We start from the raw sequence: 60,948 nt of genomic DNA, 5'->3' as shown, positions 1-60,948 counted from the left end.
AAAGAACTGTTTTCTATGTGAATAAATTGTAAAAAAATAAATAATATATTGAATAAAATATCAAATGTATTTTCAGCATCATTACTCCAGTCTTTAACCATTTGAATATGCTGATTTGATGCTCAAGAAACATTTCTGATTATTATCAAAGTTGAAAAAAGCTGTGCAGCTTCATAGTTTTGTGAAAACCGAAATTATTCAGAATTCTTTTATGAACAGAAAGTTAAAAAGGACATTAAGAACTATAGCAAGCCTATATGTTTTTTGTTGTTGTTGTAAAAAAATTATCTTATACAGACATTATGTTTAATTTGATTTAGTGGATGGCTATATTTGATTGCTTATTTAAATAAGCAATATAACCACCCAATTGAATCTACATTTGCATTGTAGCATTGTTTAGTTTTACAATTAGTGGCCAAACTTTAGGATTTGTTGGACAAATATTATTATTACTGTAATATTATATGCAAATGCTGTTGTCAAACGTTATAGGTGCACAAAACATAAACGGATATGAGGTGAATTGCTTTCAACCGCACTTCTATCGTCACGCACCGTATTTTTTCAGGTGCCACGCAGACGCTTCTCCGCTTTTTATGCAAAGTGGTTATACATTAATGCGATTTTTTTTTTTTTCATTATGCAAGACAAGCGTAATGTCATCCTCTACCTACACTACACAGCACGTGCTGAGGCTCTTAAAGCCAAATCGTCCATTAAGATGCATTCTAATCTTCAGGACGTTATCGTTCTTATTTGAGACATTTATTGACTAAAAACTGAAACCTCTTAAATGACTGGTACATGACATACAAATAGAAATATGCTCCAGATATGTTTTTTAAATAAAATTATAAAATAAGTCCATCCCCCTGTAACCCACAAACGACTGTGATTGGTCTAATCTGATCAGCGCTGAGAAAAGTAACAAGCAAAACGTGACAACACCTATTCGCTACCACAGACTTGAAAACAGAGAAAGAGTTCAAATAGCAGTTATTGCTTTAAAAACATTAACCATATAACCCGAGTCATGAATTAGAGATAATGTCAGGCCAGCGGACACATATCCCATTTTGTGACTGTTCACTAAATGGCACTAACCGCTTGCGTTTGAGTGGACTCCAGTTGAGATTCACTATTTTGCTTCCTCTGCCGGACGCTTTAAGAACTGCATCAAGCCAGCACGAAATTCCCGCTTTAAACCTATTCAAACTTTTATTTAACTTTAATTTGGCACCAGTTCGCTTTTTAAATAGTTTATTGTCGTCTATAATTATGTCGTTGGATGACAGAAGTCGCTTGTGATTGGTTGAAGCGAACTCCAAAGCCACGCCCATTAAAGTTCTGCATCATACTTTAGACTGGCCGTGATATTACACTAGACGGTTTTTGTTGTAGTAGCAGTTATAAAGCTGTAGTTTTGTCCAGTCTGCATTCACCATGAATCCTTTTGGTAGTAAGAAATCAGGAAAAACTTTCCTTTTCACATCTGAGTCTGTAGGAGAAGGACATTCTGGTAAATATGAGACATGTTTCATGCATTACACGTTGACATGCGCAGATACTGCCAGTGAACATTAAATTGATTATACTGTTACATTACTTACATTATAATGTTTTTATTGGTGCAATATATTGGTTTAAATGCGCTGTATAAAATGTATGCACTATTGTGATTTCATCCTCAGTATCGCAATACGCTACATGTACATGCCCCGTTAGTCTAATAGTCGAGTAGAGAAATTATAACGAAACAATTATACGCACCGGCAATCAGAATCTTCATAATAATGTAACTGAACTCCTGTGTTTGTTACTGACAGATAAAATGTGTGATCAGATTAGTGATGCTGTTCTGGACGCTTACCTGACACAGGACCCGGACTCCAAAGTGGCCTGTGGTAATGATCACATTCATGACATTTCCTATAATCATAACCCACAATATGTCGACTATCAAATGCTTGGTTTTACGAACATGGATTCCCATTCCTTTTTATGGCATCTTTACATAAAGTCTTTTCCAATTTCTGGAACAGAGTGTGTGTCCAAAACTGGCATGATCCTTCTGTGTGGTGAAGTGACTTCAAAGGCAGTCGTGGATCTTCAGAAAGTGGTTAGAGACACTGTCAAGAGCATCGGATATGACGACTCGTCAAAGGGTATCTATACACACAAACACACATATAGTGTATATACATATATAAACAGTAATATTGTTAAGTATTATGAGGTCAAGTCACATTTATTTATATACCGTAGTGCTTTTTACAGTACATATTTATAGGGATAACAGGAAAATAATTCAACAAAGTTTGTTTCGACTGTACAGTCGCACTGGAGAAAGTGATGTCATCGTCCAGCTCAGTTCAATTCTCAAGCAAGATCAGATCAGTAATATTGTTGAATATTTTAGTGTCTCCAACTAAGCAAGCCAAAAGCCAAAGGTGACAGTGGATAGGAACCAAAACTCCATCAGGTGACAGAATGGAGAAAAAAAACCTTGGTAGAAACCAGGCTCAGTCAGGGGGCCAATTCTCCTCTGGACAACGAACAAACAGTGTATGATTATGATTCTGGCAGCATTACGGGTCAGAAGTCAGATTGGATTGGAACTAGGGTTGGGAATCGTGAGAAATTTTCCGGTTCCGGTTCCGGTTCCGGTTCCGCCTAACGATTCCGGTTCCGATTCCGGTTCCATTAAAATTATTAAACAAATAGTGGTAAAGGAAAAAGGCACAATACGCAACTCAAACAATCCATTTTGTGTTTATTACTTGCTCTAAAATTTATTTACAGGTTGGCAATGTCAAAAAAGTCCTGTACTGTACATATATTACAGTATTAATTAAGCCATTCTTGCAACACATTTTTTTTCAAATGAACACCTCTGAAATTGTCTTATTATATTTTATCTCTCTGTCTCTGAATAAAACCAAGTTATGAATTATATTTATTAGTTATATTTATTAATTAGTTATATATTAATTTAATAGTAATTCAGTTATTCAGTGAACTTGTAAATAATAAATTGCAATTCAGCATTACAAAGGTAGCCTAATTGTGCCTAAACGCTTACCTAAACCATGGTGACTCAACGGTTGACAAATATATATATATATATATATATATATATATATATATATATATATATATATATATAAATATATATATATATATATATATATATATATATATATATATATATATATATATATATATATATATATATATATATATATATATATATATATATATATATATATATAAATATAAATATAAATATATAGGCCTTTCACTATAAATCTGGTATAAGCCCTGTGGCACTCTGTGCTGTAGCAAATGTTTTGTCAAATTGCTAGTGCAGCCTCCTTTGCATGTTATTAACTTTTCACGTGTTACATTTTGCTTCATTATCATTCATTCTTTGGAAATGAATCCATACTTGTGACTTTCTCTTCGCTATGCTGGTGGTCAACGAGAAAATATCTGACGCAAAACCGTAAATGTGTAGCGCGAGGACTTTCAGTGCTGAACTGCGTTGCCCTCCTGGAAGCGGCAGGCAACGTAATTAATATTCATGATGAGGTGAGCCAGGGTTGCCAGGTTTTCACAACAAAACCCGCACAATTGTACAATCGTTTCAACCCGCGGACATGAAACACAGCCCGCGGCAACAGTGGAAAACGGGAAAGCGGGAAAATCACGGAGTTGGCAACACTGGCTGTCACTCGCTATGAAAGGATACGCTTCCAGCGCTTCGCACACACATTGCACCAGAACCGTTTTCGGAACCGAAACTTAGGAATTTCGCGCGGTTCTGGTATTTTTCAAAAATCAGTTTCGGTTCTGCATAAGAACCGGTTCTCGGTTCCCAACCCTAATTGGAACATTCAGAAGATTTGTCCAGTTCCATCTGGTTGAAGATCGGAGTCATCAGAAGATCAGGCTTTTTGAGGATCAGTGCCACTGATACAATTATAAAAGTCGGCAGCCATTACTACAGTCTTTAAAGGAACACGGCGACTTTTTGGGACTTTAGCTTATTCACCGTATTCCCCAGAGTTTGGTGATGTTCGTCTGTTATAGGACAACTTAGTTTGAATAAACGAGCAGACACTGATTAGCTACTTGCTATAAGTTTATTTATATACACACAGTAAACAAATCCTTAACAACAAAAAAAACCTTTGCAATGAACATGCTATGTTTTAAATAAATCACACACAGTAAACTAATCCTTTAAAACAAGTAGGCTACTTAAATTCTATAAGAGCTGCATAAAAATGAATGAGTAGCCTAGGCCTAAATTACAAAAGATAAAATCTACATACCTTTACCAAAGAAAAAGAAAAAAGTCGAACAACGACTGTTGTGATAATACCTTAATTAAACTAACTAACTAAATACTGGAAACAAAAAAAGTGCAAAAAAAGTGCAATGACATTTTAAATTCCTAATCTTTTTTTCGGCTTCCAAGTTCCGTGACAGGAACACCATGTTCACTTTACTTGGTTTTAGTGACGATCTGACAGGGGTAGCTATGTTACCCGCAGTGCTAAAAACTCGTTCTGATGCTGTGCTTGTAGCACAAATACACATGTATTTATGTGCCAATTTTGCTAAGAGCGGACAGCGTGTTTCATTGTCTCTCCACCATGCTAGTGGATTAGCCGTAGAGTCAATTGGTTGTTCTTGGAGATAGCGGGTTAACTCAGTGTCAGCTCTGATCGGTAAAGGGGCAGAGATTTCAGACCTCCGTTTATTAAGGAGGTCTCCAAGATTTCTCTTCTTGGTAGGGGGTGGTGCACAGACCTCTCCCGAATCATCTCCAGCAGTAGCAGCCTCCGAAGCACCACTAACTCCGCCTCCGTTTCCCTCGTCAGCTGAGGGATCCTATCTAAAAAATGTTTTTTTTTTTTTTAAATTTATGTTTGTAAAAAATATTTTAATAACACGGTTTTGCCGGTTATAGAGTTCTAATGACGGTGTTTAACTATAACCGTCGGTCTCACGGTTGTATACTAACCGTCAAATCTCTAGCAGGAATGAGATAATAGTTCCAAGCCATATAATTCTAGAAAATCGCAACTTTTTATTTTCCGTCGGTCTTAGTGCGCGATGTAACTGTACACATCACAACATGTAAATAGGAAAATGTTGGCGTTATTTTGTCACTTATTGAGCAGTAGGCTAGTTGGAGCCGTTCACCTCCAGTCTTTGTGCTAAGCTAGGCTAGCGGTGGGTGCGTCAGACAGAGTTATGGCACGCACGGAGATGAGAATGGTGTGTATGGACTAGGCTTGCTATGATAGTCGGTGTTGTCGGTGTTACCGGTGTCCAGACTCAACACCGGTTACATCACTTGCCCACCGTGGCACCGGCCACCGTCTTTTTTATTTTTTTTTAGTAATAAAATAATTTAGTTCAGTTAGAGAACAGACAATACAAATAAAAACTGAACGTATTTGCTTAATAAAGCAGGATCCGACCGTGAGTCTCGGCAGCGGCAGGAGTCATTCATCAGATTTAAGAGTGAGGAGCTGACTGAGATGATCGCGGAAGATTTGGTTTCAAAGCGAAACGTAAAAGCGCCTATTTAAGGGATTTTGTCATTTGTTTTGTTGTTGTGTTTTTCATTAAAAATAATAGGCTAATGAACCCACAATTCAAGCAACCCGCAGCCGAATTGGCGCCAATTCAAAACCGAAAGTAAAATGTGCACGACCGCACAGAGCGCGCATTGTTTACTTTCGCCTGGCTCCGCAGTGCGAGCCTCCACGCTACGCTGACTGTGTGCATTTATTTTTTCCGCGCGCACCCTCGCGCTCGTGCGGGCGCGTCGAGTATAAACAAGGCTTTACGGACGAACTGTTATTCATTCATGGCGTGCATCTCAATCATAGACTGATCAATGCTTGATCAGTGCCCTGACTCCTGAACTAGGGAACTGATTGAAAAGCACCCATGGCCTCACAGAGCGCGCATTTACAGACGAGCGGTCATTCACGGTGTGTGCGCACTGGCGCGTTTTCAGTTCAGAGCGGTCGTGTGCATGTTACTTTCGGTTAGATCTCCTCACCACTGACTCTCAACACTGGAGCCCCTCAGGGCTGTGTTCTCAGCCCACTCCTGTACTCTTTGTACACACATGACTGTGTGGCAACCCACAGCTCCAACACCATCATCAAGTTTGCTGACGATACGACGGTGGTAGGTCTCATCACTGACAATGATGAAACGGCCTACAGAGAGGAGGTGCACACTCTGACACGGTGGTGTCAGGAGCACAACCTCTCCCTCAACGTCAGCAAGACCAAGGAGCTGGTGGTCGACTTCAGGAGGAATGAGAGAGAACACCGCCCCATCACCATCGATGGAGCACCGGTGGAGAGAGTCAGCAGCTTCAAGTTCCTCGGTGTCCACATCACAGAGGAACTCTCATGGTCCGTCCACACCGAGGCCGTTGTGAAGAAGGCTCATCAGCGCCTTTTCTTCCTGCGACGGCTGAGGAGGTTTGGAATGAGCCGCCACATCCTCACACGGTTCTACACCTGCACCATAGAGAGCCTGCTGACTGGCTGCATCACCACCTGGTACGGCAACAGTACCGCCCGCAGCCGCAAAGCCCTGCAAAGGGTAGTGCGCACGGCCAGCTGCATCATCGGAGGTGAGCTTCCCTCCCTCCAGGACATTTATGTCAGGCGGTGTGTGAAGAGAGCTCAGAGGATCATCAGAGACTCTAGCCACCCGAACCATGGGCTGCTCTCACTGATGCCATCAGGCAGACGGTACCGCAGCATCAGATCACGCACCAGCCGACTCCAGAACAGCTTCTTCCCACAAACAATCAGACTCCTTAACTCTTGACCCATCAGGATCATAACACACACTGGACAGAATATCACTCAGCACAACCCACTGTAGATAAACACACATTATATACACATTTATTTATCATACAGCATCTATTGCACTTTGGATTTCAATTTTTCAATCTGTGAATAATATTTTATACTGTACATTGTATATTATTATTACTATTATAGCGTAATGTATATTGTTTAGTGTATGTTTAGTGTATATTGTTTAAAGTATATGTATATTGTAAGTATGTGTATATTGTTTAAAGCTGTGAGAACTACACTCACATTGTGTAAATTATTTATTGTTTATTGTAGAGTTTACTGTGCTGTGAGTAATTGTGGGCGCATCAGTGTAATCTGATGCTGCTTTAAATGTTGTACATGTCATGTCATGACTACCATGTTGCTCGGAACTGCACCTAAGAATTTCACCTACTGTTGCACTTGTGCATATGTAGAGTGACAAATAAAGTGATTTGATTTGATTTTGATTTGATTTTAGATAGAATTAGTGATTTAAAAGCCTCCGCCGGTGATACCGGTATTACCGGTGTTGTCACACATCAATTAACCGGTGGGAAAATTTCCTCACCGTCACATCCCTAGTATGGACTTATCTAACTCTGGGGGATACGGTGAATAAGCTAAAGTCCCAATAAGTCGGCGTGTTCCTTTAAAGTCAGCATGAAGCGGAAGTTGCAATTTTTCTCTCCTATTGTGCCGTATATCTGAGTGAAACGGCTTAAAAAACAAGAACTGCCAATTTTGATCTCAAGGTGACTTTAATGTCACATGAGCCTTCAGAAATCATTCTAATATGATGATTTGCTTCTCAAGATACATTTCTGCTTATTATTATCAATGTTGAAAACAGTTGTGCTGCTTCATATTTTTGAGGAAACTGTGATACATATTTTTTTTAGATTTCTTTAGTTGCGTTCTTGCTTAATAAAAGTATAATATCATCATATTGATTTAACCCTAATTAGGATTGATTGATATACCATAGACTGTAAAAAATAGGGATGTAGTGTCTGTGACGTTACCCGTAGATTTCTGAAGAGCATTTTTGAAGCCTAAAGTGGGCGGAGCTGGCAGTTGCCATCTTGGCACTGTGCATCACTCCCGGATAACTGAAAATGGGCAAAGAGGCGGGACGTGGGTGGAGCTGAGGTGCCTGGTTGTTGAAACCACGCCTGGCTAGCTCCACCATATAGTGGCAATCCACCTGTGACTCAAGTGGCCACGCCCTTAATTATGCAGAACTTTAAGGCTTAATATAATTTAAATGGATGAGTTATAAAAAATTCACCCCCCTCACAGTTGTCATGAAGGGCAAAATTAGATGTATTGACCAAAAACTTTTTGTACCAGGCTGTAAACATGTTTTTTTTCCTGATGTAAAGTTGGGCATTTTAACATGGGGGAGATACATATTTGACTCCCTTTTGGAGCCAGTCTCTAGCGGCCAGTCAAATTTAAGTCACTTCCGTGTTGGCTTCAAGAGAGGCCGCGGAAGGTTGCCGCTTGATTAAAGTGAGTTACAGATTAAAACAGAGCCCCTACTAAAGGTACATGCTGATGGAAAAAATATGAGAAGGGAGGGAAAACATTGAAGCATTGAAATATATTTTTTCTTCCCATCTCATTTTTTTCCATCACCATGTCCCTTTGGAGGCTCCCTAGATTAAGTATTCTGACAAATAATATGAGCATTGTGTGATCTCTCCAGGTTTCGACTACAAGACATGCAATGTGCTGGTGTCTCTTCAGCCTCAGTGCGATGAGATCAGTGACTGTGTGTTTGAAGGCAGAGACATGGAGGACATCGGTGCTGGTGATCAGGTCAACATATTCTGCTCAAAAACACTATTTTGATTTCATTTTGCAAATATGTCTTGCAAACTTATAAACATGATAAACGTGTTGTGTGACTCTAGGCAGGGGAATAGCATAATTGCAAATTCCATAAATATTTGCCCCACCAATTTTTTATGGACAAAATCAGGGCTTGACATGGTAACACTTTAGTATGGGGAACAATTCTCACTTTTAACTAGTTGCTTATTAGCTTGAATAGTGGCTGTTTATTAGTACTTATAAAGAACATACTAATGCTTTATTCTGCATGACCATATTCTACATCCCTTAATCCTACCCAATGCCTAAACTTAATAACTACCTTACTAACTTTTAATAAGCAGTAAATTAGGAGCTTATTGAGGCAAAATTTGTAGTTAATAGTAAATATGTGTACCCATACTAAAGTGTTACCCTTGACATTAACTTTTTTGCTCACCAGCCACTGTAGCTAGTGGTTTTCCAAAGTTACTAGCCACTCAGAATTTTTACTGGCCACAATTTTGACATCAGTACCATGGGGAAAAACTGCCGTATAGATATTTTTAATATTATCTCATAATTTGGCAGCAGGTATATTAGGCTGACACACGGATCCATTATACTGTTACACATGCGTTTCCTTTCTCAGCTGTTTACGTTCACTTAAAGACTGTATTTGCGTGAATACTCGCCCTAGACCAGCATTTTGACATTATTTTGTGTGTATTTGACTGTTTAAGTGCAATAAGCAGTGAAAAAGAACTCAATTTAGTACTGAGAAGCGGATTTATCTGCATGCACTTTAGGTGAGAGCACAAAATCTGCGGGAATGAGTAAAATGATGCGCAATACGCCCAATCCCATTCCAAAATTCAAGCCCTGTAACAGCAACAATATTCAGCCGGAATAAATGAAAAGAGTGAGTGAGGGGAGGTGGGTTTGTGTGTAACTCACTGTTTGAGAAATGAGAGAGAGAGAGAAAGCACAGCTGGTATTGTGTGTCTATTCTGCAGAAAATGAGTATCGGAAGCCTTTCAGATATTTCAGTATCGATATGTATAGAAAAATTTATATTTTTGACAAATACTTTGCACTTAGTCTATTATTTCAGATGCCTTTTTAAAAGTTGGCGGGTGCTAATGTCAAGACCTATATACATTACTTTTTTAAAGAAGAAGAATAAACACAACAATATCTGTGACAGCATTTTCAATCTTAAATCATGAAAGGATATAATATATATATATATATATATATATATATATATATATATATATATATATATATATATATATATATAATAAAATAAATGTTTTTTTAAGATATAACATGTTCAATTGTATCTTGAATAGTTGTCAAAAAATGAAATAATTAATGTTTAATAATTAACGTTGTATGATTTCTCACCAGGGTTTAATGTTTGGCTACGCCACTGATGAAACAGAGGAGTGTATGCCGCTCACCATCCTACTAGCTCACAAACTCAATGCCAAGTTGAAGGAACTTTCAAAGACCGGAGTCTGTCCTTGGATTCGTCCAGATTCAAAAACACAGGTGAAAGGTTTCTTTGACATAATAAGGGTTTAAGGAAGTAAACAACTATTCGCCCGCACGCAGTTATCTCTGTAAACTAATGGCTCAAACACTGCAGATAACGTTGATGGTTTCAATTATTAACAAATGCAGGTGACTGTGGAGTATCGTGATAACATGGGCGCCATGGAGCCAGTTCGTGTTCATACCTTGGTCATCTCAGTTCAGCACAGTCCTGACATCACGCTGGAAGATATTCGCCACAATCTGATGGAGAAAGTTGTAAAGACGGTCATCCCTGCCAAATATCTGGACGACAAGACAATTTATCACCTGCTGCCTAGTGGGAAGTTCCTTGCAGGTGGTCCACAAGTAAGCACACCTTAGTGATGTTTGCTAAGGCAAGCACCAGTAATAAGGCCTGTTCACATCACGATGATAACTGACAATAACTATAAAGTTTCAATAATCGTTCTAATTCTATAAGAACAGCAAAATCCACACCGCAGCTATAACAAAAAACGACAACGAACGATATTGCTGGAGTCACTTTCAGAACTATTTTATTTTTCTCTATTGAGTTATATTATTATTTTTTTTGTCCTTGTGTTATTAATCAATATAGCACCTATACAAAAACATATTACACACACACATATATCTATATCTATATCTATATATATATATATATATATATGTGTGTGTGTGCCAGTGATGCGCGGGTCAATGTATAAACAACCCGCACCCGACCGACGTTTTCAACTAACCCGCCCGCAACTCGGACCGCAAAAAAAAAAGAAGAAAATATTGTACCCGACCCGCTTCCTGACCCGCATTTTTTAAAAGTAGTAAATGCTCATCGTAGCTCATTGGGCCATTGAGAAAATGTTTCAGGCCCTGACGTGGTGTGCTCAGAGGTGCAGCAGCGAGAGCAGGAAGTTCTTGCGGCGGTCCATCATTTTCCATTTCAGCTCCAGATGCATATTATTGATGAACGCGATGTTTATGTTTCGACCCGGCTTGAAGAATTCATCAGCCCACATTTGGAAAACATTTGGAAAAGTGTGAAAGCCCTTAGGAGCGCAAACTGTTATTTTTCTGAATGCTGTATGATATAGCCTAGTGTTATGTAATACAGGCTTGATTTATTCATTTATTTCGTTTAATTTTCTTAACAATTAAGATGCTGCATGTGTTTATCCAGTCTAATCGAAGTGTGCGTCTCTCCCCCGACTTTCCCAACAAAAATCCCGCCCCCTCTCAGAAAATACATAAAACTGACTTTAAATGCGTTTAAAAGTAGCCTATTAAAATGGTACAATGGCATTGCTCAGTTCAACGTTTTGGGAAATCGGGCATTTTGTCCCGCGTCAGCATTTATTCAAAAGTTAATAACGCTCAACATTCAAAAGGTAAATAAGGATTTATTGACGATCCGACCGACCGTGACCCGAATATCATTAAAAATATTTTTGGATGACTCGTAACCGCGGGTAACCGCGGGTGGCCGCGGGCACCCGCTCATTTTGGATCAACCCGCGCATCACTGGTGTGTGTGTGTGTGTGTGTTTGTGCTATATGATTCAAAATGAGTAATAGTCTAATTGACTTGAATTTGTGATGTTAGACTTGAATAGTCAATATATTTCCCATATTTGTTTATGTCTGATATTAACTGAGAATTATATATATAAAAAAATAAAATAAGATAAAAAAATAACTACGTGCTTGTTAGTAAAAAGGTTGTGAACTAGTGTTCAATACAGTGACAAGTCACGTGGCAAAAGAACGAATGTCTCAAACGTCAAACCCGAAAGACTCGAAAGAACTAATCTTTTCTGTTTCCGTTACTGACAGCATAGACTCTATGGGACTGACAGGAAGAACAAAAGACTCAAACCCGAACTCGAAAGAACGAATCTTTTCTGTTTCCGTTACTGACAGCATAGACTCTATGGGACTGACAGGAAGAACGAAAGACTCAAACCCGAACTCGAGACTCGAAAGATGAACTAATCATTCTGTTCCCGGACCTGTGTCACATGGCCCGGCCCAGCCCCAGATCAGAGTCAGACACAGACGAGTCGACAACTAACGTCTCGAGGAGTTCGAAGACACGAGAGGCGGAGAACAAACGTGATAAATATGAAGTTGCAAAAGAAAGAATGTCTCGGATCAGGAGGTGAGGTGAACTAACAGAGTTAGACTGCAACAGCCTGACCCAACAACTAATCAATTAATTAAACGTTTCATTTGGCTTTGGTTGCAGTACCCTATAGTTTATTTTTATTTCGTTTTACAAATGTAATCAACATTTTCATAAGTACTAGATGGGTTGGGCTATTTAACATGTCATTTTAATTATATTTTTCTGAAATGAACGAAATGACTCGAAAAAAGATTAGTTCATTTTGCTGAACGATACTCAAAGATCCGAGTCAGTAAAATTATCCGAACTTCCCACTACAAATATAGAGCTGAACTGAACTAGGCTATATGTTGTGTGTGTGTGGGAGGCGCCGGCGTGATCATTTTAATTTCTGTGAACTCGCTTCTCAAAAATAAACCGAAACCCAGCATAGCCTTGTCACAGTATTTTTCTTTCATATTGTTAATCTGTTAATTGTTTACGTGAAATATATTTTGCGGGGTCTGGGACTAGGCTTAAACCTTGTCTGTGAAACCGGGGGATAAAGTCCAACTTAAGTGGGTCAAAAGAGCAGTCTAAAGTTCAGCTTTTTAGTGCATGCAAAGAATGCATTTAATTTAAAATTTACCTATAATACGTTTTCATTTATTTGCAATTAACATGCAATTAAGTGTCTCAAAACATTACATTCAGTTTGCACTTAAGTATATTCAAGGTATATAATTTCTGTATTAAGTACTATTTCAAATGTATGCTAAAGTGTACTTGTTTTCACAAGGGGCATTAGTGGAGTGAATGCTTCTGTTTTTTAGGGAGATGCTGGTCTCACTGGGAGAAAGATCATTGTGGACACCTATGGAGGATGGGGTGGCCATGGCGGTGGAGCCTTCTCTGGTAAAGATTACTCCAAAGTGGACCGGTCGGGTGCTTACGCTGCCCGCTGGGTGGCCAAATCACTCGTCAAAGCCAAACTGTGTCGGAGAGTTTTGGTTCAGGTAAGACTTCTATCTGGTATCAGGTGTCAGTAGGATTATGTATGTGTATATGGTATTATGTAGGGAATATTTGAGGACTGGCCGTTGAATGATTAGAAAAATAATACACACCTGAGTTGGTAATGTGGCCACGATCCGGAGAGAATTATTATTTGATCCGGATCCGAATGATTATTTTCAAATAATTCTACGGGCCGGAGATAGGGCTGCACGATTAATCACAATTAACCTGAAATCACGCTTAAACTGTTTTTTTAGATTATGAAATCGCAAAGGCTGCAATAATTTTTTAATGCACAGCTAGTCAGTGAAGCACGGCTCTGTGATCAGTAGTAACTGCTGCTCCATCTGAAAGCACTGTGAGTTTGAGTCGCTTATAACGTGCATTTGAAAAAGCAACACACGGTGTCAAATATGAACCTGTTTTCCAACAAAAGACAACATTTAATAACATGTTTTACTCCAACTCCTACTGTGAGATGATGTGGCTTCTTACACAGAATAAGGCACACAACATATTATTTCATAGTATTCTAAACAGTCATAAAGGCTATGTCGATTAGCATTGAATTATATACTTTATTATCATGACAATACCCCCTATAATCATGAAGAACTTAGATAAACCATATATTGTTGTAGTCGTGTGTTTATTAGTCTTGTTTAATCAATCAAAGTGTTTCAATCTTCTGTTTATTCAGCTAAAGTGATAGTATGATGTCTATAGGGACTTCCTGGATGTTATGTACTTCTGCTGGGCATATTTGGAGTTTCTGCGTGAGAGCGCCCTCTGGCTTTCAGATGGAGCAGCATTTACTGCTGATCACAGAGCCATGCTTTACTGACAAGCTGCACATAAAAAAATCACAGCCTTTGCCAAATCGTGTGTGATTTAATTTCGATTAATCGTGCAGTCCTAAACAGAGTCAATTATTCCTCTTATACTACGGTTACCACACCTCAAAACAGATGATGTAATTTCAAGACATTTGGCAGGTTTTGGCAGCAGCGTCTCTACTAATAGTGAAACAGTAAGTTTATCTGCTTTAAGAACAGCGTTGTTATTTCCTGGCTAGTGAGACATGTCATGTAACTTTTAACTTGCTAAACTATTTTACTGATAAAATATTCAGAGCAGGGCTGACAACACGTTTCTGTGCGAGTGTGTGTCCATACTAGCCTGGCTCCACCCTCCTACGTACTTCCACTCAATTTTCATTTTCCTTCAGTACTCCGTCTGGGACTGCTGTATATTCTTAGGTTTTCTCCGAACAATTTTTTACCGGTCCAATCAGCGAACAGAGGGAGTGACTGAAAACGATGACGTTGATGTCGTGCGCTAGTTTGAGTTGTAGTTCAGTAATGGCGGCGGAGAAAGATGCGAGTGAAGCCATTCATTCCTGGCACCGCTGTCGAATATCCAGAAGTTAAAGCCAGAGCAAGAACAATCTTTGCTGACTTTTATTGGTGGCCATGATGTTGTGGCCCGGGAAAAGTTTGATTTTCCAGCTCGTTCCATTAGTGGTGAAGGAGTTGGCTGAAGCCGTCCGTCTCCCACCACCCACGTCAAAATCCCCGGCCGAATCACCTACTGTTTTAGACAAACACCAAGGTCGTGGGGTCATTTAATTGCTCTCCGAATTCACATCTCTGAGTTTTCAAGAATATATCTTATATCTTATCTATATCTTTGAGCAGAATATTACCTTTTTGACCATTGCAGAGCACCGTGCGGTTGTGCGCGCTGTAATTTGGATGCATTTCTAGACTTGTATTTCTTTAAATGCTGGCAAGTGTCTACAAGAGCAATATATTTCATCACCATTAAAAAAATAAAAAGGAGAAAAGCACGTAAACATGTGAATTGGGCCGTTATTTACAATAATAATAATAATAATACATTTTATTTGTACTGCACTTTACATTTGGAACAAATCTCAAAGTGCTACAGTTAAGATCATTTAAGAAGGATAAAATACTAATAGATTGAATGGTTAAAAGTCATAAGTTCTCCTAAAAAGAAATGTTTTTAGTCCTTTTTTAAAAGTCTCAGTAGTTTGAGGTGCCCTCAGATGGTCGGGGAGGGCATTCCAAATCCGAGGAGCGGCAGAACAGAAAGCCCGATCACCCATAGTGCTGAGCTTTGTCTTGGGGAGAAGGAGGCGGTTTGAGTTTGTTGATCGAGTTGTAGTTGAAGGTGTGAGTAGTTCTTTCAGATAGGGGGGGGCATTTCCATAGATGCACTGGTGGGTTAGAAGGGAGACCTTATAGTCAATCCTGGCGGTAACAGGAAGCCAGTGAAGTGAATGGAGAATGGGTGTGATGTGATCGTATTTTCGAACTCTCATCAGGATCCTAGCAGCACTATTCTGAACGTACTGCAGTCTCTGCAAGCTTTTGTTAGGGATCCCGGTGAGAAGTGCGTTACAGTAATCCAGTCTGGAGGAGACAAAGGCATGGACCAGTTTTTCAGCATCTGCTAAGGATAGCGTTGGACAGAGTTTTGCAATGTTTCTGAGATGGTAGAAAGATGTTTTGCAGAGGTTTTTGATATGGGCTTCAAAGCTGAGTTGTGGATCAAATCTTACACCAAGATTGGTGACAGTTGTGGAGAGGGGAATGTCATGACCAGAGAGTGTTATACCAGTTATGGAGGAAGACTGGGTTTGATGTGGAGTGCCAACAAGAATTGCCTCAGTTTTAGAGCTGTTTAACTGGAGGAAGTTGTGCTTCATCCACATCCTTATCTCCTCCAGACAGGCGGTGAGTGTTGAAGACGGAGATGATGTTGTTGAAATGGAGTTGTGTGTTTCTGATTTCATGTACAGTTGTGTGTCATCAGCATAGCAGTGAAATGAGACTCCATAGCGTCTAATGACATGGCCGAGGGGGAGGATGTAAATGATGAAGAGAATGGGGCCAAGGACTGACCCCTGAGGAACCCCGCAGGTAACTGTGTTGCCGGGACCTTGCACTTCCAAGTGAAATGTACTCTGTTCTGCTAGTGAGGTACGATTTAAACCAGTTAAGAGCAGTGCCAGTGAGTCCAGTGGTTTGATGCAACCGGTTAAGGAGTATACCATGATCCACTGTATCGAATGCAGCAGACAGATCGAGGAGAATGAGGAGGGATGGTGAATCTGCATCAGCTGTCATCCGTAGGTCATTTGTGACTCTAACCAGGGCCGTTTCCGTACTGTGTGCAGAGCGGAAGCCAGACTGAAATTTACAGCAGCATTTATTCTTATCATACCAAGCATATGACAGCTTATTTACAGCATATACAATCATGATACGGACCACGAGAGCAGCACGTTCCCGATCACAAAACTCTCCCCTCCACCATGAATAAATCACAATCCGAATGCATGAGGTTTTATCACTGAGGTGGTGTGCACATTTACTTGCGGACTTCCATGTGAGAATCAAAGGCGAACGGGGCGTGACATACGTCACGACCAAACGTTAGCGATTGGTTATGGCAGATCAGAACCTATTGTTTACTATATTTATTTGCTTGGCAGTGTCGTTGTGGGTTTTCACTGTTGTAAGGACCTTTGAAATAACTGAAATAATTTGGCGAAGTGATATGGAACTGTAATGCGGTCCAGACCTGTCTGGAACTACTTTAGCCGTGCGTTTCCCTGAAAGTAATAACACGCTTTAAGCGTTTCGTCAACCAATCAGATTCAAGCATTCAACAGCCCCGTAGTATAAATACATTTAATAAAAGTACAGAATTTGACTAATTTGTTTCAAACCATAAAAAAGACTTAAAAGTAGCCGTAGTCGCCGCAGTAAAAGCCTAGTCGCATTAGCAAAAAAGGCCCATGTACAGAATAAAGCACCGCTCACACAGAAGTCATGTTAAAACCAAGCAGCATTTTGTTGGTCAAAGCAGTGAGTTCTTGTGAAAAAAAATTATACACGCAAAAATCTTGATTTTTTTGACTGAAATAAAATTTTGCAGAGCAATAGTAAATTACACTGCACCGGCTGCTCTTCTGTTGGCATTTATGAGAGAGGAAAGTGTTTTCTGTGAGTGATGAAATTATATGCAAGACTGTATTAATATTGTATGTTCCTTTGTTATAGATCTCGTATGCTATTGGTATTAGTCACCCTTTATCGGTGTCCGTCTTTCATTACGGCACATCAACGAGAGATGAGGACGAGCTTTTAGAGATCGTAAAAAAAAACTTTGACCTGAGGCCAGGGGTCATTGTCAAGTAAGTATACACATATAGTGTAGTCAGTGATGGGTAAATTACTTACAAATTGTAGCCGGTTACTGATTCCAAATTACATGACAAAAATTGTTGTTAGTAACGTAATCCATTACTGGGGTTGATGAGTTTAATGAGAAGCTAAACATTTTATATGAAAACAATTTTAAATAAATTTTAATTTATCAAAATAAAACACTTACTAAAAAAGATGAAATATTTTATTTGTTTACTTGCATGTCATGTAACCGACATCAGAGTGCCGCAAACTTAATAATATATTTTTTTATTATTATTATTTGCTTAATTTTATTACTGACCTAACTTATTAACTTAAAATGTCAGGAGGTACTTAAAGTAAATATTTTCGGTCAAAGAGGTTCAGCTGACAAAAAAGTTGAGGAATCCCTGGATTGCATGTTAATATGAAATGATGCGCATTTTAATGTGTTTGAAATACAAAAGCCTTCTAAAGACAGTAATACATGTTGACTCATTGAGTGATAATTCAATTAATAATTAATGTGTTCGCCAGGAGCCGATTAGATATGCAGTGAATGCTGCAATGTTGAGAAAACGCTTCTTAAAAGTGAAATCATTTCTGTAAATCCAGTGATCAAATGCTGTGTTTTGCTCAGTTTTCAGTAATAGTCACATGATTAGTGCAATTTTGCAATCCAGGAAGATCTGGTGGACTTTTTTAGAAAGTAAATTTTAAAAGATAAAAAAAATAGTGAATCAATGAAGGAGAATCATTGAATTCTGAATAATTTACTGCAAATGTGAGAATAACATGTAATCATGTAATCAATAAAAAAGCAACTGTAGTCTGACTCTGAATATGAATATTTTAAATATATTATAATTACAAGTACTTTTTTTTGGAATCTGATTACGTAATCCAGATTACATGCAGTCAGTTACTACCCAGCACTGGGTGTATTATATAGTAGAGCAGAACAAAATATGTATTGCTTGAAAAATATCTTTTCATATCAAACCTATGGTTGTTCAGACTACATCTACTTTAATCTGGATACATTTGAAAACTGTGTTTTTGTTTCAAAACAGTCTCCGTCCACACTAGTATTTTCAAGCAATTTTACAAAAGTTTCTTGTCTACAATGAAACATCTGAAAATCATCTTTCTATGCATGCATAAAGTGTAAAAAAAGCTCACTGAGATGATGCAGAGATCAGACATAATAAAGTTCTTACGCTATTTTTCTGGCACAATCATTTTATTATCAAAATCTCTCACCACTTACTGGTGTGTCCAAGTCACACTCAAAATCGCTATTCCATGGCCTAAAACACAACTGCCCTCATGTTTTGCAACAATTTTCTGTCACCTTTGCAAGAATGTAATATGAAGATTGTACAATGAATTGCAGGCAAACCATGCCGGTATAACATATATGGACAAGAGTCTTAAGACACACCTCTTAATTCCTGAATTCAGTTGTTTCAATCAGACCCATTGCCATAGGTGTATAAAATCCAGCACCTAGTCATGTAGTCTGCATTCACAAACATTAAGGAAAAAATGGGTCATTCTGAAGAGCTCAGTGAATTCAAGCGTGGTACTGTGATAGGATGCCATCTTTGCAATAAGTAATTTCCCTGTTAGATATTCCATGCTCAGTTGTAAGTGGTATTATTGTAAAGTGGAAGCATTTAGGAACATCAGGAACCATGAAACAAAAGACTACTTAAAGTCACAGAGTGGGGTCACTGAATGCTGAGGCACATGGTACGCAAAAGTCGCCAGTGCTTTGCTGACTCCATAGCGTAGAGTTCCAAACTTCAATTGGCATTAATATCAGCACATAAACCTGGAGCTAACTGGGAGCTTCATGGAATGGGTTTCCATGGCTGAGCAGTTGCATGCAAGCCTTGTATCACCAAGTACAATGGCAAGCATTGGATGCAGTGGTGTAAAGCACACCGCCACTGGACTCTGGAGCAGTGGAAATGTGTTCTGTGGAGTGACGAATCATGCTTCTCTGTTTGGCAGTCTGATGGGTGATGCGTTTGGCAAATGCCTGGAGAACGTTACCTGCCTGACTGCATTGTGCCAAGTGTAAAGTTTGGAGGAGGGGGGGTTATGGTGTGGGGTTGTTTTTCAGGGGTTGGGCTTGGCCCCTTACTTCCAGTGAAGGAAAATCTTAATGCTTGAGCATACCAAGACATTTCGGACAATGCTATACTTCTTTGTAGGAACGTTTTGTGGAAGGCCGTTTTCTACTCCAGCGTGTTTGTGCCCCAGTGCTAAAAGCAAGGTCAATAAAGACATGTTTAGAAGAGTTTGGTGTGGAAGAACCTGACCTCAACCCCATCAAACAGCTTTGGGATGAACTGGAAAGAAGATTGCGGGCCAGGCCTTTTCGTCCAACATCAGTGCCTGACCACACAAATGCACTACTGCATGAATGGGCAAAAATTCCCACAGAAACATTCCAAAATCTTGTAAAAAGTCTTCTCAGAAGAGTAGGGGGAACAACTCCATATTAACGTCTATGTATTTAGAATGCAATGTCATTATAGTCCCTGTTGGAGTATGTAACAAGGTTACAATGAACAAACAAAAAAGGAAAGTAAAAGGAAAGTACAAAACAAAAAGGAAAGGAAAGTGGCAGCCCCTCATGGACGACTGCCGTATATAAACATAATAAAACACAACATAAATTGTCCAGGCCCGATCCTCTCTTGTCTTTCACTGTCGTCACTTATCCCTTTGGATCTCCTGCAGTGAAACTCGAGCCCGGTGTGTCACTCATGCCACCGGCCTCGTTTCCTTCCCAAGGCTCTCAGCCACGACCTGCTTGCCACTTACCCCTCGCAGGCCGGAGGGATAACCTCGAGACTGCACTCTACTCCCCCAGACGGTAAGGACAGACGAGGTGAGAGAAAAGCAGACAGAAGGATAAGACGAGTGAGGGGAGAGAGAAAAATAAAATCTTGGACCAGTTCCCAAAATGCACTGCGATCTGGTCCTCTACCATCTGGGTGACATCCTCCACGATGCCTGGCAGTGGCGCTGGACAGCCCTCGGTGGACGGCGATGGCTCCTCTGGTTTTGGGTAGCCGGTGAGAGAGTCCCCCATTCCCTGCTCCTCCCCCTAATGGCAAACCAGACTCTGGTCTCAGGCAAATGGCGGCGACTCCTCACCTCCTTGGACTGCAACCACCCCTCCAGAACCCAGGCGGCCAGCAACGAGTTTGTCAGTCCCCTCAGCCCACCGCCTCAAGCATTCATGGAGTCTTCTCAGCTCGGTGGCACCGCAGATTTCCCACAACGCATTCCTCCTTCCTCCCGGGTATTGGCACCAATGTAATGATGTTAAAGGTTTAGGGAAGGAGGCTGGAACCGGCGAATGTTCGACATAACTTTAATATAAAAAACGAACAAACAAATAGAACAAAAGTAAAGTGACAGCCCCACACAGACGACTGACACTTAAACTAACACAAAAACACAAAGTCCAGCTTGTAATCGCTCGTCTTGCACTGTCGTCACTCCTCCTTTCAGCCCTAGCACCACACCGGCCTCACTCCATTCCCATGGCTGTCTGGCCCGTCCTGCTTGCCACATTGTATTGGCCCTAAAAGTTTTGTCCATATATGATGTATCTATGGTTACTGTATGTCACATGACTAAACACGCATCATTGTTTTCAAATACCTCCGTTTTCAGTCCACACTATAATGCAAAAATGGCATTTTTTTTTAAATTATCTACTTTGTAGAACATCTTCAAACGGCCGTTTTCACTGGACAAAAACGCGGTCTCAGTTTGAACAGAAGACCAAAATGTTTTCATAGGTATCCGGATTGGTGTAGTCATAGCCTCAGATTCCTGGGAATTTTGACAATGTGAATTCAGCAATCATTCCACCTTACAGGGAGCTTGATCTGAAGAAACCGATCTACCAGAAAACAGCCTGCTATGGACACTTTGGACGAGACGAGTTTCCATGGGAAAAGCCGAAGAAACTCATCTTCTGATGTTCTACGACACAAAGAATTACAACAGTCTTTAACACTTTATTTTACATTGTCCTTGTTACACGTTAAATGTAGTTACTGTAGTAATAACTAAATTATGCATAATTAAATGCAACTAACCCTAAATGGAATCAAATCCTAATCCATGCATGTAGTTACGGTAGTAATAACTATAAATTACGCATTATTACATGCAACTAACCCTAAACGGAATCAAATCCTAATCCAAAACCGTACACATATTTACTTAAAGGTCCTGTTCTTCGTGATCCAATTTTTCAAACTTTAGTTAGTGTGTAATGTTGCTGTTAGAGCATAAATAATACCTGTAAAATTATAAAACTCAAAGTTCAATGCCAAGCTAGATATTTTATTTAACAGAAGTTCCCTTTCAAAGCCTACAGCGAACAGCCGGTTTGGACTACATCTCTGTACATCCTGCTTTAATGACGTCAGTAGAACAGTTTGTTGCTAACCTCCGCCCACAAGAATATGCAAAAAAGGGGGCGTGGTCTTGTTGCTCTCCCACGTGGAGAAAAGGAAGTGTTGCGTTCATGGTTGTGTTTTTAGAGTGTTTGTCGCCATGTCGTCCAGACGCTGTTTTTTTCATCCCGGAGTCAAATCACCTTTGTTTGGCCTTCAGGGACGCTGTATTTTGAGCACATGCATCTCCCCATTATGGTAAGAGGCGTGACCTTTCCGGGCAACGTGCGCTAAGCTGCTGTCGAATCACAACACGGGAACCGCTGGCACAATCAGAACTCATTAAGTATTTCTGAAGGAGGGACTTCATAGAATAAGGAAATCTTCGAGCCGTTTTTAGGACAGTGAAAACAGCGGTATACAGATAAGTAAATTGTGTGAAAAATACTGTTTTTTTACACGCGAAACATGAACACATGTTATATTGCACACTGTAAACACAATCAAAGCTTCAAAAAATCTGGAAAAACGGGACCTTTAATATTAGTCAGTAAATAAATGTATAGTTAAAGTCTAACAAGGACACCTTAAAATAAAGTGTAACCCAACAGTCTCTACATACTTTCAGTTTTAAACGATGATTGTATTTGTGCTAATGAATCTTTCAAATGCTTCACTGTGATCAAGACTTTATAAATCATTTAATTTTTAAAGACATGCAAAAGACTTTCACATTCAAGACTAAATTAGAATGGAGAATCTTTTATATAATTCAATTAAATTAAAAAAATATTACTGCATCTTATAACTGATGACTGTGAAGGGGTAAAACCCCTTTTAATTGTACTTTGATCATTAGTTATTTAATAATGTAATAATTCCATGTATATCAAATCAATTGTCAAATAATAACACTTCTTTCATGTTTACCAGCACTTGTGGTCTACTCATTTAAAAGAGTATTCAGAATATATTACCACTTATTTATTTGGTTTTACTTACAATTTAGTGTATAGCCGTCCTGTACCCAAAAAAGAACTGCAATAATCTTGAAATACACTTTTTCTTTCTTTTATACAATTTATTCAACACTCAGCCAAACAAATACTATTTACAACATGGCAATCCATTGCATTTAATTCAACACAATCACATTCGCATTAAACCAACATATAAGATATTATGACAGCTGTGCGATATTCCAGTGGAAATGAAGGATGGAGGATTACTGGAGGATCATCTGCATTAATGTGTTTCCTTGTCAAATATCAGAGACATGCCTTGTTTTCAGTGAGAGTAAATCAGGATCATGTCTTTTTCCTGGGTGAATCACAGTACGGCACATTTTCCAACAAGAGACTCTCACGGGGTCGCAACACTGCAAAATATAAGCAACAACGATTAGCCTGAGGAAATAAACATTTGAATACCAAAATTAGGATGCATCTTACAAAACTCAAGATGTTTAATTATATTTCAACCTCAAATTAAAATGTCGTTCTTATTACTCGAATGTAAAAATTACTCAATGACCTAACGGGCAAAAAACATGCTTAAATGTCTATATATCGGGATGAAATGTGACCTGAACATGTTTTTGAGAGTCACCCAAATCACTTACAGATTTTATTTTCCTCCACATGCTCAACCTGTAACACACTTTCACGAAGGATGGTCTCTACTGATCGGGCCATTTTTAGCATCTGAGAAGAAAGACATTAAATATCAAGTTTTTTTGTGATTCTGGGAGTCGGACTGAGTGACAGTTTAATATCTTCAATATCTATCTATGAAATAAAATAAAAAAACATTTTATTTCAGCTATTTACCAAAGCAACCTTTCTCATTTCTGTTTAGTAGAAGTTTACAAAAAAAAAAAAAATTACAAAAACACTAAAACTTTAAAATACAATACAATTATAAAAATAACAGTAATACCCTGCTACCAAAATAACATTTAATTCAAAGTGTTAACAAAACAAAAGCACTTCTTTGGTTCAATGGTACTACAGTAAGACGGGCTCTCATGTGATTTACCTCTTTAATATTTTCTTCTTCTGTTTCATTCTTGTTCCTTTTGAATTCGTCATTGATTTTTAACCTGGCAGCTTCAGGTCCAGACGGAAAAACCGTGTATCAGAAACTGCATTTCAATAATATATATACTAAAATACATATTCTAAATGGTTTATTTATGCATTTTATTCATAACGTAACGACTGAAAAAACAACAACAACAACAAAAGACAGGGCAATTATTCCAATGAAACAAAAATAATAAAATGTATAGACAAAAAGAAATGTCAGTGGAATACAAAGCACGTTAGGTAGACATTTTGGAAGCATTTCAGTTCATAAAATTGGTGAATGTGTTTAGTGATACCTGTCAGAGCTCGGTCGTCATCTTTAAAAACATTTCTTCTTGTCTTGTGCAAATCTTTGAACACTCGCAGAACCTTTCGAATACACATATAAAGAAATTGTAACTATAAAATAAATACATGTAATAACAGCAACTGTCTTTACTAAGTTTGCTAATAAACATAGCAGAGACACTGTGTTAACTGAATAAAAACGAATATAATGTGTAAATGTATATTATCACCTTCAAGCGTGTCCCCATCATGCGCGAGTCTTGTTCTTTAGAACGCGTTTGTTCTCTTGGCTCACAGCGCCGCGTGCTGTACTGGAGTCGACGCTGACTGCCAACACGCCACGCTCATGACCACGGATTTACGCCCTGTTTTGTGTAATTTTATTTTCTAGCAACAAAGATCAGGATTAAATTGAAAGAGATGGTTAGTTTTTGACTAACGTATGTTTGCTATAAATGAAAGATAAGGATTATTTGATTTTTTTCCCCAAATACGTTAGGGTTGATCGCCTTAAGGAGCTTAATATATCAGCAGCACCACATTGGTCATCTTCAGAGATCTACACTTTTAAAAACGTAGTTATTGGTAACATTGAACACTAAATTGTTTCTGCCTATTTTAAGATTCAACTTTTGTTTACAACTATTCTAGAATATTTTGAGGACTTCCATAGAAGTACTTCTATTTTCAGATTAAAACAGCATTTTGTTTTAAATATAGCAATTTCTTAAACAAATACGTCTACACTATTGTGATGCCTACATTGATACAAAATATTTTATAACGTCTTAATTTAACAAAGTCGTAAAGATTTGAAATATAACCCAGAAGCTTCGGTCTTAGCCAAAATTTAAATATTATAAAAAATATATTTTAGCTAATATCTCCAGGTTTTCCATGCAGCTCAACCACTGAAAGTTTGGTTAATACTAAATGTATTGAATTTCGCAGAACAGAACAACAACACAAAAGCACAAGACAGTCAAAATCTAAAGATCAAGAACTATTTATTGATCAAAAAAGCACACAAACACAACACATATTGAGATGAGTGTTCCTCCCGTGTCTTGGTCTGAAATGAAAGAAGCAGGAAAGAAATGTTAAACCAGGTAGCAAAGCTTTCCTCAAAATCATGAAGATGAACGAACCCTCATAAAAGAGTAAATAATCTTTCCCCTGTATTCAGGGTCAGATGGGTAGTGTTTTTAATCATTGGGTCAGTTTACATTTAAACAAAATCAGTCGGCTAATTGTAATATTAAATTATTCTCTACCTTTTACTGATAAAAGCCCATAGCAGTTCATCCACCGCCAGTCCTCTCCTCACATGCCTCGCACATGGGATAGGATCTTCTTCTTCTGTATTTAATTCAGCCAGAGCCTAAGTAACGCATTACTGCCACCCGCGGTGGGGCTGGGTATTTACCATGGTATTTACGATTCGAATCTTTTGAATCTTTTGTTTCGAATCAGTGACTCGGATCTTTTTTTTTTTTTTTCTTTTTTTTTTACAAAAAGGAAATGTAATACACTTACACTTTATGAGGGCACAAAAGATGAACATACAAATACAGTTTTCGTTGCTTTTAGGATTAAGAGAGCTTTGGATAGTTTCCATTTACTTGTCTAGATCAATTTTGATTTAAGAGATTTAATAAAGTAAAATGTATTAAAATAAATTTAATAATTTATTTTAACACAAAGTCACAAGGCTTTATTACGTCAAATCGTTTCAAACCTTGGTTTCAAAACTGTTTTTTTAATCTAATGTTTGATACTCTTTTATAGGCCAATTATATTTGTACTTGCTGACTGATTAATAAAACAAAAAACATTGTTTATTTAATATTTTATACCTAACTGTATTATTATTCAGAATTTTACACTATTAATCCCATTGTTTAAAAAAAAGTATTTTTGTGGTTGTTTCTCTCTTTTTCTTTTTCTTTTGTTTTGTTTTTGAATGCATTGATTGTACATTGTTCAACATTTGCATTTGAGCGTATAATATTCATATGTGATGTAATAATAATTAAGCATGTGTAATAAAAAAGAAGAATGCTACTTGGCTAATTGACAAAGTTGCCATGTCCTGCCTAATAACGCATACAAAACATACTGCACATTGATCTAAATTAAGAACAGAAATTGGACAGAAACTTTACATTTATTGGTATTTAATTATTTGAAGAATAATCGCGATTAATCACATCCAAAATAAAAGTTTGTGTTTACATTATATGTGAGTGTACTGTATAATTATGTATATATATAAATACACACACATGCATGTATATATTTAAGATTTTTTAAAAATATTTATATCTAAAATATTTATATTTATTTATAATGTAAATTATATAAATATATAGTATATACATGCAAATATTTCTTAAATATATACATGATTGAGTGTGTATTTATATGTACATAATAATTATACATAGTACACACACATATATTATGTAAACACAAACTTTTATTTTGGATGCGATTAATCAATTTGACAGCACTACTTTTAATTGATTGAATTTTCATGAAAACTTTGGGATGAGTTTTTGTTGCATTAGCCCATTTTGGCCAGCAGGTGCCGCCAGCTGTGCCGTTTCGAGTGATCAGAAATCATTTCAATTGAATCAGAGTTTCGAAAATGTATTGGATTTACATACACACCAACTGAATAATACATTGAGTTCAAACTAGTGAAAAAAAGGAAATATGCGCGTATCAGGAAATATTTTTTGAGTACTCCGTGCATCCCAAGACTTTTAAGAGAAAAAACGATTACTTTTCATTTGAAAAGAGGCGACGCTTTCCGGAAGTGAACGTCGCTGTTGCGAGTCAGCTGACAAGTGTAGTTCCGCTTCTGCGCGGTGGCTGTCAGCTGACAGATGTTTGCTGCCTCGGTGAAATAAAAACACCTGCGCGATCAGAGATCAGCAGCAGCAGCAGCAGCGCGATGAGTGCTGGCACCCCCCGATCACTGGCGTCGTCCGGGCAGAAGTCCATCCAGGACATCAACCACCCTCTGTCCGCCGAGGAGTCCGCGCCGAGCCGCAGCCCAGATGTGCTCAACCCCAGCGGTGCTGCTGGAGAGAAGGTGAGGTCTGCGCGGTGTCTCCAAATACACCAGCTGTCTGGGGGCAACGTGCAGCATTTGTGGGCAGCAAGAGCCCAGAGCTGCTGTCTAGGTAGGCAGCATTAGTGTTTGAGACGCTCTCCAGTTAAATAGAGGCATTATGTGTCTGAAAATTAATTAGCGTTTATCCAGCCTCAAACAGTAAACAGTGAAATTTCATCATTTTGCACCATGGTAATACCACGGTTTTCGTCAATTGTACCATGGTAATATCATATAGACCTCTACATCTTATTACCTTTAGTGTAAAAAAAAAAAGATTCTTCGAAGTTGTAAATAAAACTAAAATTATTGGAGTACGTTTTACCAGTAATTGTTTTTGAAAATGACTAGGAACAGTGTTGTTTTTTTACTATTCATCATGGTGTTGATATGTTTTTGTATATGTACTGTAGTGCTACATTGGTCTTGCACCAATATATATTTTTTTTGTATTTAACGTACCATGGTACTAATGTAATGATATACCAAAATTGATGTATACCATCCCACTGTCTTTTTTGTGGGTTGAATGTGTGCATTTGTAGCATTTTTGCTCATTATTATAATAATAATACAATCACAACTATCTGCTTTCTGTAAGAAACAAAAGCATATATTTTTCTTCTTTTTAGGTGTTTCGTGTAAGAAGCAGAGAGGTCTGATTAAGTATAATGAAATTAAATGCATGTGATCTTTTTCAGTTGTTATTTATAATGTGTGTTGCACACAGAAAATTTAATATTTTGTCCAGAAATAAAAATGTGTCCTTAAAGGAAAAGTGAAGTTCTAGTGAAGAATAAAGAATTTGTATATGAGTGTCCGTAACATGTGATGGAAACCTGCTATTAATGAATCATAACAGCAGTAGTATTAAAATGAAGCTATAATCAGTCCGAGCTGTAGATGTGTATCATGTCTGTGTTCCTGTACAATAGAGCTGTGTAGAGCGAGGCGCAGCCCGCTGAGACGCTCTCTGACCCCATTGTTTATTGTTTTTTACTCATGACACATGAAGAGCTGCTTTTCAGCTAATACACTTACTGTTGTCACATTGGCACTGTGGATTCCCTGTTTATTGGATATTTTATTTTAGTGTAAATGCTGGAAATAGTGCTGTCAAACGATTAATCGCATTCGCATCCAAAATAAAAGTTTGTGTTTGCATAATATATGTGTCACTGTCTATAATTATTATTATGTATATTTAAATAGACACACGTGCATGTATATATTTAAGGAACATTTTGTTTTATATTTAAAATATTTATATTTATAGTCAAATATATAAATAATATTTCTTAGAAAAATACATATATGTGTGTATTTAAATATACATAAAAATCATAAACAGTACAGACACGTATATTATGCAAACACAAACTTTTTAATTTTGGGTGCGATTAATCATTCGACAGCCCTGTAATATCATATATAATTTTAGCTTTTTATTTTTATCTGTACTTAATTATTATTAGACATTGAAGCTTACATGAGCCATATTTAGATTCAGCACTGCAATATTTTAATATTTTTAACTAATGCCCAAATTTGGGGTGTCTTTGCGGATTACTGTTAATAAGCAGAAACTCACTTTTGATTTTACAGTGATTCCCAGACTGTTAACATTTTTATAATACACACACACAAATTTTTTTAACAGTCACTTGTCGCCACCTACTGGTGTAACAATGTAATTGATAGTCTTTTTTTGAAGCGTCAAGTTACTTTCAAAAAGTGATTTGCTTCCGTAGAGATCAGTGTTTTTATCCAAACTTGTACACTTAAATCCCAGCACTCCGGTGATTTATTTGACTGATTGTAAGACAGAAATAGCAATATTGTGTGGTTGAAAATACTGTGTGTGAAGCTGTTTCATATACCTATTCAACTGCTCTCTCCGGGTCAGAACGCAGATCTGAAAGTTTGCTGTGATCGTACGTGTCAAAGGTTTAATAGACACAGTCGAATCGTTGTCATTTAGGAATGGGTGTTTGAATCGGGTTTGCAATCTTTTGACGATTAATTGTGCAGCTCTAGTGTTTATGAAATCTTAGGAAGATACACGATGCCTGGTCACAGTTCCCCTGTCATGTTGGGTAATGCATATTTTCCTGGTAAAAACAAGTAGATCATTAACTCTCTCAGTTTTGTGATAATTGCCTTATCTTATCCAGTTTCCTTGGAAACATTTTTTAGATATTTTCAGTTTGAATCTGAAATCAATCATTTTAAGGAGATGAATCTAAACAAGTAGGTCCAAATCCGTTGAAAAGCTCAAATATCTGTTTTGCATTTGGCTGCAGTTTACATTTTCTGAGTAGCATTTATTCAATTATGTGTTTTTCAAAACTTCTGTTTTGTGACTCAGTGATTAGACTTTTTAATGTAATCATTTTGCTTTTACTTTTGAACCCCATGCATATGTTTGCATAAGAAAACATTTGAGTTACCATTATTCAGGTTTGTAACAGTCATGAAGTTCACAGGCGTCCTAGCAAAATAACCACAAGTATAGGTTGAGCTTGTGCTATATTGGCAAGAAGTCGGCATGAAACGGAAGTTGTGAAGTTTTCCCCTGTTGTGGCGTATCTCCAAGTGAAACGGCTTCTGGAACAAGAACAAATGTTGGGCGGGGCTTGGTTTTGTCCTTGGCAAATTGATTGGATGGTTGTGGTTTGCTATAGAGACAGAGCGTATTTAGGCCACGCCCACACCGGGGGGGAAAACAATCCAACGCTCTCCATTGACTTTGCATTGCGGGAGGCTGCCTCATTGTCATTTCGGACTTATAACAAAAAACAGAACAATGTCTAAAAGCTGATATGTGACAAGGTGTACAGCAAACAAGCTTAAAAACACAGAAATAAGTTTTTATAAGCTGTCGACCCAAAAAAACGAGCGTTTAAGAAGATAAAAGTGGAGACAGGCAATACGAAGTGAAGCTTCAGCAGGAAGAATGGGGAAGTTTTCGGATCCTGACACTCAGTATGTCTCAGTATGTGTATGTGTGCAGTAAACATTTTGTCACTGTTAAGTCAAATATCCAAATGTCCGTTTTATATATGATATTTACTGTCGCTGATTACGTTCCCCTCTAGTCGCCGTAGTTCTCAGTGTAAAATGGCCCGCGCGCTCTGTCTCAATGGCCTGAATCCACTTTTTTGTACTTAAACGCTCGTTTTTTGGGTCAACAGCTTATAAAAACGTCTGGGTTTTTGCTTCTGGGTTTTGTTTAGCTTGTTTTCTGTACACCTTGTCACATATCAGCTTTTATACATTGTTCAGTTTTTTGTTATAAGTCCGAAATGACAAAAAGGCCGCTTCACGCAATGCAAAGTCAATGGAGACGGTTTGATTGTTTCCCCCCCCGGTGGGCGTGGTCTTCAGATTATGACGCGTGTCGCTCTGTCTCTATTGGTGGATCTCAGATGATTGACAGGTTGCCCCGCCCTAGTCATCAGAAAAGAGAAGAGTTGAGCTGCAAGAGGGTTAAAATATCCAAAAAACACTAAAACAATGTTATATATTATATCCAGAGAAATAAGCAATTTTACGTGTCTGTGCGTTGCCCTTATTGTTTACATCTCATTTTCTTGATTAACCACAAGTACCATGTTTTACCATGCCTAATATCGATCTAACTTACTGCAGTTTGCAACAAGTGTCTCATAGTAGCCACCGAGCGAGCACACAGAGTAGCATTATAACATAACATTCAACACACTCAAATGTATCTAATATGATAAAGCAGTGCTGCGACACCCCACATACACATGACTGGAAGAAGCCGAAAGCGGTCGCCTGTGGCATAATAAAAGCAAAAAAAAAGTGCATATTGTGCCTTTAAAACAATAATGCTGTTTAAATTTTGTTTCCATGGGGATTTTAAAATAAATGCTACTTGTTTTGATACTTTAACTGTATGACTTTGCAGTCATTGGTCATTTTTCTAGTCAAGAATGAAATTGTCTGTTTGCACACTGTGTGTGACTCCAAACCGTAAGTTCATGAATTTTGACAAACATACTAAGTTGTTCATTTCTGTCGACGGTGAGGAAAGGGAACAAAGCAGAAGTACACTTTCAGTCTTTAGGGATGAATTCTATTCAGGCTTTAGGTCTAATATCACCACAGCTAACGGCCTCACGGTTTATAATTCGTTTTGTAGCACATTCTCCAACTCTTCTTGAGTTTTGACAATCGCTGCTTGATCATAAAATCATGTTTGCTCATTCTAAAAGTAAACCTTGTTTTTGGAAATAACTGCAAATGGGTATAAAGATGAGACGTGGGTTGCACTTTTATTAATCTTGTATGTCATATGGACTGGTATTCATGTGAATATTTGGACGAAAGAGCTGTGCTAACCCTCAATTGCCAGTTCAGCAAAAAGGAGGTCAGAGAACTTGTTTTAGAACTCAACGGTGGGCATGTGATCAGGAAAAAGCTGTCATAGTTTCCTACATGCTGGATCTGAAAATAGGATGTTCGCTATATGTAATTCCAACATTTTGCTACAGGTTTCCTGTTCCTTGTGCAAATGAGTTCTCTTTTTTTGCATTTAAACATAAGTCAAAGAAGAAGTCCAAAAGTTAGGAGTAGGTAAGATGTTAGATGTCCTTACACTCACCAAGTCAGAATACAGTAAAAACAGTAATAATGTAAAATATCATTACAATTTAAAATAACTATTTTTAATTGAAATTATAGCGTTCCACATATATCTCTGTTTTGTGTGCTATGGTTGTGAGTGATTTATCATGTAGTGTGACGTGCAAGGCCAGACTTTCTAAGACCATAGACAGGATGATATTCAATGTCACAGTCTAGTTAAGCTGTCTGTATCATGTGACTGGATAGTTGAATTACTGAAGGCTCCAGAGACACGTGTTTGAAATTGAATAATAGCTTACTACTTACTGAATACTATGTATTTTATAATGCATAGGGCCTACTATTGATTATAAATACATTTTAAAGTGAAATAACCATTATTCTAAGATAAACATATCGGACAGTAGTATTTGGTAGTTTTGTTCAGGTAGTCTACTAGAATAGGTTTTCATGATTTAATCAGTGCTCGACATTAAGCCTTGCTATGTGTCCTTCGCACCGGTAAATCATTCACGTTGGGTTGGCCGTCGGGTATCATTTGAATTTAAGTGATTCAGATTCTGCTTATCGATTCTGATACTTATCAATTCCCAGTTGCGATTTGTGAGGTAAAAACATTTGTATCAAACATACTTATTCTGTGTCTTTTGGCAAGCTGTTATGTTGCAGCTGAATACCATGAACAAAAATCAGCAGCCTTAAAAAAAACTAAAGTTTTCCTATGGTTATTCCTTCTGGACTAACTAATATAAATTTCAAACATTGTTAAAGACAAGTAAACAGAAATAAAATGACAAATAAACAAATTAGCAATAGCGCAAATAAATGCATCTGAACAAAGTTCAGGTACAGAAATTGTAATCAAATGTAAAATAACACGGCGTAATTACAAAAGTTATTCAGTCAAGATCAGTGAAGTTCTTTCTCTTTTGTTCTTTGATTAATATTAAACTTTGATCAATGACCCAGACGGCAGCAGGAATATTAGGCTGCTGTCACTTTAAGACCCAAAGCACGCTGCACGCATCCAATATACTGTTACACATGCGTTTTCTTTCTCAACTGTTTATGTTCACTTAAGACACAACTGATATTTTGAAGTAATTTTGTGTGTTTACGCGAAAGAGAACTCATTATTGGGTACTGTAGTATTGGGCTGAAATGACTAGTCGTCATTATCGACAACGTAGAAGAAAAAATTGTCAACAAATATCTTTGTTGTCGAATAGTCTTTTGATCTCATGACCTATTTGAAGGGCCTGCAAAAACACGGTTTGACCAGTGGGGTGCTGTAGCTTAAAACTGTAATGTAGCCCTTCCGGATCCAATCCAATAGAAGACACGGCGCTAACGAAGGAGTACAAACGAAGCCGAACCTGGGAAAGTTTAAAGGGATAGTTCACCCAAAAATGAAAATTACCCCATGATTTACTCACTCTCAAGCCATGCTAGGTGTATATGACATTCTTCTTTCAGACGAATCGAATCAGAGTTATATTAAAAAATGTCCTGGCTAGTCCAAGCGTTATAATGGCAGTGAATGGCAGGCTAAAATTTGAAGCCCAAAACATTTATCCATCCATTATAAAAGTAATCCACACGGCTCAAGCGGGTTAATAAAGGCCTTCTGAAGGGGATTGATGCGTTTGTGTAAGCAAAATATCCATGTAAAATATCTAGTTTCCGGCGGACCGCCTTCCGTATTCAACTTACAAAGAAAGTGTAACTCTAGCAGTTCAAAATGCTTACACTATGTCCAATGCCATGCGTTGTGTCAGTTATGCCTTTTTCATTAGTTGAATACAGAAAGCGGTCTGCCGGAAGCTAGATATTTTTTTTTATAACGTGTGTGTGTTGATTTTGTTTTTGGATCATTGTCCTGATGGAAGATCCAACCATTTTAAGATTTCTAGCAGAAGCGGTCAGGTTTTTTTTTTTTTTTGTTGGTATTTGCTAGAATCCATGATACTGGACAAGATTTCCAGGATCTCCAGCAAAAATAAATAAATAAAATAAAAATAGGCCCACAACATTTAAAGATCCAGCAGTATATTTAACCGTGGTGAGGAGGAGAGTTTTTGTGGCCATAGACTCTCCAAGGATCACAGATGGAGAATTGCAGAGATTAGTTGAGTCTTGGGGGTCAGAAAGTCTAAAGAAAAAATTCAAACAACCCCTACATCACCACATGTTGTTTGGGTGAGTTTCAAGAAAAATCCTCCTCGCTCGCTCATCCAAAAACAAACACCAGCATATTCGGTTGTCAGACATGACTGGAACTTCAAAAGGTACCAGATTCTATGGTCAGATGAAACTTTAAAAATAGAGCTTTTTGGCAGCAAACCCACCAGATAGGTTTGGTGAAAACAGGGATAAAAAGTACCCCATGACCTTGCATTAGGACGATATAGACACATGTCCTCTTCCAGGCAGATTTGTAACACATTTAGTTGGTTGGAACTTCTTAATTATTGCCCTGATGGTGGAAATGGGGCTTTTCAATGCTTTAGCTATTTTCTTACAGCCACTTTCTATCTTGTGAAGCTCAACAATCTTTTGCTGCACATCAGAACTATCTTCTTTGGTTTTACTCATTGTGATGGATGATGGAAGGAAATTCCATGGAAGAGGAATTTCCTCATATTTATACTCCAGTGAATCAAGTCATCGCTAGACAATTTCATGTTCACCCTAGTCACCCTGGTGTGCTACATTGAAAAAAAAAAATGTATTGGACTTCAGAGATATTAATATACTTCAGATATATTTTACTCATTACATTCTAAGGGTGCCAATAATTGTGGCCAATGTGTTTTGGAGAAAAGCATTTTTCATTATATGATTTACCCCTCCACTTGCAATTTTTAGATTTTAGCAACATTTTTTAATTAAAGATCAAGGGGATCAACAATGCAGATTTATATTTACATATTTGATCATATTTACCAGGGGTGCCAATAATTCTGACCACAACTGTACTTAAATCAGTATATTTGGTATCCACCCTCTTAAATCAATTTCCAGGGCATTTTTTCCCTTGACCGTTTTAAATCATCTTTCGTGTCAAATTTTTTAATTGTATCGATAAATTCAGTAATACAATAATAAGACATGAGGCTGTTACCAATCAAGTGAAATCAGTATCAACAAAATTCACTGCAGAGGAAACCGAAACTGCATCTGAAGAGGCATTTAAATCTATTTACCCAGACTGTTTGATGCAGCTCAGAGGGGACATGAATGCATTTACACTTTTACATGGTAGTAAACTCTTCCTTGCCTTACAAATACATTTAGTTTGAGGGTGAGCCAGAGTAGCCAGCCGGCGGCATTATGCAAATTGTATGCGTGTCTGGCGTTACAAATGTACAGTATGTTACGGAAATAATGGCCGGACTACAAACTAGGTGTTTGAGGCAGGTGTTTTCTGTTGGAGAGATTCACTCCCTCTGGCTTGGACTTTGTCCTTTGTAACTTTTCAGCTAAACAACACACTAAAGGAAAGGTTAAAAAAAGTTCCCCTATAGTTTTAGCTTTAAAGGGTTTAGTTCACCCAAAAATGAGAATTCTGTCATTAATTACTCACCCTCATGTCATTCCAAACCCATCCATAAGACCTTCATTCATCTTCAGAACACAAATTAAGATATTTTGGTTGAAATCCGAGAGGTTTCTGAACCAGCTATAAGTTGCAATGACATTGCTGCCATCAAGGCCCAGAAAGGTAGTAAAGAGATCTTTTAAAATACTAGTCCATGTGACTACAGTGGTTCTTAATGTTATGAAGCGACAACAATACATTTTGTGTGCAAAACCCCCCCAAAAATAACTAATGTATGCATCAATCTCTTCAATGTCATTCTCTTACGCTGTTCACGTTGTAAAACGCAGTACAGCAATTCCAGGTTCTACGTCTGAACGCTTACTCATTATTGACCGACGCTGTTCACATGAGCACCAGTACACATGCGTTTGATGCTGACGCAGGAGCTAGCCAATCATGAGCTGCCGTTCTCACTGTACTGTTTTACTACGTGAACAGCGTAGGAGACTGACACAGAAGAGAAGAGCTTGAATAATGTTATTTTTCTTTGTTTTTTTTTGCTACATATCACACTTAACATAAGTGACCTTCATCCTACTGATGTTGTTTCAGAACAGGAAATTGTAAATAATAGTTAACCCTTAATCGTCCCTCAAGTAGGGTTTACGTTTGAGTCCCTTGGGGTCAGATAGACCCCAGACTTTTACAGAGCGATTGCATAAGGAAATATAATTTTTTTACATGGAAAACTATATATAATTTTTTTTATTTACTTCTCAACTATACATTTATGCTGTGTTTTTGTGGGTATTTGGTAGTTTTTTTACCTATTTACTGCACAAATACTTAACTATGTCTTAAATTGGCTCATTAAAATTATTTTTTTTATGAAAAAATCACTTGAATGATGATCTTAAATAAATATAAATAGTTTTTGGACATTGCTCTATGTGTTAGGGATAGAATACCGCCATTTGTAGGTTTGTGGAAAAACTTTAGGAATTATAGTTAAAGAGAAAGAGAGTGCAATGACCACATTATCCACTAGAGGTCCATAGGGAAGTTATGCAAAAGTTAAGCTGCCTTTCATCTTTCTTTTATTTGCCCTTTTCCCTCTCTTTCTCATGATTGTTCCATGTTGCATTTGTGCTCTAGTATTTGTCCTTCATTTATGTATGGATTTTTTTCACATTTATGCCAGTTTTGTTGATTTTATTTGCCAGTTTCTATAAAAATGCTCTCTGTTGCAGTCACACACACGTGTGTGTGTGTGCGTGTGTGCGTGTGGGCATGAGACAGAAAGTTCGTTCCACTTTGTGTTTATGCTCTAGGACCAGATCTTGATATAAATGTAGACATTTTCAGATTTATACTGGATTTAGTTGATTTTTTTTTTTACAAACAAAGTGAAAAAAAAAGCATTTTTTACATTTTCCCATTCATTGCCAAAATCCAAAAAAATGCTCCAGACACCTGTGTTTGTGTGTGTGTGTGTGTGTGTGTGTGTGTGTGTGTGTGTGTGTGTGTGTGTGTGTGAGTGAACATGCTTGTTCCATATTGGATTTGTGCTCTAGTATTAGTACTTCATTTATGTATGAAAATCTTTCAGATTTATGCCAGTTTTGTTGATTTTTACTTAAACGGTACATTTTTTTTTACACACCTTTAGAACAACCAAATCAAGCCCAGATTTTTTGTGCATGTTTAGATAGATTATTTAGGCAAAGTCACATAATCTCATGGCCCTGAGATGAAGGGAACACTTTTAAAAAATGGAGGAAAAGTCCATTGGGGTCAGCTGGACCCCAAGGGACGATTAAGGGTTAAGGTGGTTCATGTTAAAATAATATGGTATTTATGTAACTGCAAATGTGGCACTGAAGGGTAATTGTGTAAATTGTGGTTGTGTGAGTTGTCTATCATTTATTGGATTTACCAACAAAATCTTTTAAATTAACTTTATTAATTAACTATATAATATCAGTTTTGTTCCATTTAAGTCAGTCAGTTTTTATCCCCGCCCACAGGACCTGAGCCTGCCCAATGGAACTCCAATAGATACGTCAAGCCCCGCCTCCTCTTCATCTCTGCTGAACCGATTGCAGCTCGATGATGATTTGGACGGAGAAACACGTGACTTGTTTGTGACTGTAGACGATCCTAAGAAACACGTGTCTACTATGGAGACATACATCACCTACAGAGTTTGCACAAAGGTCAGTAAAGCTCTTAGACAGTCTTTCTTGACTTCATTGACAAGGTGCTGTTATTATTCTTGCAAATTTAAGGTGCTATTAAAAACTTTAGTACAAATATGTTAGGATAATAAAGCCGGACGATATGGCTCAGTGGTTAATCTGAATTTTTGATCCCTAAACTATCATTTTGCTCCAGTTTATACCTGTAGATCACTGTGCATTAAAGTGGCTTATTAGTTATTGTTAATTAGATTAGTTAAATGTTATCATCTTTCCTCTTTGCTTGGACATGCTGTTGTTTAACTCTTGTGGCAGTTGTTTGCAGACTCGTTCTGCTTCCACAATGATCTGAAACATGCTCACTGTGGCAGTTTCTGGAGCTCACAGTCATGCTTATGGTGCTTATGAAAAACCAGGGAGGCAAACCGCAGCAACTAGCATCTCCGTCACTTCCTATCAGCTCTTTGTAAACTCATTGCCTCTTTGTAAACTCAAACTCATTGTAAAATAAAAAGGGTTAGGAACATAGTCACACTAATACAGTTATGGCAAAAAAGATGCTTTTTATATTATTTTAGTATTTTTGTACTATTATAGTATTTGATAATATTTTAAATTAGCTTTTTTTTTTTTTTAATATTTAAAGAGTAGTTCACTTTAAAATGACAATTACCTCATGATTTACTCACCCTCAAGCCATCCTAGGTGTAAATGGCTTTCTTCTTTCTGATGAGCATAATCAGAGTTATATTAAGACATATTCTAATGCTTCCAAGCTTTATAATGGCAGTGAACGGGGCTCACAAACGGGACTCAAAAAAGTTAATCCATCCATAATAAACATACTTCACACTGCTCTGGGGTGGTAAAGGGTTAGTTCACCCAAAAATGAAAATTCTGTCATTAATTACTTACCCTCATGTCGTTCGACACCCGTAATTCCTCCGTTCATCTTCGGAACAAATATGAAGATATTTTAGTTGAAATCCGATGGCTCAGAAAGGCCTCCATTGGCACAATGCACCGATTTCAAAACACTGCATCATGAAGCTTTGAAGCGTTATGAATCAGTGAGTCGATTCAGCGGTTTAGATTGGCAAAGTCACGTGATTTCAGCAGTTTGGCGGTTTGACACGCGATCCGAATCATGATTCGACTCGCTGATTCATAATGCTTCGAAGCTTCATGATGCGGTGTTTGGAAATCGGTCATCACTATACAAGTCGTTATTTAGGGTTTTTTTTCGCACAAACTATTCTCGTCGCTTCATAAAGTTATTGTAGAACCACTGTAGTGAGATGGACTTTGTAACGACGTCTCTAGTACCTTTTATGGGTCTTGAGAGTGTAAAGTGCATTGTGCCAATGGAGACCTTTCTGAGCCATCGGATTTCAACTAAAACCCATGTTCACTGCCATTTATAAAGCCTGGAAAGATCAGGATATTTATTAATATAACTTGCAGCTGAGTAAATCATGAGGAAATTTTCATTTTAAAGTGAACTAATCCTTTAATATTTCATTTTAATTTGAGTTAATTTAGTATTATTATTCCACGTCATCAAAGAGCGTTTGGGTTGAATTCGTTCTAATCCTAAACGGAGAACTTGTTCGTATATTCACTTTTACTATTTTCTCAAAAATGATTGTGTTGTTAAGTACTCCGTGTATCCTTAAATTCTTTTCACAACACCGGAAAAGATCGTTTACACTCATCTTCTTCTACTTCCAGCGTGCGTGCATTTGAGTTCTGTTGACAACTATGCATCGCTCAACACGCGTCACTTACTCCGTTGCTCTGATTGCTTGTAGGTCTATCCAATTGAGTGCAGAGGCATTTTCTTTCCTGGTTTTGTTGAAACACGCCCAATGGAGCAGTATCAGACTCATATTCTGACTAGAATCTGAGTATGACGACGTCAGGCTTATTTATGTCACTTTATTCCTGGTTTCACTGACGCGGCTTAAGTTAGTCCCAGACTAAAATGCATGTTTGAGCTGTTTTAACTCAAAGCATATCTTAAAATAAGTCAGTGCCATTGTTTTGTCACAAGATGCACAGTTGCACACCAGTAATGTTTTTTTTCTTCCTGAGGCACATTTATAAAAGCTACTTGCATGTCCTAACTGAACTAATGCCTAATCCTGGCTTAAAGTCTGAAAGTGTGGGAATCCTGTTTAAGGCACAACATAATTTGATCCAAAATACAGTAAAAACGGTAATATTGTTGTCTGGCTATCACCAGACCAAGCTCAATTTAAGATTGAACATTGCTCTGGGGAGTCTGCTCTGTATATTCTACTGCACAAGAGGCATGATAAACGAGCATAAATGAAATGACTCCGTACCCAATTGGATAGTACTTCAACCAATCAGACCACAAGAGGCGTGATAAACAAGCATAATTCAAATGACTCTTTTGTAAAATGTCTTTACTGTCACCTTTTGAACAAGTTATTGTGTCCTTTCTGAATACAAGTATTAATTGCTTTTAAAAAAAAGTTATTTACTGTTTGTTTTCTTCTGTGTGACCTACAGACCACCAGAACAGAGTTTGACCTTCCTGAGTACTCGGTAAGGCGACGCTACCAGGACTTCGACTGGCTGAGGAACAAACTAGAGGAAAGTCAACCCACCCACCTTATTCCAGTAGGTAGAGGATGCATTTGTGCATTGGTATAACTAGTTATTTAATGAAGCATTTAATGTTGCAGGGATTGTTTTCCGCCATGTGTTGTTTCAGACCATGTGATCGACTATGTTTGTTGTTGTTTCTCCTTTCTGCTATCGTTTAGCCCTTGCCTGAGAAGTTTGTAATGAAGGGAGTGGTGGATCGTTTTTCAGAGGAGTTTGTGGAGACCAGAAGAAAGGCACTAGACAAGTTCCTCAAACGTGTAGCAGACCATCCGGTGCTCTCTTTTAACGATCACTTCAATGCATTTCTCTCAGCAAAAGTGAGTGTGTTATAGTCGGCATGAAAGTCATCAGTCATTTTTTAAAAATGTTTTGACCTTGTAATGTTTCTGGATCTTCCAGTTAAATGACGGTCTTCTCTCTGATGATGTATACAGGACTTCTCCAATCATTTAGTCTGCTTAAACTCCGCCCCTCACATTTATCTGCCTCCACTTTTTATGCCCACATCTCAGCATCCAATGAACAACTGATTCATAGAAACAAGTCCCATCCAACATTCATTTATTTTTTTGATGATCCTTTTGACTTTAATATTAAGGATTTTGTTTTGAAGTTATATTAAATACTTTTAGTCCAAACTGACCTTATAAATTGAAGTAATTTGTCAATCAAATTTAGAAACATAAGTGTACAGGAATTGTAAATGTGTCATGTTTGTATAGTTTCTCACCAAGTTGAATTACTAATGCTGGAAACCCTTATGAACAGATCCAGATGTGTTGTTGAACGTGGCCCAACAACATTGAGCTTTTGCAATATGTTGATAGTAGTATATATTCCAAGATGGAAAACATGTTTCAGTGGGATTTCATTGGGCTTGGCAGCATTTTTTTGGCCATGAGACAGAATTGATGTACTGTGTGCTTGACTTTTCAGGACTTGAATAAGCGCCAAGGCCTGGCTCTGCTGACTAAAATGGGGGAATCTGTCAAGTATGTGACGGGTGGTTATAAACTGAGAGGACGGCCGATTGAGTTTGCCACCATGGGCGACTATCTGGACATGTTCACACAGAAACTGGGCACCATTGATAGGATAGCACAGAGAATCATCAAAGAGCAATCAGGTAAAGATCGTCCCACCTTTTTAAAAGAAATTTCATCCATCCTAAGGTAGCATCGCATGTATATGTCCCTTAAACTTTGGTGTCACTATTTTTTTCTTGAAAGAAATTCATATTTTTATTCAGCACGGATGCATTAATTTATGACAGTACATACACATAATGTTACAAAAGATGTATATTTCAAATACATGCTGTTGTTCTGAGCTTTCTATACAGAATCCTGAAAAATCTTGAAGAAAATGAAGTATTAAGCAGCATAATTTTCATCATTGATAATCATAATAAGAAATGTTTCTTGAGCAGCAAATCAGCATATTATAATGATTTCTGAAGTGTCAATTGATGCTTGAGTAAGGCTGGAGTAATGATGCTGAAAATTCAGCTTTTATCACAGGGATGCATTTAAATTTCAAGTAGTCATTTTAAATTGTAATATTTCACAAAATTACTGATTTTACTGTATAAATGCATTTAAATCACAACACATTTCAATTTTTTTTTTAGAATGTTATTGAATATTGTAGATAAAGTAGATAAATTACCCTTAAATCTTCAACTCTTCAACATTTTTCAACATTATTCTGCTTGTACTATGGTTAAGACATTGTTCACTTGTTTTATTTCAAGACTTTCAAGGTTTTGGTCCTTAAAGGGTAACTAAACCCTAAACCAACTTTTTTTAGTTAATGATCTGTAATACTGGGGCTTTATTAATGCTGTTCATTGATTCGAGTAAATGTTTTGACATTTGAGTATAAAGTGTTTTAATTCTATAAAATATGGTGTAAAACCGCCAAAGTGCTGCCCTCTTAAGGTTGAACGGTGGCTACTGCAGTTGAATTTTCCTATTGGACGTTGTGGTACATCGTGACGTAGGATGGTACCTCCAACGGCTCACTATCCGCGCCCCTAGCACGAGCTCACCACGCCCTCAGAAATGTTTCCCCCAATCACATGATGAGAACGGCTTCACTCCAGTATGAACTGTCATGTTACATGAAGTAAACATTATGAATGAAACTCACTTGACACTTGCTTTAACATTGTATTGAAGAAAATACGGTTAAATAATGCAGTTGTCAGTACACGTCAAGCTTTTCTTGCGATATTATTGCCGCCCGTCATGTGTACAGTGATTTTCTCAGGTGTTCAAATACTTATTTGGAGCTGTATCATACAAATAAATAGTAAAAAAATCATACATTGTGATTTCTGGATTTTTTCTTTTAGATTATGTCTCACAGTGGACATGCACATACGATGACAATTTCAGACCCCTCCATGATTTTCAAATTTTTTTTCAAAATTTGCCAGTGGGTGGAGTTAAGCTCTGAGCAGGGGTTTAGTTACCCTTTAAATCGCTCTTATGCTTATGTGTAGGACTGATTTCTTACGCATCCCAAGCCTCCGTTATATATATTGGTCTGAGTGTGTCTGTGTGTGTGTGGAGCTCCTCCGTGGGACTCTAGAGCGGTGAGTCGCGCAGTGGACTCTCATTAGCACTCACGCCACCAGCCTCGCTCCATCCCCATATTTTTCGTCCACGGCCTGCTTGCCACAAACCCACGAGACTGCACTCTTCTCTGACTCCTCCGCTCCCTGGTGGACGGCAACGGATCCTCTAGCACCTGATAGGAGTCCCCTGTTCCCTACTCCTCCCCATCATGGCGGATGGCAGCAGGCTCCGGCCTCAGGCAAATGGTGGCGACTCCTCTCGTGGTCCTCTCTTGGACGGCAGCCGGTTTCGTTTGTCCCCCCGGCAAGTCACTTCAGCCCACCGCCTTGAGCGTCCATGGCGGCAGACTCTGCTCAGCCCTGTTCGATGGCACAGCGGATTTCCCATATCGAAAAGGGCTCTCTGACGGCGCATTCTCCTGGGTTTCAGCACCACTGCGATGGTTTTTGATAAATGAGGAGACGGCAGGGTTGGCTAATGTTGACTCGGATTCTCTTTATTATAAACACTCTGAATTACAATCATAAATATTAGCGGCACTCACGCTTCACAGCAACAATACATTTCTTCCGTATTCAGCATCACAGATAAGCTTCTTATGCACCGCAGTCCACCAGTCTCTCTCTGATTTGGCCCGTCATCTGTCCGTTTTTATTCCCTCCATGCCAATCACTACAATAAGACACCGGTGTTAGTCGTGCTGCACTTGACCTACTTACTTGAATACTGTGAATATTTTATTTATGCGTATTGTTTTGGAACATGTTAGCTTCAACCTCTGGCTTTTTGTAGATTGCTATCTATGTAGGATGTTTCACATCAGACTTATAAGGTTCAGTTAGGATGCTGCCTTAGAATGCAGTTGTCTTTGTGAGAAATGGACAGCAAGGCAGGTTTTGAAACAAAAGTAAAAATAAATGTAAAATGTAAAAAGCTTTTTCATTGTTTGTGCTCAGAATTCTTGATGGAGTTAAGAGAGTACGGGCCTGTCTACTCGTCCTGGTCGTCGTTCGAGGAAGAGCTCCATGATCCTCTGGAGGGGGTGTCGGGATGCGTGTCAAATTGCTCCAGCGCTCTGGACGAACTCACAGAGGACATGAGTGAAGACTTTCTCCCTGTGCTTAGAGAATATGTCCTATACATCGAATCCATGAAGGTGAGTGGCTCTCAGCTGAGCTTTTCAGTCATTTCTTCACCCTTTTATGTGCATTTTTTTTATTTAACATTGAAGAATGGCCAGTAGAAACAATAATTCATGCCATTTGGAAAAAGACTCCTTTCTAGTCTATAGCCCCTTTCACACAACAATACCAGTAAATTACTGTAAAATGACCAGAGCGACTTTACCTGTAAATACAAAAATATGCTGTTCCATCTTTTTACCGGTAAGAGACCATTCACACAGTTGCAGCAAAATACTGGTATATTCTGTGATGTCAGTCATCGTAAATGATCTTAAAACGCGTCGCTGTTGTCTTCATTCGCCGGCATGAGAAGAGGCAAAACCCGATACAGCTGTAGATCTACAATATTAGCCTAATATCAGTTCACATAGAGACTTATCGCTGTGTTAGTTCTGGCAATTTACCAGTATTTTTGAAGAGGTCCAGTTCACACATGTACTGTTACTGGTAATTTACCAGTAAAGACTGTATGCGTGAAAGGCGCTTATGACTTTTTGCAAAGGGAATGTAATAGTTTGGAATTATTTCTGACAATATGTTCTCCCAAATCTAAGCAAGTGTTCAGTAATTGGGTTTTAACCCATTGACAAAAAGCTTTCTTGTTTTAAACATTAAGATAAACCTGACTTCATTTCTTAGATTTATGTTTAAGAAAAACTAGTTGCCAATAGTGTCAGAAAAATAAGTAAGATACAAACTTTTGAAAGGTAGTGTACATATACTTAAAGTAAAACTGAACAATGTATAAGGAGTTGTTTAGAGACAAAAAAAACTCTAAACAACTCTTAATAAATTGTTCAGTTTTACTTTGAGTATATGTACTCTACAGTTCAAAAGTTTGAGGTCAGTAATAATTAAGAAATGAATACTTTTGTTCAAGGATGCATTACATTGATTAAAAGTGACAGACATTTCTAATGTTACAAAAGATTTATATTTTGATCACAGGAATAAATTGCATTTTACTGTATATTCAAATATTGTTATGCAACTCAACAGATAGTCACTTCCTCTCTGTCCTAATTTAAAACATCTGCACAATCATCAAATATAGCGAGACAAGTGGCCACTGTGCTGAGATAGGGCTTTATATTTCTGGAAAAAAGCTCTAAAATTATTGACAGGATTTCAGTTGCATAAATACTGAAATAAAACACAATTAAGAATGCATTTAAACTAGAAAAAAAATCCATGACTACATAATTATATATTAAAGTAGTCAATCATTTTATCCCTTAAAACTCATCTTTGATCACCAAAATTACATATTTAAACATTATTTCACCCGGTATATTGCTAAATGTACCCAATTTTTCATATCATACCGGGATAATCTGGCTTCTCTTGAGACTCCCCTGCTTCAGAGCGGTCATAATTAATGATATGCTAAAGCCCCGCCCACATGTTGACGTGATTGGTTACAAGTTAGTCTGTGACGTAAGAAACACAGGCGGTTTCAAACCGTGTTTGAGGCATTCTTTTTTACTGCAGTTTTAAGTAGAAAATACTCAGCAATGGTGTTGACTTATGACTTTGACACATGGTTTGTCTTAAAGCATATTAAAAACACCACATAGACATAAACAACATTAGAAACTTGATTTAAGGAAAATGAATGATAGAAGCATTTCTGTTCAGCATGATTATATTACTTCTCTCCAAAGTGTCACTACAGGACTTGCAGAGAGACATCCAGGAATTCTGGGAAGCAACAAGAAGCGTTTTAATAGCTTCCATATTTGTGTCATGGCTTGAGTGTACAGAACATAGTGAACAAATTTCATCGTCTAGTTTTAGGCAGTAAGAATCATGAATTAGTGCTTGGTTATAATTAGTTATAACCAATCATATGCAGAAAAAGTGAAATTAGACAATGTAAACTGTAATCCCTGCCAAATGTTTGTAATTAACAAACCTCTTATCGCTTGTCAGAATGTGCTTAAAAAGAGAGACCAAGTCCAGGCTGAATACGAAACAAAGTTGGAGGCAGTCGTGTTCAGGGAGGACAAAAAGACACCGGTGAGTATTTGTTTTACTAATTCTGATCTGAAGTGATTTGCAGGGCTTTCAATGGCCGAGACACACCAAGCCGACGGTTGGCTGTTGGCCAGTGTCGGGCCATCTGTGAGCATATTTTGGGCCTTGCAGTATTGATTCAGAGAGGAGGGGGGCCTTGGAGTAAAAAAGGTTGGGAACCACTGGTCCAGATGTAACTGTAAGTTGTAGAGACTTGAAACTTTGAGGGATGGTGGTTTTTCACCCGATCTGACCCAAGCTAGTGCAAGTAAAATTCTCTGGAGTCTTACCGTCAATAGTTATTAAAAAAAATTCTAAATTTTGATTCACGTTGGCGTCAGGATGCCAGAATGTTCAAAGTGGGCGTGGCCACTTTTAGTAAAATGGCTAACTCTTGAACAGAATGAGATAATTTGACCCAACTTGGTACACCTACAGTGAGGAAAATAAGTATTTGAACACCCTGCTATTTTGCAAGTTCTCCCACTTAGAAATCATGGAGGGGTCTGAAATTGTCATCGTATGTGCATGTCCACTGTGAGACATAATCTAAAAGAAAAAATCCAGAAATCACAATGTATGATTTTTTTAACTATTTATTTGTATGATACAGCTGCAAATAAGTATTTGAACACCTGAGAAAATCAATGTTAATATTTGGTACAGTATCCTTTGTTTGCAATTACAGAGGTCAAACGTTTCCTGTAGTTTTTCACCAGGTTTGCACACACTGCAGGAGGGATTTTGGCCCACTCCTCCACACAGATCTTCTCTAGATCAGTCAGGTTTCTGGCCTGTCGCTGAGAAACACGGAGTTTGAGCTCCCTCCAAAGATTCGCTATTGGGTTTAGGTCTGGAGACTGGCTAGGCCATGCCTGAACCTTGATATACTTCTTACAGAGCCACTCCTTGGTTATCCTGGCTGTGTGCTTCGGGTCATTGTCATGTTGGAAGACTCAGCCTCGACCCATCTTCAATTAACTGAGGGAAGGAGGTTGTTCCCCAAAATCTCGCAATACATGGCCCCGGTCATCCTCTCCTTAATACAGTACAGTTGCAGAAAAACACCCCCAAAGTATGATGCTACCACCCCCATGCTTCACAGTAGGGATGGTGTTCTTGGGATGGTACTCATCATTCTTCTTCCTCCAAACACGTTTAGTGGAATTATGACCAAAAAGTTATATTTTGGTCTCATCTGACCACATGACTTTCTCCCATGACTCCTCTGGATCATCCAAATGGTCATTGGCAAACTTAAACCAGCACATGTCCAGGCCCGTCTTAAGTAGGGGAATCTTCCGTGCCATGCATGATTTAATGACATCTTAGTGTATTACCAACAGTAACCTTGGAAACGGTGGTCCCAGCTCTTTTCAGGTCATTGACCAGCTCCTCCCGTGTAGTTCTGGGCTGATTTCTCACCTTTCTTAGGATCATTGAGACCCCACGAGGTGAGATCTTGCATGGAGCCCCAGTCCAAGGGAGATTGACAGTCATGTTTAGCTTCTTCCATTTTCTAATGATTGCTCCAACAGTGGACCTTTTTTCACCAAGCTGCTTGGCAATTTCCCCATAGCCCTTCCAAGCCTTGTGGAGGTGTACAATTCTGTCTCTAGTGTCTTTGGACAGCTCTTTGGTCTAGGCCATGTTAGTAGTTGGATTCTTACTGATTGTATGGGGTGGACAGGTGTCTTTATGCAGCTAACGGTGCATCTAATTTAGGATAATAAATGGAGTGGAGGTGGACATTTTAAAGGCAGACTAACAGGTCTTTGAGGGTCAGAATTCTAGCTGATAGACAGGTGTTCAAATACTTATTTGCAGCTGTATCATACAAATAAATAGTTAAAAAATCATACATTGTGACTTCTGGATTTTTTTTTAGATTATGTCTCTCACAGTGGACATGCATCTACGATGACAATTTCAGACCCCTCCATGATTTCTAAGTGGGAGAACTTGCAAAATAGCAGGGTGTTCAAATACTTATTTTCCTCACTGTATGTATCATGGCGCTATAAATGAAAACACGAAAATGGCTATAGCTACACAACAACCTGTCCGATTGATTTGAAAACTGGCATGCAGTCTATCTTTTGACATTCGCATATCTCAAAAAAACAAAACAAACATGGCCACCATCGGCCAATGAATTTTGAGTATCTATTGGACAAGGTTAATAGAGACCGATCGGAACAAAACTCGGTGTCTGTGAAATTTGAACGTAATCGGCCTCCGGGGTGGTACCATCATGTGTATATCATGTGGTTTTACACACATGCACACTATATAATATAACTCTTCATTCTGAACTATTTTGCCTCTAGGTCCACTGTTGTCAATCAAACCGTTTGTTAGTGGCCCAGCTCAAGCTTTGGCAGCTATTCTGTGATTATAGTATTTTTTGTGTGTTTTTTGTCGTACACTAGTAGCCATATATTAACTGTAGAGCTGAACTGTTAATGGTTGTGGATTACAATCACTGCAGTCTAGACAATAATAGTTGGGACTTTATCCCCCTCCGGAGAGCCGACGTTCTCCCGTGAGCAAAGAGCTCACCATCCCCCTGCTGAGATGGCGCAGACAAGCGGAGGCACTAAAGGGGTAAGAGAGGGGGACTGTTAGACTCCTTTTTGGTGGTTCTTCTGGAAGGTTCTCCTCTCTGCACAGAGAAATGCTGGAGCTCTGTCAGAGTGACCATCGGGTTCTTAGTCACCTCCCTGACCAAAGCCCTTCTCCCCCGATTGTTCAGTTTGGCCCAGCAGCCAGCTCTAAAAAGAGTCCTGGTGGTTTCCATTTGTGGATGATGGAGGCCACTGTGCTCATTGGGACCTTCAGTGCTGCAGACATTTTTCTGTTCCCTTCCACAGATCTGTGCCTCAATACAATCCTGTCTCGGAGGCCTACAGACAATTCCTTGGACTTCATGGCTTGGTTTGTGCTCTGACATGCACTGTTAACTGTGCGACCTTATATAGACAAGTGTGTGCCTTTCCAAATGATGTCCAATCAACTGAATTTACCACAGTTGGACTCCAATCAAGTTGTAGAAACATCTCAAGGATGATCAGTCGAAACAGGATGCACCTGAGCTCAATTTTAAGTGTCATGTCAAAGGCTGTGAATGCTTATGTATGTGATTCATTTTTTCTATTTTTTATAAATTTGCAAAGATTTCAAACAAACTTATTTCACATTGTCATAATGGGGTATTGTTTGTAGAATTTTGAGGAAAATAATGAATTTAATCCATTTTGGAATAAGGCTGTAACAAAGAAATGTGGACAAATTAAAGCACTGTGAATACTTTCCGGATGCACTGTAAGATGATAAAATCATGTACCATTAATTGCATATATCCCAGCATATATGTAAAATGTTACCTTGGAGATAGAAAGAGAGAGAGGAAGTGTAGAGAGAAAGGCCGCGTGTCCACCAAAGCGTTTTTTCACGCAGCTGGCTGGTGTATTCAGGTGTTTTCAATGGGAGCGCCGCGTTTTTAGAACGCCATGAGCATAACGAGGCGCTGAGCGAGTATTTCACGCTCAAGCGCTGAGCGCTCAGCGTTTTTACTGGTCGCCTAGAGTTGAAGAATGTTCAACTTTGATTAAAACGCAGCGCTCACCACTGTCACTTTTCACCCAGCCGTCCAATCGGAGTGGAGTATGGGGCGGGACAAATACAACACCGACCGACCGCAACATTCTGCTTGTACTGTACAACGTCAACAGATGACAACAGTCAGTATAATAACGGAACAAAATAATTTAAAACAAGAGCCAGAGCAAATACTTTACAATGTATCCGCATTTTATATAGAATCAATACAGAAACAAACTATCTGTGAAATGAGCTACTTAGTAACACTTCCGTGGATATTTTGTATCATAACAAACAAAGTGTCTCAACTGAAAAAAACGCTGCGCTGCCAAAACGCTCTCAAGGGCCCACAAGGAGGTGTTTTCAGCAGAGCGCCAAGCGTTTTCAGCTGGATAAAAATGCTTTGGTGGACACGCGGCCAAAGTGAAGGCAGAGCTCATGTAGAGAAGAAGAGCAAGGCCCCCAATAAGAGGAGGCAAGAAAAAAGTGCCCAAGAAAAAAGAGAGACCAGAGCAAAACATGCAATCTTCTTTTTATCCTTTCCTTGACCTTGTGACTAAAACCCAAATCCGAGACATTCAAACTGACCAATCAGAAGATTACCCTGTACTAAAGATGTGACAATTAGCAGACTCCCAATATTCACATTTCCTCTTGTAGTAAGAATAGGAAAGCAAAAGTCTGTGTTGATTTTCTTCTTTACAACATTCCGGTAAGAGCAGATGAGGGGGACTTTGCATTTACCAAAACAGGTGTGCAAACGCCACCGTCAAAGACAGTCACTGTTCTCCGTATATAGCGTATATAATGTTACAATGTAGACCTTTCTGCTATCTGTCTACGTACCACTGCAAGGTAACGCTAGGGTAGCCATGGAGAAGAAACACCAATCCATTAATCAGTATCTGTCGGCACAGAGCGAGTTCCCTGCCACATCTGGGACTCGAAGAGCATATGTCCCTGATCCTAGCATATATATCCCTCAGCTGCAGACAGAGACCAGCCATGAAGCCACCTCAGCCCTACAGGACTGCTTTGAAGACAGACTGTGGAATTTTTGCTGAGGAAACAGCAACAGCTTCAACACCTTCAACATCAAGGTGATGACCCTGCTCTCCGCACAAAATTCAGCATTTAAGTCTGGGGACCTCCAGGCCAATAAAGAAGCATGGAGAAGCCTGAGGAGGGGCATCAGAGAGGCCAAGCACAGGTACAAGCAATGCATGTAGGAGCACTTAATCAGCATCAACTACAGATGCATGTGGCAGGGGATAAAGACTTTCACTGGCTAGGAGAGCTGCACAGCCATAAATTCTACAGACAGCACACTGCCAGAAACTTTGGATCTTGACTTTTATCATTTCAACCGCCGTAACAGAGAGGTCAGATTTCATCCTAAACTACCAGAGAAGGACAAACCTATTCAGCTGCACCAACATCAAGTTAGATCCACCTCAAAGTAGATCCACGCAAAGTCATCGTGAGGAAAGCTGTTGGTCCAGATGGAGTCACCGGAAAGTTACTACCATCTTTAACCTCTCGATGCTTAAATCTGCCATCCCCACCTGCCTTAAGTCAGTTACGATTATATACGCCTTAATGACTATTGCGCAGTTGCTCTAACTCCCATTATCTTTCTCACATTAAATCTGCCATCCCTGCTGACCTTGACCAACACCAGTTTGCGTTTTGAGCACAGATTGACAAAGGATGCTGTCATTTATAACTCTCCGCACAGTTTTTACACACCTGGACCAGGAAAACACATATGTAAGAATGCTGTTTGTGGATTTCAGTTCAGCTTTGAACAGTTATCCCCCACAAACTGGTTCAAAAACTGAGCAACCTGGGCTTAGGCAGTTCACTGTGCACACAGGTTTTCGACTTCCTGAGCAACATCACACATCATCCACTCTGACCCTGAACACTGGCATACCACAGGGGTTTGTCCTCAGCCCACTTCTTTTCTCCCTCTTTACCCACTACTGCTCCCCTTTTCATCTGACCAACACCACCGTCAAATTGGCTGATGATACCACCATAGTAGGGCTGAAATCGGACAACAATGAGAGCCTACAGCCTATCCTCAGGAAGTTAAAACATTGTCACCTCCCTCATTATCTGCTGACCAACTTCTATTGATCGGGTATTGAGAGCCTCCTGATATATTGCTGCACAGTGGGGTTCATCAGCTGGAGAGAGGAGAATAGGAAGGACCTGCACTACCCTCCGTAAAGACATCTACACTGGCCGACTCCAAAGAGCGCCAGCTGTATTGTAATAAACCACACACTGACCCTAGATATAACCTGTGCTTCCCCCCTGCCCTTTGGAAAGAGATATAGATTTAAAAAACTGGGCTGCATAAATCCTCGCGTTGCGCATTATAACCACTCACACGTGTTAGGGATGCTCCGATCAGGATTTTTGCTGCCGATACCGAGTACCGATTTCTTGTCATGGTGATCGGCCGATACCGATGCCGATTCCAATGCTTCACTGATTTGTAAGCTCTCTGATCGCTGTTAACCTTTTTTTTCAGATTATTATATATTTGTTAAATTTTTTATGCTACTTATGTACTGTGTAATGTAACTTGTTTTAACAGGGTACTAAATAATCAAAAATGATTCATTATACAGTGAACATTTTAATATGCTTTTTAAATGGGGTTTCTGCATAACACTTTGCATATCAGGATACTTAATAGGGCTGTATTTTCTACGTTTTTCTATTTGGATAAAAAAAAAAAATCTATTTAATTTTAATAATTTTTTCACATCCCGCCCAATGATGTCCTAAAAACATATGGCATATACATATGGCACATTTATTGTCCAACAACATATATTTTAGAAATATGTATACTTTAGTCAGAATTATTGTGTTCCTAGCTCTCCGTCTGTTTGGCAAATAAACTGTCAAATCATATGGAAATATGGATATGCATTATTTCACCAGGATACTGTTTGGGCTCCTACACAAAATATGCTGATTTAAATGCATCATTGCTGAATACTGATGAGAATATTGCTTGAATATATTTACAGAGATAATATTAGAGATTATATTTACACAAAATGATTATTATTTATGCGTTGTGTTGCTATTGACCCACAGAATAGAATCTAGCTTATAAAGTGCATAGAGCTGCTTTAGTTATTTGTTGTTGACTTGTTGAAATGTTTCAAGTGTGTGCATCTGTTCTTTTTGAACACTTTCATCTCATTTGAACAAAACCGTGATAATGTTGATAACCGTGATAATTTGGGTCACTATAATCGTGATGTGAAATTTCCATACCGTTTCATCCCTATTGTGCATCACATCGCTGTGGTTGTCTTTCCTGTTTTTGTGCGTTTTAATATATGTTGCCATCCTTGAGAGCTGTTAAAGTGTTTTTCGCTATTTTAAGCATTCTAATTTACTGTAGATGTTTACAAATAAAGCAAGCTCTGCTTTGTTTACGGTTTGTATATATGCAGTCCTAGTTTAAATTTTCCTTTTTGAATGACTAATATAGACTATTGATACCTGCTGATATAGACCATTATTCCCTAACACACAGGCGCAGAACGCGCATACTAGTTGACAGTCGCTTGTAGTCCTTTTTTAGCCCACAGACAGCTTTTGTTGCCATTAGTTTTGACGTCGACTTTGTGTGTCACAGCCTTTAGAGCTGCTTTTATTAAGGCTGGAAAATATGAAAGTGTAAGAAATGTCTCAACTGTTGAGAGTTAATTGGGTGTCCTGGATGTTCTCCGCACATCTCTGGCCTGCAGGTGCCCACTGACGTGGAGAAGTGCCAGGACCGCGTCGAGTGTTTCAATGCTGACCTGAAGGCCGACTGGGACCGCTGGCAGAACAACAAGCGACAGGACTTCAGACAGCTGCTGACCGGCATGGCCGACAAAAACATCCAGTACTACGAGAAGGTGAGAAACTTAAAAAGTGGCCTCGGTAACACTTTATTTTTGTGTCATTGTTACATGTTGCTGTAGTAATAACTATAAATGATGCATAATTAAATACAACAAACCCTAATCCTAAACATAACCCTATAGAACGTACATGTAGTTAATTATTATTATTACTCAGTACTTAAATGTGTAGTTACACTGTAAGAACAATTAATAATGTAAGGAAATTAACTGTGGCTATAACACATGGTTGTAGTTGAATAATTGTAGGGTTCGTACAAGGTGCTTAAAGTGCTTGAAGTCCTTGAATTTGACTTTTTGAAGTTTAAGTCTTGAAAAACCCTTGAAAACAGCCATATTTATGAAAAGGTACTTGAAAAGTGTTTAAATTAAGAAAGACAATATATGTGAAATTAGTGTTTAATTTTATTGATTAAACAATCTTTTCACGCAAAATTAATGCTGCAGCCCATCCGATATAGATATAGAGCCATTTTGCATGACCATGACCGTGATATTGCTCATATAAATATCCAAGTATATGATACAGCTTTCATTTTCAGCTCAATCATATATTCATGAGAAAAAAAATCAGTTTGAATAAGGAAAGCGATATTTTTGTCATTAGTATATTTCAATGATTAGTTACCACAGTCATTGCATGTGCTGCACATTATTTGTACCATTTTGTTTTATTCGTTTATTTATCCATTTACCTTTTTTTTTTTTTTTGATTTTGAAAGACAATAAAGATATTGTTTGATAAGTGAGATCTCTAATTGTAGTCCTTGAAAACCAAAAAACTAGTGCTTGAAAATTTCTTTATTTACAGTATCTGTACGAACCCTGTAATTGTATCTTTCACTTCAGTTCAGAGTTATTATATTTTGATGAAAGAACAAAATATGACCAGCTGAGACACTTTGGTTTAAAAACTTTGTATATAAATTGTATATAGAGCACTTAGACTGAAATTGCTCAGCCGTTGTTGGAAGAGCTTGAACAGGAACTCTCACACATTTCAGTCCTGCTGTTTGCCAAACGCTGACACAACGCTGCAAAATTCCAAAAGCCACTGCCGAGAGGGAAGATCCTGGGAAGCCAATAATACTTCTAGAACCAGAGGAGCTCACTTTCCTTGTTTACTTTTGTTTATCACTGCGCGGTGTGACACTCCGTTCAATATTCCGTTCTATGCACGTGCGCTCAGCTCAGTTGCTCACAGCCCAAGCAAATACTCCACTCATGTACCGCTCATGCTCATCACAAAAAGCAAAGTCTGCACAAATAATGTGCTGACATGAAATTTCTTATTTATATATTTATATTAATTCTTATTATATGAAATTGCAATAGCCCTATACTGAGCTGCTGTAACATGGTAAAGCAGTGCTGGGCAGCGCTGGTAAAATTATTCACTGATCCACTCCAAGCTACGCTCTGTTCACATGCTGTGATAATAATGGCTTTGTAGGACTATGCATTATTTGGATAATTGGTCAAAATAAATCTGATTCTGAATAATAATAATAATAATAATATTGATATTTAATATTAGTATATCTTCTGTCCAATTTTAGTGCGTTACTTTCAATGAAAGTGTGGTTATTTTATTATATTGGCTTGTATTTTTTAAATTCAGTATCTTTAAAAAAATATTTTATTGGCTTGTATTTTAAATTCAGTATCTTTTTAAAATGATTGAATTTCATTAAAAAGTCTAATATTAATACAAAAGTATACAAAAATAAAATATAATTTAAAATAAGAAAGAAATCATTTTTAAAAGGAATTTTCAGTCCAGATTTTTTCATTTTGTTGCATCCCTAATATTTACTTATTGAGTTTTTCAGTATTGATCATGTTTCAGAAACTGGCAAGACACCACAAAATCAAAATAAAAGAAATAAGCAATTATTTCTTTGCATGAAAAGGATTGGAAAATCGATTTTGTTGAGTGAAATGAAGCTAAAATAAAATAAAATTCAAATATAAATTTAATCAGAAGTTTACCTTTTTAAATGTAATTTGAAATGTTGCCAGTTGAAGTAATACAAATACATATATAATTAAAAATATATTTAAATACTAAAATTAAAAGGAAAAATAGTTTTTTTTTAAAGCTAAATAGAAGAAAAAAAGAAAAAAGTCCCATAACAAAATTACTAGAACTTAAACTAAAATTAAAAACCTGAAAATATAGAAATCAAAATGTTAATTCAAAATATTGAGTCATATGGGCCATCTCTTTTTAAATTGAGATTTATACGTAATCTGAAAGCTGAATAAATAAGATTGTTATTGATGTATGGTTTGTTAGGATAGTACAATATTTGAAAATCTGGAATCTGATGGTTCAAAAAGTCTAAATATTGAGAAAATCGTTTTTAAAGTTGTCCAAATGAAGTCCTTAGCAATGCATATTACTACTACTCAGTAGCGTACCATGGGGTTTCAGTCAGGGCCTTCACTAACGATCAACACACCCCACGCCGCTGCCATAACAACACACACACACACCGATACATACAAAATACAACCATGCACTGTATGCACTACTATTACGAACCACGCTTTCAAAGAGCTCGTTGGGAAGGGGGGCAAGCAACATAAAAGGACACGCGATACAAAAAGCCAATTTAACTATTTATTGATACCACTGAACTCACGTGTCACCGTTTAGGCAACTGGTGAAATGAATCAAAATCAACTCACTGGCACAAATACTCTTAAACAAACAAACAAAAACACAGACCAACAAGAGCATCAAAAGAAACGCAGATAAACACTGCTTGTCAGCTAACGTTACCAGCTTGAAATCAGGATGCACACAAAGCTCGCGAACCTTTATTTCACTCATAAATAAAGAAAAACACCATAGGAAAATCACAAGGGAACCGGTGGCGAATTAGACTTCCGGATTTTGATGTCATCCCTGCTCCCCCGTTATGGTAATGAGAATTGCATTATGGTAATGCGTTTTTGGATTAAAGGATTAGTTCACTTCAAAATGACTTTAGAAGTGAACTAATAAGGATTAGTTCACTTTTCTGAATGAATGAATAAATGTTAATTTCTTTTCAACTGAGGAAAGAAAGACATGAAGTTTTTTGAGGAAAACAGTTCAGGATTTTTCAATGCCAACCAAAATGTTGAAGGTCCAAATCAATGCAGTTTCAAAGGGTTTTAAAGGCTCTGCACGATCCCACCTGAGTAATAGGGTCTTATCTTGCGAAACCATCAGTCATTTTCTAAAAAAAAAAGTATATATATACTGTATATACTTTTTGTAACCTAAATTGCTCATCTTGCGCTGCTCTGCGACACACCACGGATTGCTCAATCACGTCGGAAAGGTAGGCGTAGGCGCAAGTACCGCCCCCGTGTTTTTCAAAGCGCTCGTGCGAAGACTAATAGACCAATTTACAGCCTACGTCAAACTGACGTCACGCAGGTTCAACTGCGCATGTCGGTTGCAAAAGACGATCTGGAATGTGTTATAATGTATGAAACGCATTGGTTTAAATCGTACTTTAGGCTATACATTTAACAGTTGAATGATTTCAGCAAATAAGCAGTTCAATTTGAATAAATGTTTGATTAAATTTCTGACACTCAAATAATGAAAATTTGAGAAAGTTTAAGATTAAGTGTAAGATATTTTTATTTTCAAAATGTAGGCTATAGGCTCTCTCTCTATATATATATTAGGGCTGTCAAAAGATTAATCGCATCCAAAATAAAAGTTTGTGTTTACATAATATATGTGTGTGTACTCTGTTAATTATTGTTAATTATTATTTATATATAAATACACACACATTCATGTATATATTTAAGAAATATTTGCATGTATATACTGTATGTACATTTATATAATCTATAATATATATATAAATATAAATGTTTTATATATAAAAATATTTTTTTCTTAAATATATACATGCGTGTGTGTGTGTGTGTATTTATATATAAATAATAATTAACAGAGTACACATATATTATGTAAACACAAACTTTTATTTTGGATGCGATTAATCGCGATTAATCTTTTGACAGTCCTACTAATAATCTATAATTAATCATCTATAAATATATATCTGTAAATAATCTATAATCTTTTTAAATGGAACGATTTTGTACCTTATCCATGTAATTTTCTATAGCCTACACGCTATCTCTCACTGGTTTTCTGCAACCTATCTGCGAGCGCATCCTGTATGTTTACAAACAGTAAATTGGTCTATACAAACGTCCTTTAGCAAAAAAAGGTAAAACAACGATGTTGGACGATTTTGAAGTTGGAGATGGAGTTTTTTTGTAAAGGGCGTTTGTATTAGTCTTCGCACGTTCGCTTGGGGCGGTACTTCCGCCTACGTCTAGCTTGACCTTTCCGACGTGATTACCTAATCTGTGGCACGTCGCCGAGCAGCGCAAGATGAGCAGTTTAGGTTAAAAAGTATATACATTTAAAAAAAAATTCTTGAAAATGACCAATGGTTTCGCTAGATAAGACCCTATTCCTCGTCTGGGATCGTGCAGAGCCTCTGAAGCCCTTCAAAGTGCTTTGGAACTGCATTGATTTGGACCTTCTACATTTTGGTTGCCATTGAGGTCCATTATGTGAAGAAAAATCCTGAAATGTTTTCCTCAAAAACGTAATTTCGGGGGGGGGTGAGTAAATGATCAGGACATTTTCATTTTAAAGTGAATGAAAACAGGGGAAACTTTTTTTTTTATAGTCAAGATTTTAGCAGTAAAGTGTGATTTATAAACTAATGCAAAATCACAATGCAGAAGTGTCACTCCTGCAACACATTTCCATATGAGAGATTGTTTTGGGAATCTTAACCAGAAAAGTGTGGTGTCTAGTCAAAACAAAGACGTTTGATAAGAAACTGGCTTTGACCTTACGTCCTGCTGTTGTATCTTCCCCACAGTGCCTTGCAGCATGGGAGTCCCTTATTCCATTGTTACAAGACAAGCAGGAAGCAAGAGACGAAACGAACTGAGCATGTGTTTCAGCCGTCCTCTCGGCTGAAACCGAGATCCGGTGAAAAGGTTTCATGGGACAGCCGGGACACTACTGGACTGAACGAGCTACCAGAATTCCATTTTTGTAAAGTGTCTCTATTTGTGAAAGCCCACCCAACCAACACCCCCCCACCCCCCACCCCCACCCCCCCTCTCTCTCTCGGTCTCGTTTCCCCTCTCTTTTTTGGTGGAAGGAGAATTTGTAGATTCTCTTCCTAAGCTCAGGCTAGAACTGCAGAAGCACGTCTCTGGGAAACGTCGGACGAGTGCGGCTCTGACAGGAGAATGACAGAGGGAAGGACGTTTTTGGTGACACCAAACAGATTGGTAGTTTTTAGTGAGATGTTTGCCGGTAATCATTTTGTAAACGCTTGTCTTTTGATGCTGTCCGTCCAAGGGAACAGAGACGTCAGTGTTTTTGTTTTTTGTTCACGAAGAGTCCGCGGAAGGTTTGCCAACATTCCTCTTGCCAAAGATGTGGAACTGTAGTTTGATAGCTCTTTTGAAACTTCTTCATCTTTCTTTCAGAAGAATATTTGGACGCTGGCACCAGAAAACACTCGCCTGAATGGGCAGTTCCCTCGTTACACTATCAATTCGGTCATTGCGTTGAAATTAAGGATGTTTTCCCAGCCATACTTGACCTCATAAAATATTTATGATAACGTGCGTGTCATAATGATTTGTACTTGTCTTAATGGGGCAGTATTTGCGGTTGGATTAGTCTGATGTGAGCTTTGAGACATTTCTAATGTAGTGCGGGACATTTCTTCTGAAACTATGGGATAATAATGGAGAGTGGTTGATCTTCAATAATATACACACATTCTGAAATACAAAGCTTTTAGGAAATGCATTATGGCAAATGTTTTTGGCAGCTGTTACATCAAATGGTTACATGCAGAACATGGATCGAGTTCTTTTTTTAATATGGTTATGCAGTGCAGATTAGTATTACACTACTGCTCAAGTTTGGGGTCAGGAACATTTTTTTTTTAATGTTTATTGAAATCTGAAAAGCTGCATTTGATCAAAAATACAGTGAAAGCTGTAATATTGTGGTGTGTGTGTGTGTGTGTGTGTGTGTGTGTGTGTGTGTGTGTGTGTGTGTGTGTGTGTGTGTGTGTGTGTTTCACAATATTACTATATACTATTACTATAGACAATATTACAGTAGAGAGAGTTACAGGAGGAAGTGAGTTGCTTTATCATTAAAATTAAGGAAAATGTTGCTACAAATAGTCCAGAAATGATTTTTTTTGCATTTTCTCTTTCTCTTTAATGACCAGACATTTTGTGAGATTTGCCTCTATTGTAGAATTAATCACCTAAAATTTGAAATTCTAAAATCTATTTAAGTTCTCCCTTCCTGTTTGTGAGGAAGTTTTCTTTAAAGGGTTAAGTCACATAAAAATGAAAATAGATCCCTAAATTCATTCTGTTCATCATCTAAAGCGATCGTGTCTCTCTTCAGAAAATTTGGACTAAACCGCTCGATTTCATATGGAGTATTTTTTTTATCTCTTTATTAATTTTTTTGAAGCGTCAGGTAGTTGCGTGTACTGTCAGGAGGTACAGAAATCTCTCGGATTTCATTGATTTTTCATGAGATGACAATTTTTTGGGTGAAGTAGCCCTTTAACGCAAACTTCAGGAACAGAGTCAGGACTGCACAGAACTTTGTCATTTCTCACAGGTAATATTTGGGGGAAAATCCTTTTTGTTTTGTTTTGTTTGTGTTTTTTTTAGACATTTCGAAGGGAGTTCTCCATGAATGTTGCACTTTGTAATGTAGCATTGAGCAGTCAGAATTCAGAATCAGAACTGGCCCTCTAGTGTTTCGACAGCAGATGAAGCACACAGATTGGAAACGCTCCACCTGCTGGTAGATACAGTTACTGCAGCGGCTTTTCTGTTACCAGGTATCTTCTCATTGCCTTTTTATTGAACGTATCTTTCACCGTCATGCTTTCAGAAAAAAAAAATCCTCCAGATAGAATACAGATTTTCTGTCTGGCAGCATAGGCTCTTCTCTGTTTGCTGTTTTTTTTTTTTTTCTAGTTCATATAGTT

The 60,948-nt window shown here is 38.0% G+C and overlaps 3 protein-coding genes across 3 annotated transcripts; 2 read left to right on the top strand and 1 right to left on the bottom strand.

Annotated features, from left to right (window-relative positions):
• Window positions 1-1,337: 1,337 nt before the first annotated feature.
• On the top strand, window positions 1,338-22,982 carry mat2al (methionine adenosyltransferase II, alpha-like). The gene is made up of 9 exons (XM_079804205.1): window positions 1,338-1,522; window positions 1,830-1,907; window positions 2,046-2,168; window positions 8,605-8,717; window positions 10,125-10,268; window positions 10,401-10,619; window positions 13,209-13,391; window positions 17,487-17,620; window positions 21,523-22,982. Exons 1-9 carry the CDS (start codon window positions 1,447-1,449, stop codon window positions 21,623-21,625), a joined length of 1,173 nt encoding a protein of 390 aa, XP_079660331.1. The 5' UTR covers window positions 1,338-1,446; the 3' UTR covers window positions 21,626-22,982.
• A 140-nt stretch (window positions 22,983-23,122) lies between these two features.
• On the bottom strand, window positions 23,123-24,701 carry lyrm7 (LYR motif containing 7). The gene is made up of 5 exons (XM_079804204.1): window positions 24,654-24,701; window positions 24,432-24,504; window positions 24,086-24,156; window positions 23,670-23,751; window positions 23,123-23,426 (listed from the first exon to the last, which is right to left on the bottom strand). The coding sequence occupies exons 1-5, from the start codon at window positions 24,672-24,674 to the stop codon at window positions 23,356-23,358; spliced, it is 318 nt and encodes a 105-aa protein (XP_079660330.1). The 5' UTR covers window positions 24,675-24,701; the 3' UTR covers window positions 23,123-23,355.
• Window positions 24,702-27,275: 2,574 nt separating this feature from the next.
• Window positions 27,276-59,541, top strand: snx30 (sorting nexin family member 30). Its single transcript, XM_079804219.1, has 9 exons — window positions 27,276-27,523; window positions 37,730-37,918; window positions 40,439-40,549; window positions 40,696-40,854; window positions 41,474-41,663; window positions 44,076-44,275; window positions 46,236-46,322; window positions 53,705-53,857; window positions 58,783-59,541. The coding sequence occupies exons 1-9, from the start codon at window positions 27,383-27,385 to the stop codon at window positions 58,852-58,854; spliced, it is 1,302 nt and encodes a 433-aa protein (XP_079660345.1). The 5' UTR covers window positions 27,276-27,382; the 3' UTR covers window positions 58,855-59,541.
• The last annotated feature ends 1,407 nt before the right edge of the window (window positions 59,542-60,948 follow it).

The sequence above is a fragment of the Gobio gobio genome, assembly GCF_949357685.1.
Source record: "Gobio gobio genome assembly, chromosome: 22".
Classification (NCBI taxonomy): Eukaryota; Metazoa; Chordata; class Actinopteri; order Cypriniformes; family Gobionidae; genus Gobio; species Gobio gobio.
The sequence above is the reverse complement of the archived record's forward strand: the minus strand, read 5'-3'. Positions and strand labels throughout refer to the sequence as shown.

What these genes read in the sequence shown, in the direction of transcription:
- mat2al (XM_079804205.1), top strand. Translation starts at nt 1,447, where the DNA reads ATGAATCCTTTTGGTAGTAAGAAATCAGGAAAAACTTTCCTTTTCACA. An exon ending in ACATCGGTGCTGGTGATCAG is followed by an intron (nt 8,718 to 10,124) that starts GTCAACATATTC and finishes ATTTCTCACCAG; the next exon opens with GGTTTAATGTTTGGCTACGC. An exon ending in AGGCCAGGGGTCATTGTCAA is followed by an intron (nt 17,621 to 21,522) that starts GTAAGTATACAC and finishes TCCACCTTACAG; the next exon opens with GGAGCTTGATCTGAAGAAAC.
- snx30 (XM_079804219.1), top strand. Translation starts at nt 27,383, where the DNA reads ATGAGTGCTGGCACCCCCCGATCACTGGCGTCGTCCGGGCAGAAGTCC. An exon ending in AACCCACCCACCTTATTCCA is followed by an intron (nt 40,550 to 40,695) that starts GTAGGTAGAGGA and finishes GCTATCGTTTAG; the next exon opens with CCCTTGCCTGAGAAGTTTGT. An exon ending in ACATCCAGTACTACGAGAAG is followed by an intron (nt 53,858 to 58,782) that starts GTGAGAAACTTA and finishes TCTTCCCCACAG; the next exon opens with TGCCTTGCAGCATGGGAGTC.
- lyrm7 (XM_079804204.1), bottom strand. Translation starts at nt 24,674, where the DNA reads ATGATGGGGACACGCTTGAAG. An exon ending in TGATGGGGACACGCTTGAAG is followed by an intron (nt 24,505 to 24,653) that starts GTGATAATATAC and finishes TGTATTCGAAAG; the next exon opens with GTTCTGCGAGTGTTCAAAGA. An exon ending in AAGAAGAAAATATTAAAGAG is followed by an intron (nt 23,752 to 24,085) that starts GTAAATCACATG and finishes CTTTCTTCTCAG; the next exon opens with ATGCTAAAAATGGCCCGATC.